This window comes from Megalops cyprinoides, chromosome 15 (assembly GCF_013368585.1).
Source record: "Megalops cyprinoides isolate fMegCyp1 chromosome 15, fMegCyp1.pri, whole genome shotgun sequence".
Classification (NCBI taxonomy): domain Eukaryota; kingdom Metazoa; phylum Chordata; class Actinopteri; order Elopiformes; family Megalopidae; genus Megalops; species Megalops cyprinoides.
Genome location: NC_050597.1, coordinates 21,035,824 through 21,107,061, shown reverse-complemented (window position 1 = coordinate 21,107,061; position 71,238 = coordinate 21,035,824). Strand labels below are relative to the sequence as shown.

Below are 71,238 nucleotides of genomic sequence, written 5' to 3'. Positions count from 1 at the left end.
GGGTCAGCGCTGACCCTAAAGCTGGGGAGCCCAGCCAAGAGCCTGGTCCAGTCCAGACAGTGCCAGGTGGTGCCGACGGGCTGCGGTGCTGTAGGCACCGTGGACAGGTGGAGAGGAGGAGCTGCCCGCCGGCCAATCAGCCTGTCATCCGTCCCTGCCTGCGATATCAAAGCAGGTCGGCTGTGTCTGGGTTCGAGCAGGTCAACGTGAACTACAGCGGCTGAACACTTTCGCCTCGGCCATGGTTTTTCACACCAGAAGAGGCAATGCACTTCTGTTTCCCAGAGGTGCTAATATGAGTGTCCTCTCAGAGAAAGCATAGATTCATTGAGGTCACATCTGACGCAATTAAAATCCACTTTATACAGTGTCTGTGACTCTCTATTTGTGCAAAGAACTCCAAATGCAGTTTTTAAAGTGCAGTAAGCTAACTAGTATGAAGATCACTCTTAGATACAGACATCAATTTTGTTCTGCTCCACACCTAAACACTGAATGCATCTTCACAGACATAATGTGACTTAATATCACAGCTAGACATCAGAATTATACATTTGTTTTAACCATTAGCACAGTATGCTAATATCTGGCTGTTTTCTATGTAATATACTGATATTTGTAATGTACTGAGTCTGCACATGAGCAGTGGCCGTGGCTTTAATGCTTAATGTTTTGTTTTTTGTTTTTTTATACTGTGTGTGTGTTGTGTGTGTTGCAGCAACGAGGGGATGAACCCATGACAATGACTGAAGGGGCCATTCTGCACACAAGAGAAATTAACTTTGATCCTAATGAGCTGTTGCATCTCAGGTGTCATTACATTTCTGTCAGCCCCATGTCACTCTGAAATGCCAGCTCTGCAGAGAGGCTGTAATTAAAGTCATGCTGAGTTCTTAACACAGTGCCCCTTCTGGAGGGGGGTGACTCTAAGGAACCTCAGCAACAAAAACTTTTAAGAGCTAAAGAGCCACTCATTGTGCTCCAAGATCTAAACCACTTCGCAATGTGTTTTTTTTTTTATTATTTTATTTTAGAAGTTGGTTTACCTGCAGCCCTCTCAAAAGTCTAACATAAGACAGACCACTGTATGATATGATCTTCGGCAATCATGTGGGATACAGTGTGTAAAGGGTGTGAATTTGTAACAGGCTAACCTACTGTCTGAAAAGCCTGAGGGAGGCGCTTGTGTCCACTTGGGACTGATGTCACTCTCTCACCTTATGTTCCCCTCTGTCTCTCCCTAAACAGAGTGTCCCAACCTGGCCACCATGCTTTCAACACCACACATAAAAGACACAGGCACCGTTAAATCAATAAACAGACAAATGCCATGCCAGGATCTAGGAGATCAGAGGCACCATCTGGTTTGTCCTCAGCTTCCCTCACTGGAGAGTGGATGCTTTTATAAGAAATTATGAAAATTGCATTCCCTAGTAGGGTGCAGTGGGCAGAAGGCATCGTAGCTTTCAGCCTTGGACTCCTGCTCTGGCTCTGCTGTGCTTGTATGTTCTAATTGTGTCCACTTGGGGCTCCTCCGGGTGCTCCAAGTCATGCTGTCAAGGCTAATTGTTATTTGTGTGCTTGTCTGTGTGTGTGTGTGTGCGCGTGTGTGTGTGTGTGTGTGTGTGTGTGTGTGTGTGTATGTGCACGCGTGTGCGCGTGCATGTCCTGTGATGAACTGTCCGGCATCCTGTGGGTGGCTCATCTCCTTGCTGTCACATGTTTAGCTCACCCGTTGTATCTTACCCATCCCCCTGGATTTGACAGAGAGGAATAACAAATGTCTCTTCTCATCACAAACAAAAGATCTGCAGTGCCTTTGCCTCTCTTAAGCCACCTGTTAATTGTATTGCCAAAATTGTAGCAATGTTTTACTCTTTATTATTCTATTCTTTACTTGTTTTAGAAGTAGTTTTCCATAGTTTCAATTGCAAAAGGAGTATAATTATAAAAACCTAATCCCCATTCTGCTCAGAGAGAGGGCCTTACCCCTCTTTACACAGACATGCAAGTGTCTATTAATTGCCTGAATTAACATTTGATAAAGCCTGGTTGAAACCATATGACTCACAAAATGGCTGTGGCTTGTTTCCTCCGCATGGACCTCACACACTGTGAACATTTGCTTGCTGTCAGCTCCTAATCCCGGGCCCTCTGCTACGTGTCTGACAACGACTTACCTTCCGCTGCGCAATTAACATGGAGACATCTTAATGTGAAAAAATCCCATCAAAACTCCTGAAAGAGAGACTTTAGTGGGGTGGGGGGGCATGAGGCATGTAGCTTTGCGTGCTGAGCAAAGTAGCAGGTTGCAGAGCGGCCTCGCAAGGTTTAGACAACACACGCAGACAAGATGTTATGCCGTGGGATAAAAGGGGGAATTTGAAAAATTCATGGAGCAGATATTATTAATTAAAGATATTATTAATGTGAGATGTTACGTGTGCCTCTCTCCATCATACGCAGCATGGCAAAACAATGCACTGTCACGTCTTCAGCAAACTCTCTTTCCTGTGAAAAGTCAGCATGCAGGAGAGCCCTCTCAGAAAGACTAAACACAAGCGAATGTAAACACGGTAATTTATCTGTTAGAGTCAGAAGCACTGAAACCTCACCACCTGTTTCTTATACCAGTTAGAGAAACTCACAGATGTTCAAAAGTCCCAAAGGGGCATGTGTATGCTAGAGTTACGAAATTAAGTGGAAATGTTTACTCTATTTGTATATTCTGTGCACATTCATCCATGCGTTTTGCTCTTTGAAACAGTAGAGAAACAGATGCCATTGTTAATGCAAATATATGACAAAAAATCCTTATTTTTGTAGCACAAAATAAAAATTCAGATATTGAAACATCTTCTTGATCCTTTCATCTCACATCCCACTGTTTCCCGTTTTCTGAAGAGCCATCATAACCATATTGATTAAAAGGAAACCTGACTGAAAAACTGTTTGCATAGTTACAATAATCGCAGATCACATCAAAGCACTTTATTTACCCTCCTAACATAACAAATCCAGTGCGCCCCAGGTCTTTATCACTTCAGGCATTTTCGTTCAATTACGAGCTTGGGGATAGCGTTTTAGTCTTTTGAAGAATCCTCCTTCAGTGTGAAATTTACGCTCTCTGTTGCTGTATGAGATTTTATTACACTACTGTGTGTCTTCACGGGAGCTCATTTTATTGGCCCTTTTGAATTCCATGTATTTATTTATTTGTGTAGCATCTACCTTTATCCTTATTTTTTTCTGTTTATTTTATTCACTTTATTAACTTTTAAGTTTTACTTTATTCAGGTTATTTACTTTTTAGTGAGTTATACCACCTTCATACAGCTGGAGTAGTTCAGGTCAAGGATCAGTAGCAGTGTTCCACTTGGGGTTCAAACCAACAACCTTCAGGTCCATAATTACAGTGGGTGTTCTGACCACTGCACAGTGTGTTGCCCTCACCTGACATATGCTGTATTTCGGCTACAGGAAGCAGAGGTCCTTGGGATGTCTGAGGTGAGTGCACAAAATGAAAAAGTGGGTGCAGATACTGTTACGTATTTATATACTTATTTTTATCAATAATAAAATGCTGTCCTTAAAAACACCATCCAAAAATACTCTTTAAACAGAGAAGCTGACCTTCAGCAGTTCCGCTGTGGGACCCCTCCAGCCACATGCAGTGTGCAATGTGCAGTCAGGTGTTTTCTGGGTTAAAGAGAAATTGCTCAGCACACGCACACCACCAGCATGAGGGCCTTATGTCAATGAGGGGGGAGGTCAAAGGTTGTGCTGGTGGGAGAGCTGTTTCCCGCCCCAGTAGTACTCAGGTGTGAGGGCAAACAGCCCATCAGCAAAAAAAACCTGCAGATGCATCATTAATTACCTGGTCTTGGCTGCGGCAGGGGTGGCAAACGGACTTGACACTCTTTTTCCCACACACTCCTGCAGCCAGGTGGAGGAGTGGCTCGGAGCGGGAGCACCACGGATCTCGACTCTTGGACCCTGTCACTCAAACTGGGCCCGCGGGGGTGGAGCGGCCGGGCCCGGCAGGACCAGCGGACAGATGGCTTCTCCAGGATAATGACCAGGTGACATCTGCGGGGCGAACAGGCCGCCAGGCTAGCAGGCTCACCTGGCCCTTACCAGGACCCCCCCCCCATTCTCCTCCCCCGCTCCTCACCTCCATTTGAGTTTCAGGAGCAGAAGTGAGATTTTAAAATTAAAGTCACCCACCCCCAGGGAAGAAAACTGCTATTAAAGGGCTCGCGTCGTACTACAACACCTGAAAGAAGCTGCTCCTTTTCTTTTTATCCTCATGTTGTAGTCACCTTGCAAAGCTGTGTGTTGTATTCAGTATCGTTAGAGGAAATTTAAGTTCAAGAATAAAGCTTGTCTATGTGTCTTCCCATGTTGTTTTCAATTCTTGTTTTAAATCATAATACAAGCTCTGTCAAAAAAACTTGCTGTCCCATGATGCACCAGCACGGAACATCATATGCCTCAGCTGTTTAACCTATGAATGGAAAAGTAACCATATGCAGCTTTACCTGTACTCCTCTATGCAGGTTTATCTGACTACTGATTTCACCTTATTCGCTGACCTCAAGATATTTTTTGTTTGATGAGCTTATCAGCTCCACCTGGTCCAGCAGTGGGACCAGATCTAGTGCCACACATGCCATCAACACATGTTGAAGTGTCTAAGCAGCTTCTCAGAACTGAATAGTGTCTATTGCAACACGGCCATTTTTGCTCATGTGCTGTAGAATCTTATGTGGGACTCCCCTGTGAATGAATCCAAAGAGAAATGAGAAATGGAGTGCTACATTTTTGTGTCTGTTTTCTGCCCTCCTCACTCTCCCTCTTTCTCTCTCGCTTTCCCCGTATCTCCTTTTCCATCCAATTTAAGTGAGCTTTCCACTACATGTTTCTTGATTTAACAGGGTCATACCTGTTAAATGTAAACTAAAAAAACGAAAACTTTCATTACAGTTTTTAATTAGCATTTACTCCTCTCACCTTTCCAAAAGAATGAATTTCAGAATCTCTAATAATGTGTTCCGGTTTGTTTATCGCTAAATTAATCAACTTCTTAATAATCTTGTGGAGCTATTAGTGCAGGGATTAGACTTGGTGCCTGAGTTTGAATTCTGTGGTAGTTTTATAGTCATTTGCTGTATTAATTGCTGTCTGCTGGCTGTTGCATTGTTGATAAAATGGTGTCACATTCCTCATGTTTGGAAAGGGTGAGACACAGAGAGAGAGAGAGAGAGAGAGAGAGAGAGAGAGAGAGAGAGAGAGAGAGAGAGAGAGAGAGAGAGAGAGAGAGAGAGAGAGAGAGAGAGAGAGAGAGAGAGAGAGAGAGAGAGAGAGAGACTGAAAAGAAATGAGGGGATGGAGCAGGACAGGGTGGCAGTGTAGCATAGTGGTGCAGGACTCGTAATCGAAAGGTTGCCGGTTCGATCCCCGCTGGGACACTGCTGCTGTACCCTTGGGCAAGGTACTTAACCCACAATTGCCTCAGTAAATATCCAGCTGTATAAATGGATAACATTGTAAAGAACTGTAACCTATGTAAGTCGCTTTGGATAAAAGCGTCTGCTAAATGAATAAATGTAAATGTTAAAACAGCACTCCCCAGTTCTTTCATTCAGCTAGACAGAGGCTTGCAAAGTACCGTGTTGTTCATATGATCTTAAATTGTACACAGCATCTCCCATGACCTCAAACTCAACTCCATTCTTTGGTGGCATTCAGGTGTTCTTGTGCTGTAAGGGCAGGACTGACTATTTAAAATATTCCTCAGAATAAGAGAGTTTTTCCATGATTTTCAAATTTCCTGAGAAATGGTTAACTACAGTTGCATTCATCTCTCAGCGAAAGGGCAACACCTGACACCATTCCAGACTCTAAAAGGGCAAACTCCTGATGCCATTTGAAGGAAAAAAAAGCAAAAACGCTTGCCAAGACATCATTAGAGAAAAGTGATTTCCGTTTTTTACTCAGAATGAGAAATGGATATGAAACCTCTCTGCACGTAATATCTGCTTGGAGGCTGATATGTTGGCCATATGAAGGCTTGAGATTTCACATCTCTCTCCTTCACACTCCAAACATTCTACAAAGCAAATCAGGCATAAGACCAATCCAAAGAAGGCCAAACATCCTTTGAGAAGCCCTTTGCAAACACAGCTTTTTTAAATTTTTGTTTGGAATATCACTGGGTTCAAATGTTACATTTCCCGGGGAACTAAGGAATCGTCCTTTCTTAAAGTTCTTGTGCCTCTCAAAGAATATTCTCTGTGACAGTTGTTCAGTTACTGTATTGGTGTTAGAAGTGAGATTCCTCTTTCATATTCTAAAGCCATTTAAATTCTCCTACAAGATTCATGGTTCCTGTAAGACTGACTTATGTTATACAGTAATAAAAAATATATTTCTTTTCAGTCATTCATATTTTATAGTACACCGAATGATATTTATATATCCTACAAAGAAAAAAGCCTTTAAAATGAAACCAGGGAGTGACTTTGACCTGCACACACTCACTCACTCAGCCTCTCTTTAACTTTGCATACAAAGTTTGCATTAGAGGAAGCTCCCAAAGCAGATAAGGCATTTTGGACGTGTGTCGTTTCCTGCCTCCCTCTACTTTAGATTCTTTCTGCAGCTTCCTCACATGAAAATTTCTGGCTTCAAAATACAAAAAAAAAAAAAACTCCAAAGGCGTGCAAACTATTTAAATAACGGCTGGGGTTATCTAGTGGCACAGCGAGATATGCAGAAAATGGACGAGGAAGGAGGTTTGAAGTTAAAGAACATAAAGAAAAATAAAATGAAAAAGAGGAGCCGGATTATCAATCCCACCAGTGTTCACAGCGAGGCGTAAGTGTTTGGGGGTGCAGTGAGGGGGCAGAGCTTCAGATTCATCTGTTAGCGCTCTTCTGAAGCCTTTAAAAGAAGACCTTGGCTTTTAATGTATACTGACATGGTAAGAGAGAGCAAGGACATATGGGTCGCAGTGGAGACGCCTGCTCCGTCTCCACTGAATAAATTCAGCAGTGGCTGATTTAATAGGATTCCTGTGTGTGTGTGTGTGTGTGTGTGTGTGTGTGTGTGTTTGTATACATGTGTACGTGTGTGTGTGTGTGTGTGTGTGTGTGTGTGTGTGTGTGTGTGTGTACGTGTGTATGTACGTGTGTGTGTGTGTGTGTGTGTGCGCGCGCGCACCTCCAAAGTGAAGGTCGCATTCTTTACCACCAGCCCCCATGTGTGTCGATACCACAGCCTCTTCGTTAACAGCAGCCTCACCCCTGGTCTCAGTTTGACCCTGCTCTCCCTGGGAGGGGGGGTCACCGTGCCATTGATGTCAGAAAGGCGAAGGAGATTGACACCCCAATGAATGGGATTGATTGATGTCCTCAGTGTGTGTGCGGCAGCAGAGGTTCATAGCTGCCCAGTGCATGCAAATTTTACAGTGCAGCTCCGCAACAACAGGGCCTGTCACATTCTGTCCAGTAACCTGGGAAGCGCAGTAACAGCGAGTGACATGTTTGGATCGAAGGAAGGCTGCATTGCATCCACACACACAATCTGAGACATTGTTTCTCGTTATTCACACCCAATGGCTCTCTCATACCCTTTCAGCTTTGTAATACTGGTGGCCATGGAACCTGTCCACCACTCTTTTTTATTTCCTCAGATATATGTTCAATTTATACTGTACATGAGTCGGAAATGGGTGAACAGATTGCATTTGATTTTACAAGAGAATAAATAAGATCAGGTTTTTACACAATAATTTGATGCCATAATATCACTTTATTGCCATTACACTAACATCTGCACTCATTAGTTAAGCTGTTTACACTATATGGTTGTTATCTACACCTTGCATTTTTGAACTCTCAGCAGAGTCCACTTGATTGATTTAAAACAATTGGGTGGGAAATTGGAAAATCAATCAATTTCAAAATTGTAACAACGGTTTTCTCTTCGCCCACCACCACCCACAACACCACCAGCACAATCCTCACCGACCACTGCTACCCCATCATACTCTCACCCCCAGTGTCACCTCACTCCTACCCCCACCACTTTAACTATCACCCACACCACCTTAACCACCATCCACTCCACAACCCACAGTCCCAGCCTATACAACCTGCCCACCCCCACCCCTCCCACCACTAACACCCTTTCCATTTTCAATTACTGTTATTTACCAGGCTGCACAGCACAGGGCTTAATTTATTAAGTTAATTATCACATCAATAGTGTGTTTTGTTTTCATTTGCCTGTTTGCATTTGTTTATCTCACTTTTTTCACCCCCCTGTTAAACACCACACTAGATCTACCTCAAACAGATAAACATTATGCTCTCAAAATGAATAATGAACCACACAGGTTTCTACATGTGCATTATAATTCCAGCAGAATTGATCTGTCTTGATACATCTCTCTCTGCCTCTCCCTCCCACCCTCAGATACACACAGCCTTCCTGTAGCTATAGCAGCTTGTTTGCCTCCCTGTTCAATTGGTGCACCAATGGCTGATGGTTCACTTTGGAGAGGTTTCAGTGTTGTCATGTGACTCCTAACACCTGTTGCAGTGGGTGTTGTTGTTGTCTCCTCTTACAGGCCCGGATGACAGTGAATCGACTCCCCACTGGGTCTGCAAAGTAACCAGACGTCTCTGCTCCCAGACAAATTGTACCTTTGTGACTGAATAACCTACTTTTTTTTACACCAAAGTCCTTCTCTCTTTTCTTTTCTCCCTCCCTCTCTCTCTCTCTCTCTCTCTCTCTCTCTCTCTCTATCTCTATGTTGCAGTGAACTGCACTACCTACAGTACTAACTGATTGACATGCACATCATTGCAATTGAGGGCATGGGACCTAATCAAATACAAAATATAATAAATTGTGGGCCATTTGTTGCATGTGTTAGGTAAATGGAAGTGGACTGTTAAAATCCTACTGTAGTTGGACACAAGATTTTATTTATTTTTAGTTTTATTCATTATTTCCAGCATCCTTCTGAAAAAAATGCTTTGGAAAAAACAGAGGAAGCAAAAGAAGATCTAGACATTTCACTTCCACTTACAGATAACAAGCCCAACCAAGCACTGCCATACAATAGATTGGACATTTTGTTTAAAAATTTCAGAACAACGGCTTCTGGGGTGGGTATGCTGGGGCTGGGGCTGCTGATTTGTGAGGAAGTAGGCCAAAAATGAGTTCTGTCGGCTTCAGCATGGAATAACTGAAATACATAAATGCCTTGGTGTTTGTCCTCTAGGAGTGGATGGGTCTGTGAAGTTACAGTGGATCATTGAGCAATCCCAAGAATGAAAAAAAAAAAACACTTTAATGTTGTTTCCATGTAGAATCCCATGGAACACATTTGATTTTTAGAAGTTCAGGTTTATAGCTTTCCTTACGTGTGGTGTTATGCAGTGCCACTTGAAAATATCAGATCTTTGCGTCGCTCTGATGACAAGATTTGTTCAGTCCTGGTGCTTACATGAACATTGTGATGTCAACCCATGGCAGAGAGGAACCTTTGTCATGTGAACCTATCTTCAAAGCTGTTCATAGCAATGGCAACATCAAGCAAGAATGTTTACATTAGATGCATCTTTGAATTCTTACTAAGCCTCGTAGAAAAGCTGAATTATAAAGGGCAAAGTCTTATCTGTGGACTAATGACTGCATCATGGCACTGGTATTCTGATGAATCAGATCAGAACAGAACAAGCTCTTCAATCTCGCCATCTGACATTCTGTCAGAAGAGATTTTTTTTCCTCTCATTGGGGAAATCCTTGTGTCCCCACAGGGACTCTGTTGTTGCCAAGCGTTCTGTTAAATTAACAATCAAGCTCTAGAATACTCTGAATTGTAAAATTGGAATACATACCAACAGCCCAATCTCCATCCATATCCTACAACAAGAAGAACAGAGATGAAGCCTACTTCTTGACTCTGTAGAGAGTGGTATGGGAAGATAAAAAAAATACACAGAACGGACAGCTTTAAAAGCCCAGAGCTTCAACTTGAAATATTTGTTTACAAGGAAACCAACACCAGGGAGAAGAAAAACAATCAGGACATTCCTGGGATGCATAATTGGAATGCCAGCATTCCAGGCAGCTTTCGGGTACATTGACAGCCTGAGATCCCTCACTCGTCCTTGGCTGGACAAATCTCTGCCGAAGAGGAATGAACGGGTGACACACCGCATTCCTCTCCAAGGACAAAATGTCCTCCCATTGCACATACATCCACACAGAGATGCTACACACGCATGTCCAGCACTGCACGCACACACCTCCACAGTTACATATTTGACATATGTGCACTGCATACATACATACATACATGCTTCACAGGTGTATATACAGATATGTATATACTTTCATACTACGCCTGCGTGCCCAAACTAGATTGGAGTCAGGATACATTATAAATATTTCTAGCAAGAAACAACACACTGACACACTACTGACACATTAGTATGCACTAAATAGTATGACTTCAACTTCAGTAAGAATCACACACACACACACACACACGCACACCTGTTCATCAGCTGCAGGTCCTTCAGTCAAAGTTTTGAACAGTTGTCAATGAGGTGCGTGTCTCAGAAAATTGCAAATAAAGTGAGCCTGTCAGTGTGGTGGGCTCACTGGATCAAACTTTTGAAGAGATGCTGGGTCAGAACCCATCACACACAGGAAACTGGAGCCACAGCTACACATGACAATCGCTCCATTACAGGCTATCATGACAACAGTGCCATGCCCTTTGACAGTCCCAATGTCAGAAAAGACCTCGATCTCAAGCCTTTATACGTTTCTCTATGGCCCCCAATTTGAAATCTGACATTCGGTGTGGAGATGAGGGGACTGCACAGAGGTAAGAAGGGTGTAGCCTGTAGCACTGAGTCAATATAGAAGTCAGTCACTTCAACAGCATTCAAGGATTCAGTTGCACTAAAACTGTGATGCAGGAGGATGGAGTCCACACCTTCTGCACCTGTAGACAAGGAGTCAGCTCACCCCATCTCAGAGAAAGAGCCCAGACTCAGGTCAGTCCAGAGGTGGAAGTATCCGACTACATACCAATTTAAGTGACACCTGACTCAAAAACACAGAGCTGACCTGAGCGCAGGGCTCAGCCTCCTCTCCTGGCACACTGCCAGAGCAATTTGAAACAGCTTTTAAACTGCATCGCCTGCTGGGATACATAAAGCTGCAGAGCTGAATTGCAAAGTTTCTCATTAAGCCAAGCGCTCATCTTTATTTTGTCACACTTTACTTCAAGTTGTTTTTTTTTTTTGGTGGTGTTGTTGTTGCTACTATAAAGGGTAAGGTTCCTGGCAACAGACATGTTCTTTTTGCAAATTGTGTTGCCCTTTGACAAAATACTTTTAAAAAAAACTGTGCATGACAAAGTGAGCATAGGTGTTCAGTTACTTCCATGTCACCACAGGCAACAACATCTCTGAATCAATGGAGAGGAAGAATACAATACTGCTGGATACTGTGACAGTTATTACGGGTGCAATCCCATTCATACACAAGTGCATGCTGGGTCACCTAAGCCCATCTACGGCAAGTACGATACTGGACCAGGAAGTATGAGGTGGAGCAGGGCATGACATCAGAGTTCCTGAGTTACACTTCTTGAGTGTGGCCTTTTGGTTGGTGGCTTTTAGGTCTCAGGGCACCTATGGTGAATAGCAGAAGCCAGGTACCCAGTCATGTTTTCATGTATCATAATCATATTCGATGCATTATGCAGCTGACACACAATCAAAAAAATGATACAGAGATTCAGAAAAAGAGATCTTATACTTTTCCACCCACTTTGCCTGCTCAAAATAAACGAGTGCACAACCAAGAGACAGAAACTAAATCAAGGAAAATAAATCATACAGCAACTCATCACTTAGTGGTACGAGGTAGCACAGTTACCATAGAAACATGGAGTAAAGGTTAATATCATTTCCATACTTCTTTACAGCATGAAGCAGCTAAGTAAAAATAAAGCTGAAAAAGGAAACTGAAAAGAATGAGAGACAGAGGCACCGAGAGTTGCGAACAAAGTATAAGAAGTATGAATGCTGTCAATGCCATAAGAATGCTATCAATAGCATTAGTTTTGGCCCTGCTGTGGACACATAAATTGAAATACTACATATCCCACAATGTTTCTGTTAAGGTGCGTACACATAAATTCCCAGAGGTTAAATATTTCTTTGACCTGAATACTGCCTTCTATCAATTAAAATAATATTGCTTTATTTAAAAAAACACTTCATACCATAAACCAAGGTTTGAGTTTTTGTCGTGATTGCTGTTGAACTAATAACCATCTGACCAACATAACCGCTGCATCCCTTCAGATTGCTAGCCATGTAAAGAGCCTGCTTTTGTTCTAGCTCCTTCTCTGGGCAAGAAAGATGAGGAGAGAGAGAGAGAGAGAGAGAGACAGAGATAGAGAGAGAGAGAGACATTCCCAGATCGGCAAGCTTTCAAAAGCAATGTCTTTCCTCTCCCGAGAATCATCAAACCCAAATATATTATATTTCCGCTCGACGGAGGAATTCATCTAAAGTGCCAATATCTCTGGCTCTCCACTGCTCGCTCAGTGCTGCTGTTTGAGTCTGAGGACTCAATTTTTAAAGCAATGCATACAAATGTAATGTGGTAAAGAAAGAGGGCTCGTATCAAGAGGGACAGAAAACATAATGCTATCAGCTGAGTACAAATGTAGCAATTACTATAACAAGGCCATTAGCGAGGGCGGGGTGGGAGCAAATTAATAACAACATCTGACACACAACACAGCTAAAGCCCTGGAATTATGAAGGCCGTACAGAATAAGAAACAGAGAGAGGGGCCAAGTAAAACACAACCAGAGTGTAAACGTGTACGGAGGGCTCTGGGATATGGTGGCACACAGACAGATAGCACCTTCACAGGCAAGTGAAGCGCTGGGAGAGGGTGAGACTGTGCACACAAACAGGGAGAGCTGTGTATGTATGAAAGGCAGTGTGCGTTTGTGTGTGGGTATGTGCGTGTAAAATAGAGGGAGAGAGATAATGTTTGCGTGTGGACTCTGGTTATGTTTGTGTTTGTGTGTGCGTGCGTGTGCCTTCTCCCTCTGTCTGTCTCCCCGTCCTATCTTCCCATACCCCTCTCTTTTCTTCTGCCTGTCACTCCTGTTCTCCAAATCTCTACCTAAATCACTCCCTTTCTACCTCTCCCACTCTCTTTCTTCATGTCTGTTCTCTCATCCGTTCCTCTCTCTTTTTCCCTTTCTCTCCCTCCCTCTCTCTCTCTCTCTCAGCTTTGTCAACAGCTCCACCAAGAGGCCGCCAGTGTTTTTTCCCCTTTTCTTTTTATTATTCCTTTCCAACCCAGCATCCGCACTTTCCAAACCACCTCCTGCAGATATTTTCCATCTCATTGGCTTATTCAATGGGGGTGACTGAGGGGGGTGCCTGAAAATAAATAAAATAGTAGGGTCTTTGTATTCCGGCACTGCAGGACTCTGTAAGCACTCCCTCCTATCAGCATGTGTCAGCATGCTTCTCTGGTAGCGATGCACTTGCATACAGTCATTAGAGATGCTCTGCGGGGAAGGTTCCTTGCCTTCAAAAAACAAATTCTTGACCAGTCCAGTCATTCTATATTTGCTTCATTCTCGGAAGCAGTTTTCATTTCCAAGGTACTATTCTAGCTGATAGCAGCAGTACTGAGTATTTATGTAAAGGCTAACAAATGATTTGTAATTGTTTGTATACTGTACATGTCAGTAATATGGTAGTACAATTATTGATCATAATTACTTGCTTAATTAAGTTTATGAGAACTAGCCTCCTGTATTTGGATGCTCTACAAATGGTTGAGTGGTAAAGTACTGTATGGCCCCTAACTTATGGCAGAAGAGGGGGACTTTAGTGTGGCTGTGTTTTAATTAAATACAGAATCCTCAGAGTGAATATTGTCTACTGTTGGTGTCTTTTCAGGCCAGCTGGCAGCAAAAGAAATGAGGCTTGGCAATTTACAATTAGCTTATATTTAAGAATGACTTCACTTCAAATTGCTTTACTAGCATTCTTGCATTAAATGAGGACAATAGGAAATATGATGAGCTGTGCAGAGGTATTCAACAAGCACTTTGTCGCATTGGCTTAATTCATGCCCTAAATTGTTTTGTGAATTATATTTAAATGATATGCCAGATATTTATGTTTTCTGTCCTGTGGATCTAGGTCATTGCTCCCTCCAAACAAATATAACATCAGCCCCCCTCCATACATTAATCCCTTGTTTGCTCATGTCGCATACAATAAAGTGCACCTCTTTTTCGTCTTTATTTTTCATGTATGTCCTTAGCGAGAAGCTGAGGTTTTTCTGCCTTTGCTATTTTAAGCGCCACAAGGCATTCTTTAGGGCTTTCATTGGATAATGTGCATCTTAGGGTGAGCACAGTGAGTGTGCTCAGACTGAGAGACCTCAAAGGGTTTGAATCTCCAGGCCACTTTTGATTATTTCCCAGCATCTCTAGAAGCAGGGGATGTAGGTCAGTGGGATTCATGAGTTCCTGTTCTCTGCTGTCTCCTGCCTCCTTTCTCCGCCAGGGAGAGATTTAATTGGGCCAAAAATACATCCCGTCTGCTGTGCTGTTCGTCCGCCGCGTCGCCGGTCCATCATCTCGCTGCCCTCTCTCCTCGGTGTCACGCTGAGAGGCGCTGGCCTGCTCTGCCGTCCCCACCTCCCTTCTCCACATTCACACTTTAAAAGAGGGGGTCTGAGCACCAGCCCCTCATTCTCCCTCCCTTTCCCACTGCCTCCCCATCTCCATGGTCCATCATGGCCACGTGTAGGTTGGTGTCACACCTGTTTTTCCTCTCTTCTCCCCTGTCTCCAGACAGCCTGATTTATTATCGCCTCAGAGCTCTCTGTGTATAATGCAACATATTTGCCACCAACACAGATAAATACACACAAGCACATTCACACACACACACACACACACACACACACACACCCACACACGTGTATGTCCAAGTGTGTGTGTATGTGTATGCATACATAAATTTAGTATTATTTATTTCATTACATATATTTGAATACAATTTAACATACAATGCATATTATACACAGGGTGGTTATTGTGTTCCTCTTTGGTAATGGCAAGCTGCTGTATACACAGCAATTAATGGTGCTGTGGATCCTTCACTCAGCAAAAAAGGTCAAACATATCTTTCTGCATTTCTTAATGCATGAGTATCATACTGTTGTCTTCATATGATTTGTGTGTTGTATCTGCTACTGTCCACCAGGGGGAGTTGAAAAGCCCCTGCTTGACTGCTGCCTCTCTGCTCTGCCTCGTTAATAATACAGGGCTGAGAAAATATGTCCAGGGGCTGATTGTGGGGTGCACACCATGAAAACAAAAAATGAACTCCTTAATTTAGTCATTTCTTTTTTTAACTTGCTGATAATGTGAGACCACTGCAAAAATACAAACATAAACCCCTACTATCAAACTTCAGCACTGAATACAAGCTGTCACTTCTCCAGTGCTGTTGCGCAAATCCTATTTTAGCCATACTGAAAAATACAAAATAAAGAATTCCCTTAACTCCCAAACGTATGCACTCCCTCGAGGGCTATGCCATCTCTCTATCTTTCAAACTCCCTCTCCATTCTCCTTTTCCTTCCATCTCTCTGTGAACACCACAGAAAACAACTTGATGTTTTACACATTTACATCAAAACACATGAGCTTAGAGGGAAACAACTGTGCGTTGAGTAATGCTCGCACGCCTCTGTTGTAGTAATTGAAATAAATCTCCCACTAAGTATTTACATGAAAAGGGAATTTACATAAGCACTACATAATCAGCTCCATTCGTCAAATATTCAAATGCTTTCTTCTCATACATTTCCTCAACACAGTGCTGTTTCTCCTGTTTCAACAGAGATGATCTGAACACATCAAGCATTCCCCCGACCACAAATCCAAAGGATGCCACATCTGCTCCATTTAAGCAGCAGTAGATCTCGGTGATAAATTCAGCATTCCTCTGTGCTGAGCTGTATTTGCATATACAGTGGTTATGTATTTTTCATTTTTATCAAGACATGCTGGCTCTAAAAGTGTCAAAGTTACAAATGAACATGGGTAGAAATTTACAAGTCAGGCCAATTAGACACAAAGTTATCCAAGGATAAACACCATTCTAATAAGCCACTGTGGTCTGAAGATTATGTTTAAAAATGCAAGGGGTATTAAGTGCATTTTATAGCTATGCTGTATTTTGTCTTGTGCAGATGCAACTATTGCTGCTGGTGAAATTAATGATTATTATGGCAATACACATTAATCATGGCATCATAGTGATCAATGTTTGGCTGTTATGTAATTACTGCGGCAGTACTGCTAAACATTAAAGCAGTTTTGACTCAGATTCTGCTGATGGAGACCATGTAAATCTTAGGGTAGGCTTGGAAAGAAAGGGCTTCATTGAAAGGACAGACATACCTCTTCTGAATGTGTCTTTTTGATGAAGGCATTACATACATTGTATGTTACTTTTTCTTGTACATGAAGGTCACTGACCATAAATTACAAGGGAGACATTCAGTTCCCTATTCATTTTGCTGATGGGTTCTGATCGTTCCTTTAAAAATTCATAGGGAGTTACAGTCATCCTTTGTTTATGTGTTACAGTGCTAAGGGCATCTGTTAATATTACTTTAGTAATAGTTCAATTTCCATGCAAAGTATGATAGACTCCAATATATATGTTGTTTTCTTTGCTAGGGATATTTAACACTCAGAAATACTGCTCAAAGGTGTATGACATTTGATACATTTCTTTAGTAGAAATTAGCTTTCCCAATCAGAAAGGCCTGTATACCCTGCATGTACAAACATATCAAAATGACAATCTTTGGTCCTTGTGTAAATCAACACACTACTAGTAAGTGCACAACAGCAACACCCAGTGGCGATTTTTGTCACTGCTGAATACCTGGAGGAAAAAAAAATGTTTGCCAGAAATAGACCATCTTGTCCATGGAAGATGAATCTATTCTATTCTCAGATAATCTTTTGGCATCAGGCAAGAAATCGCATTGTCTTTAAACACTAGCAGCAGCTTCTTTTGTCTCATTCACAAGAGAAACCATTTATCTTGGATACTAGCGAGGCACTAGCACAGGCCATGCTTCATAGAAAATAAAGGACGTGTGTAGTTAAACGGCAAGATCAGAGTTGGCTTCACATCAGTTGCATCTGTTTCTCTATCAAGTTGCAGCAGTATCATATTAAGATTAGAGTATCATGCTGTGCAGAATTCTGTACATTCAATAATATATAAATTGTCAGTCACCAGTCACCATGTGACCTTGGCTGATCCACACTCTGAGATCAATCACTTCATATAGTAGTCTGTGCTGCAAGATACCATAACACTAGTGACTGGAGAATGATGGCAAACTCACATGGGCATTACTAGAACAGTGTTATGCCCCAAGTAAATGTTTTTCAATGGAAACTCCACAGTTCATGGAGTGAAGCATCTGCTGTTGTGAAGCATCTAGTTTTGTGAAGCTTGGAATTGCTTTGGCATGGGCATAATATCAATTTTTCACCCTTCCATTGTGCTACAAGCATTACAAGGAAAAAAAAGTATCTGCTAAAAGGGGCTAGGGGAGGATGGATATTTGTAGAGGAAAGGATTGACTAATTACACCCATCCTGGAGCAGAGAAGCTACATGAGATCAGTCACAAAATAAAATACAGGGGAAATGGGTGAAAGATATTTACATGGTGAAGAGAGTAGGACATCTTGTCAGGTTGTTTTTCTCTGATTTTTTTTCAAATGGTTCTTATTAGGTAGCTGGATTGCAATATACTATCTAGTTTTAGCTGTGGGTGTAGCAAGTAAGCAAGTTAAAAAGATTAATACAAACATATTTTGGAGCGCATTGAGAGTGCTTGTTAACTACCTGCCATCAATTACCTCTTTACTAGCTAGCTGGCTGACTAGCTATCAAAGTCCATAAAATAGCTGATTAGCTAGTTAGCTAACCACTCTTTTGTTCTTTACAAGTTAACACACCTCATTTTTAACTGTGTTTGATTTAATGTAAAACACCCAGTATTGCATCACCTCTCTCCTTGACTTCAGTTTTAAAGGCCAGCTTTCGGTTTCATGGATCTTACAATGAGTGCAACTACAGTACGCAATCAATCACTGACTTGCATGTTATACCTACCTGTATGAATAGTTACTGATTTTAAATATATATATATATATATATATGTTTCCACATGTTGGGGTTCACGGGCCTGATTCTCCAAATAAATAAATAAATAAATAAATGTGGACCTGCAAAGTAATTGCCTCAAAATTCATAAACAAGCACTCAGCACACTACCTGGGTGCAGCTAAAATATCATTTTAAATATCCAAGTCATGAACAATAAACTCTTAACAATAATAATAAAAAAAACTTTCACTACAATAATTTCATTAATAAAAATCAATGCAAATGAAATCACACAGTAGCAATCTTTGAAAAGGCTGTGCTACCCAATTAGAACCTCCTTAATAAATTGCACCTTACATAAAAAATAAACCTCACATTTTAAAAGCACACATTGACGCTCAGGGCTTATGATTTCCATTGTGTGTGAATTCATATGACTGCGTGACAAAATTTACCACCACGCGTAATCGTAATGCACGAAGGAGCAAGTACAGCTGTCAGCCATTATCCGGATAGTCAGCTAATAAGCTAGTCGTTTTAGTACAATTATGGCCACTGCAAGCTATCCTAATTAGTTCGTAGGTAATCTTGCTTGTGATATTTGTACATGTACATGCTCTTTTATTAGCTAAGCTCAGACACCTAAACAAGCCGGACAGGCCACTTAATTTATGTAGCCACTTAATTAGCTGTGTGGCTTTAATTAGCGAGGCTTCCTAACTAATCGTGCTGTTTACAATCCGAGCCATCTAGCTGTTACGTGTACCTTGCAAGCTAGGTCATAGATAACGTTAGGTTTATACGTTCCCTACGTTACATGTACCCAGCAAACTAGGTCATAGCTAATGTTGGCTATATACTTTCTTGTTGGTTAACTTGCTTCTTCATGTATTGATCACAAAAACTAATTCGGATACAGAGTGTTTTATAAGTTAGCTGTACAACACTGTATGACCGAAAAGGTACCACGAAGTCCAACCAGTAAGGCACATGAACCCGGATGTTGTATCGCGTTTGACAGCTCTGTGTACCGGAAGAAGACGTGGCAGTTGCCACAGCTTTTCCTGTTTGACTGTGTTGTCGAATGAGCTGTAGCCAGCTAGTCAGTGTCTTGTAACGTCTCCGAAACCCAGATAGCTGCCTCCTGATCGCTTTTCTATGCGGGGGGAAAGTAGTCCCTCAGCTAAGCAGGAGAAGGTAGCGCGCTCGCTAAACAGGGGCGATGTACGCTGGCAGGATATTGATGTTGTTGTGTGGGGTACTCGAGCTCTGTGGCAGCATAGCAGCGGCTAGGGGGGCCCCCGCTTCCTTTACTGATGAGATCCCCTTCAAGATCAATTGGCCAGGAGCCGAGTTTACACTGGTACGTGTGTGTTTGGATGTGTACATGTGCGTGTTTGCGGTTGCATGCATTGTGTGTCTGTTTTCTCCTCTTAGCTGATATGTGCAGCTAGCTTATCTGTACTTGTGTCATCGGCAGTGATATTGTCCCTAGCTGTGTTTTCATCTTGATATCTCTCATATGAAAGAAAGATTATCTTTGACTGTTCATTCAGGCGTACAGCTGTATTACTGCTTAACACCTTTCCCTAAACTCCGTAGCCCACAGGAGCCCTATACAAAGAAGATGACTTTGTCATTATGACAACTACAGACAAGGAGAAGTACAAGTGTCTGTTGCCATCGCTGTCAAGTGGAGATGAAGTGAGTTTTGTTTGTTTATTTGTTTTTCCGCCATTTATGGGGGGTGAAGAAGATACAGTTTGCACAAGGAATTTAATTCCTCTTGTCCTAGCTGATTTCAGTTTGAGACTATGAAGACCAGAGACAATATTAAAGGAACTGACACATTTGTGGTTGCACCTGCAACTGCAACCATCCAATTAATGGTTCCAGTTCTAAACCTTAGTTGTGTTTCTGCATGCCCCAGTCCAGCACACACACACTCACCATGGCATTGTTCCATCTATACCTCTCTGCTTCTGCCGTCACCCCATTTCTTAGGATGAAGAGAAGGAGTACACAGGACCGAGCCCAGCCACCCTGTTGGAGCCCTTATTCAAACAGAGCAGCTGCTCCTATCGGGTGAGGCCCTGTCTCAAGTCATTCAGTCACCCTGAGCTCAAATAGCATCACAGGTGTTCTCTTAGTCTCTTCCTTTTATGGTAGGACCTCTACCCATGATTCATCACTGTTATGTTGGGCAGCGAGAGAGGCTGTAAAAATGACTTTTAGATTCTGTGACCTGGCTCTGGGGTTTACATCCACAGCCCTCTGGTTTCAGGGTAGGAACACCAACTCCCAGGGCACTGACTTCTTATTTGTTTTCTTGTGTTTCAGATTGAGTCGTACTGGACATACGAGGTGTGCCACGGGAAACATGTGAGGCAGTACCATGAGGAGAAGGAGACTGGTCAGGTGAGGATGGGGCAGGGGTGGCCCACTGAGAACAAACTTCACTGAAGGGGGTGTTTGATGCAGACTATCCCATCATGAATGAAACTAATTAATGGAGTGGGAGACTGCAGGATATGTTGGCATTGCAGAGATGTTTGAAAGAAGAAAAAAGGGTATGTTTGTTAACAGGAGGCTGTGTGTTCCATCTGGCCTTATGTCCACTTTTACGAGATTCTAGTTGGTGAGAAGAGGTTTCAGTGCTACCTGTGGATGTTAGCTAATGGAACTCTGACTGTGTCCCTCTATGAATATCTATAAGGGACCAGCAAATCAGAATAAGTTTAGGGTCATGAGACAGAATTTTCAATGTTCAGTATATGGAGCTGAATATCTGCTCGGTACATTGTCTGTTGTTGCAGAAAATCAATGTGCAGGAGTATTACCTGGGAACCATGGTGAAGAAGAATGAGTCGCCCCTGCCAGGTGAAAACAGCTGACCTGATGCTGCATGTTGTGACTCTGACATCAGTATGGTGCCAGACAGTGCTAGAAAACCTGTGGGTCTTTTTCAGATCTTTTTAGATCCAACTTTTCTGTTTTTTTGAATTATATTGGCGCATGTTATGTTTGTGTTAGGTGTATTGTCCTCTAGAACTATAAACATCTTCTAGTCGTTAGTATTCATTAACATCATGGAAGTTGGTGAGATCTGTCAGTGCTGAAGGATGATCCTGTTCAACAGCCCCAATTTTTGTCATGCAGGAGCTGACCTGGAAAAAACAGAAGAGGCAGACACAGAGAAAACAGAGAGTGAGAAGGAGGTTGGTGAAGTGATGCCTGGATTAGTGTAATGCACAGCAAAAGAGGGATAGTCTCCTGTATTTGTCTTTAAGACATCTCTCTCGCCCTGGCTCCCTTCCCCTCTGCCCACATGTCCAGGTGCCCACGAAAAATGTGGAGGGCCAGCTGACGCCATACTACCCTGTGGAGATGGGGAACGGAACCCCCTGCGTGCTAAAGCAGAATCAGCCGCGATCCACGTCTGTCCTGTACATCTGCCACCCAGAGGCCAAGCATGAGATCCTGTCCATCGCTGAGGTCACCACCTGCGAGTATGAAGTGGTGGTGCTGACCCCACTGCTCTGTGGCCATCCCAAGTACAGGTACCAGCTCTTTACAGGTCTTATACGCCTCTGAAGTACATGTACCTGCTCTTTACAGGTGTGATAACACTCTCAAATACAGGTACCAGTGTTTTACAGGTGTGCTAGACATTGTAAGTACCAGTTTGAAAAATCCTCAAGTATTCTTTTCTCTGCAGGTTCAAGTCATCCCCAGTCAATGACATATTTTGCCAGGCCCTGTCTGGCTCACCCCTTCGACCACAGCGCCTCTCCCAGCTGGACAAGGAGCAGGAGGACCTCCTCAAACCACCCTTCAGTGCTGTTCCAGAAAAAGAGGTGAGAGAAGAAAGACAGAAAAGAGAGGAAGCACAGGGCTGAGAGATTGGAATGACAGGAATAAATTTAGGCAGCCGCCCCATGCGCAGCAGTAAAATAAATGTTGACCATGAAAATTCTGCTGTGACAGTCCTTGTTTTTTGGTTACTCCTGACCTTCAACCTCTGTCTTCTGACCCCTGACCTTAGGAGGAGGCATCCCCAGCAAGAGAGGAGCTCTTCTCTTCTACCCACAAGCCCATGGCGGTGGGTGGACAGGCTCAGATCGCTGTGGGAACCACTCACATCTCCCGCCTGACAGACGAGCAGCTGATCAAGGAGTTCCTCAGTGGCTCATACTGTCTGCACGGAGTAAGGCCAACTAATTGATTCACTTATCATACACTCGTCCATGCCTGATTTTACTGTCTGTGCCTTGCTTTGGACCTTTTTAGGACTACATTTCAGTCTTGATTTATTGAGTGATCAATATGTGCATTAAATGACTCTTGTTTCATTGTCTTACTTGACAACTGAAAGTGTAAATGCTATGCATCCTGATTGGGACACTCATCACATTTTGTCCTGTTCCAGGGAGTTGGGTGGTGGAAGTATGAGTTTTGTTATGGAAAACACGTCCATCAATATCATGAGGTATGGGTTTGCTCCACTACACCAGTTCACTTATTTAATATAAGGGTAGTTGTTTTGTATTCTTGTCTTACCAATAGGATTTGTAAAATATATGCAGTGCTATGACAATATAAGTTGTTATTTTATACATATATTAAATACATGCAGAAGAGCCTTCATTTTGTCTTGATAGCTGTTTCTGATTAGCAAGCTTGGCATTCTCTCTGCACTTGACAACATCAGTTAATCTAGCACTGGCAGTGAGGATTATTTAAAGGTAATGGGTCCATATCAAAATGGTTGTGGGGTCTATTCCCCAAGCAGAGCGTTGCTGTTGTATTCTTCAGATAGGTAGGTCATTATGGATGGGATTCTAGAGTATAAATGGATGATATGTTAAATGCACACAACCATGCACACAAGCCACGCATGCTAAATTAACCCGAGTGTGTCTACATGTGTTGGTTGTCCCAGGACAAGGAGCAGGGAAAGAATATTGTGGTGGTTGGCAGCTGGAATCCAGAGGAACATCTGGAATGGGCCCAGAAGAATGTGGCGCGGTCCTACCAGCTGAGGGATGACGGAGCTCAGAAAGTCAAGTATGCTGCCCGTGCACCGATCTCTTTTGTTCTTCCTCCCTGTCTCTCTTTTCCTCCATCTGTCCATCCCTCCATCTCTCAGTTTGATCCAGTTGGCACCATAAGTGTAATGTGCCTTCCAAGACAAGCTGAAATAGACACTGCATGGCATTACAGTTTAATTAAGTGGTATTTTGCCATGGTATGTGTACAATTAACTCATGAGACACAATAAGATGAATTCTAACCCTGTTGTCATGTTCTGGGAATGATATTTATCAGAACATGCTTATTAAACGTTTTAATAACACCTCTTTTAACACCATTTTAATAACACCTGTTTATGTTTATCCTCAGGGTGGTGTCCCACTTTTATGGTCATGGGGATGTGTGCGACCTGACAGGAAAGCCCAGACAGGTCATCGTGAAGCTGAAGTGAGTCACCAGCTGCAATAGGGCTGCGTAAATCACTAATAATCACTTAGCTAATATGTGTATCAATGTCACTATTGTTATTATTGTTATTATTATTATTATTATTAACATCATCATCATAACTTCTTGTGATGTCATTTCATTGATATGTGTCATCATTACTATTTTTGTTTTAATCACTGGTTACTGCTTATTCAAACCCCTTTTTCTGCTCAATTTCCTCAGGTGCAAGGAGTCCGAGTCCCCTCACGCTGTAACTGTTTACATGCTGGAACCACAGACCTGCCAGTACATTCTTGGGGTGAGGGAGACACAGATATATTCATGCAGACATTCAATCAGTAACAGTCTCACGCAGACACACACTTTTCCCAGACCTCTCCTTAATTACTGCCTCTTTGGATTGATGTGTGCATGTGTCTGGGTGTGTGTTTTCAGGTGGAGTCGCCAGTTATATGCAAGATCCTGGACACCGCAGATGAGCATGGTCTACTGTCTATCCCCAGCTAACTGGAAAGGGGGAAGAGGAGCAGGAAGGAGTCAAGGACAAGGAGATGCCTGGACAAAGAGGAGTTGGAGTAGAGTAAAGGAAAGGAGAGGGGGGGAAGAGAGGGAACCAGGACCCATATCTCAAGTCTAATCCTCGACAGGAAATCTCTTTCCTGCTCCGCCCCTCCTGTGTGTGTAAATACTGTGTAAATATTTCTGTCAGACTGAAATAGCACGGAACCCACTTTTAAATCCCACAGTAAGAGAGCAGGGCAGTGAAACTGATCTTTTGATTTGCCCGAGAAAACTGCAAGAACTGGAAGAAAATATGAGTTCCGGCACTTAAGAAGATCAAAGTTTGTTTTCTTCCATCTGTCACATCTCTGAACTGAAGTCCTTCTGACAGAGGAGACTGTCATCAAGCAAAACTGATCCTGGTCATCGACAACTTGGGTCATTTTTGTACTTTTAATTTTCTGTGTTTGATTTTGCTCCTGTGAGCTGGGTACACTCTTATCCAGCCACTTGCACTTGCCAGCATTTTTTCCTTGCTTTTAGAAGATGCGGATGTGGAATGATCGTTTTATTAGGAAATTAAAGTTGCCATGAATAAATAATGAAAAGACTTAATGTTTGATTATGTGATGTCCCTACGCTGTAGGATATGATATGACTACTGACCATAACAGTGGAACCTCCACAGTTCTTCAGTTCAAAGACAGTCTGGTCTTTGTGTAGAGGCTTGCCTGACCTGCTATGTTGTAGCAGCAGTTGTGGGTATTTTTCAGATCGCTGCCATTGTGCGGTTCCCTATCTGAACATATACAACTGTATAAGTTGTGTAGTGAGTTGCTTTCCTAAGTTTTCCATCAATTGATCAGAGGCGTTGGACTGATGCAGTCCCACACAATTCCAACAGAGGGTGCTGCTCACCACCAAACAGTCTCCACTGATTTTCTGCTGTTTTTCATTTCAATCTAAGGTCATGATTAGCTGCACACATTTTTTAAAAAACTGCTTATTTTCATTTAAGGCAACAAACCATACATAAAATATGAAAAAATGCTAGATGTGTGTGAATGTTACGTGTGCATGGATGACTCTCTTCCCTCCGTAAACTGACATTAATTTAAAGGAAAGTTTTGAATTGTATTTATGGTAAATAACTCAGGTCTTCCACTTTTGCTCTTACATAGACTGAACAGAACAATGGCCTGCTATTGTATGTTCAGAGATAGGTCAGATGTCTGACATTGCAAATCAAACTGAGGATATTTTTGTATATCATTAGACTTGTTTTATGACATTCGTCACTAAATTGCAACATGAAGAGTGTTTATTATTATTATTTTAATGTTGACAATCTCCCTTACTGAAAAATGGCAGACTTGAGGTGAGATCTATGCATACAGCTTTTGTGGCATTCAGCGGCAACCCAACTTCTTAGTATGCAAATGATATTTTCAGCTGGTCAGTTTGGAATGTTTGCCATATTCTTCACAGAACTGTATGGAAAATAAAAACATATATCATGAGACAATTAAAAAATGTTTTTTCCTTACTGATGGCTCACTGGGACTCATGGAGCTATTGGTCCAGACTAGCTCGGGAGAATCAGTGTTGCGGTGACAATTTTTTATGGGTTCTTTGCTGTTTGTCTCACTTGTTTTTGAAGGTAAAACATTTTGTTTGGTGAAAAAGACCAAAAGTATAGCAAAAATGCTCTTAATACATTTAATATGTCAATAGAAAATGTGTGACTTTCACAAATACAATATATTTAGGATGAAAAAGACAATAGAGAATCTCAATATTACAATATGAAAAATGTAATAATGTAAAAATAGAATTCTGCCAATTTTGTAATGTAACAATTCAACTGAATGACATTTTGAGATATTTAAGCATTTCTTTTTGTTTGTTTTCCTTTTTTGGGGAGAATTTGATCAAGGTCTCAGGGAATCCCCCGATCTTTACTCCCTTATACACAACAAGCACAAAACTCTCATTTGAACAAATTCACATCATTTTAAAAAACTTTCTCTTTCTGATCTTTCCTGTCAATGAAGTTGTGCAAAACAAAAAGCAAACACTGGCTTGACTCAGCCCACAGAAAATTCAACCCAACCCAAAACCCCATCTTTTTCCCTCCACTCCCCCCCCCCCCCCAAAAAAGAGAGTTGGAGCTGTCAGACAGATGGCATGGGGATCTGGTGGGTAGCAGCACTCTCAAAGTCCTCTAGCACCTCCTGGTGGGTGTGGTAGTGCATGGCCACGTAGGACTTGGCGAAGCCGAAGGTTGAGTTGGTCGGCAGCAGACTGTTGGGTGAGCTGGGCCCCTCCGAGGGGCTGCTGTTGTAGATGCTGTAGTAGGGCTCGATGCGGGTGTTGATGGGCGTGGAGCTGCTCGGGGGGCGCGGCCGGCGGTTGGCTGTGGGCGGCGGGCTCAGAATGCTGTCGCGGGAGTGGCTGGGGCCACATGCCTGGTCCACCAGCCTCCTCTGGGGCTTGGGCGACAGCACGCAGGCCGAGTTGGTTTCATGGTGCGAGGACTTGTTCCGGTTGACCTCCAGACTGCCCTTGCCCACGACACGCAGGCGGGTCTTGCGCTTGCAGCAGGGGGAGCCCAGAGCCGCGCACTGCAGGCACCAGAGCATGCGCCGCCGCAGGCCCGCGCTGTTCCGCGAGTACACGAAGGGGTTGATGCCGGACTTGAGGAAGATGAGGGTGAAGCCGCACAGCTCGAACTGGTAGAGGAGGAAGCCGCTGTCCCGGGACAGGACGTCCTGGGCCAGGGAGACGGCCATGGGCAGGCAGCAGAGCAGCACCGAGAACACGATCACCACGCACGTCACCACCGCCTTGGAGTCCTTGGCTGTGGCCAGGTTGACCGAGGAGATGAGCTGACAGCAGGGGGCGCCCTGGCCGCCCGCGGCTCCGGCGGCCTGACTGCTCCTCTTCGTGTAGGTGTGCGTCTGTACGTGCTGCAGCTTGTTGTAGGTCTGGTTGCGGTAGAGGGCGGGGACAGGCATGGCACACTGCACCCCTTCGAAGCCTGTGGCGATGAGCGGGGGCGGGCGCGTCGCGTCCACGGTGATGACGGGGCACCTCCTCACCTGGGCGTTCTTCCGGAGTGCCTGGGCAATCATCACGTAGGACACGGACACCACGGCGACGCAGAAGGCGAAGTCGGCCAGGTACAGGTAGAGGACCGCCTTGCTCTCGCCCCCGATCGCGCCTGCGTGGGGCAGGCAGGGCCTGGACCTCCAGGGGTAGGTGCGCAGGGTGAGCAGCGCGGCCAGGGTGAAGCTGGTGGTCCACAGGAGCGCGGTGAGCGCCAGGGTGCAGGGGAAGGAGGCCGTGCGGTCGGGCTGCCGGCCCAGGACCATGCGGAGCCGGTGCAGGGCGATCACCGCCACCGTCTTCAGGGACATGAGGATGAAGCCCGAGCTGGTCAGGTGGAAGGTGAAGCAGAAGGCCTTGGAGACGCCCATGCCCCCGACCCCACCCCCGGCATCCAGGAAGAGCACCATGGTGAACATGGGAGTGGTCACGCAGCAGATGAACAGGTCGCAGAAGGACAGGTTGAGGACCATGAAGTCAAAGTTGGTGCGGAACTTGCGGAAGGCCGGGTCGAAGAAGGAGAGAAAAACAACCAGGTTGCCATAGGAGCCCAGGCAGAAGATGAGGATGAGGAGGAGCGAGCAGGAGGCCAGGGTGGCCGTGTGGACCAGGGCCCAGCTCGTGGGCGGCTGAGAGCCCAGGGTTCCATTGTAGGGTTCCTGCCGCACCACATTCAGCAGCTCCGCAGGTGATGTTGATGTTGTGTTCATCATACACAAGGGGTCCCAGCGCAGGTTACCACGTCAGTGGAGGTCCCATGTTGCCCTTAGCTTTGGATCAGCCCCACTCACACAGATATGTGATATTTCTTTTCTAACAAGCCATTGGTGGGTTGAAAATAAGACTTCTAGAATAAAAGGGAACACAAACAAAAAAAGGATACATTTCACTTCCCTATAGCCAAGAAAATGTAGTTAGCAATTTTGATAAGATATTAATCCTAATAAATCCTAATAAGGCTGCAGGTTTATAATATGTATTACTATATAGACACCTGTTTGCACTGCCCTTTGGCTCCCAGATGAGGTTTTCATTTGTAAACATTGCTAGGGATACCTATTTCGTTCTTTCACTCGATTCCAGATTCCTGTCTGCATAACATTAAATCAAGTAAATCAAGTAAATCAAGAGTTCACCGAAAACTAATGTAGTCACCCCCCCCCCCCCCCCCCCCCCCCAAAAAAAAAAAAAAAATGTTATGGGTAAACAGGCCACCACAGCTGACTCAGAATTGCTCTCACACTTGTATGCATCCAAATTTTACCTAATTAACTGTCTTATTACATAAAATTGGTGATCCCGGAGAACAGTAGGAAATTCTATTTACATCAGGGAATTCTCAATTCGTGCTCTTCGTTCTGGCATACAACGGTGGCCCGGAGGCCCGCAAAGCCACTGGGCAACGCCACTGGGCTAACTCGAGCCTGGACGAATGACTGAACTAAACTGAGCCGACTGAACGAATCGCTCGGTTCGGTCGCCCAGATGCACAGTGTAAACACTTTGTTTGAAGCGCTGATTTAAAGGGGGTTTGTTTTTCATGCAGCTGGCCACAAGAGTGGACACACTAAACGTTTTATGCAAGAGATAAAAGGTAAATCTATCGGAACAAAAACGATGGAGAATTATTCATTTGGTACATTTTGTTATGGCTGAAGGTCTTGCGGTCTCTCCTTCTCTTCTTCGTACATGCTTACAAATAGACTAAGGAAAACGGAGTATAATGCTGTGAATGCAGCCGTATGAAAATGCTCAATTATCATTACGTAAATACTACCAGTATAATCTCAGAATACGATACCTAATATCAATACCGACGAAGTATGAAAATGCGTGGGAAAAATAACAATCGCGAGCATATTTCCAAGTCCTATTGTGTAATAATAATAAGAGAAAATAACTATAAACGTTATTATAATCAGCAGAATCAAAATATACTTGCAGTCAGCATCCCGGAGCGCTTTAGATTGTTCGTATGACAACGATGGGGACCTCTTTCATATTCCAGCGTTTAATCGGTTTTCCATTTTTTTTTTTAATTCCCTCTTCTGTTGCTGCGGTGCGCGGTCGCCGATGCGGAGTAGCGAGTGAAGTCACAGCCGACGTCTGCGCGCCGCGTCCACCTCATTCGAAAAACTGGATCCTCAGGCTCGATCCCGGGATCTGACCACCGCCGGAGCGGAGCGCGTCAGCGCGTGCTTGTGAAAAAGGGATGGAGAGAGGGAGAAGCCTGAGGTGGGGGGTTGGTGGACGCAGGCCTGTGTTATGGGTCATTCCGAGTTGTAGTGAAAATGGACGATAATCAACAGGAATGAACTGTTGATAATGTATTTTAATAAGTATGCGTGTTAGTAGTCTATACACCCATCTTAAAACAAAGTGATCAGACCTCATTTGCAGCAAATGAATACCCTGCTACCTTTTTTTCCACTGTATCAATTCAGAAGGACTCCCTTTCTCTCTCTGTGGTATAAGGGGTGTTTGAGATACTCCATCCCTGTTTTCCCTGCCATTGGTCAAACCATCTCGCTGCCAACACTCTGGGCAGTATAACGCATGGAAAGAACGCACTGTCCGTTGCCGTGGAAACACAGGAACAATGGAGACCGAACAGCGGGGATGGTTTTGCAGAGCGCGCGTGGTGTGTTTAATGTAGTAATACCACGCCGTGTGGCCATCAGTTTGCTTTGTCATAAGTAAAAGCAGCCAATCAACCAAAATGATCTTTGTCCTAGTCAACAGAGAATTGCGTTCAATGCTACGGTATCCACAGGCGAACAAATACCGATTATATTATCTTCAGGGTTGTGATATTACCGGTGTGGTTCACTGGTATACCGTTACCTTACAACTGTCTCCAAACAGCACAAAACACACAGTGTCCTGTTGGAGACATCAAGACTGCAATTTAGGAAAGAAAAAAGAGGTCTCTGGGACAGAGGAACTAAAATTCTAACCAACTGTCCTCAGCATCCAACACAAATACAGACTTAGGGTGCCAACTGTTAGTGTGTATCTGGCATATTTTGGCTCGTGACCTGTACCAACAGATTGGTCAGAAGTAGGGCTATCAAAAGATTAGTATTCTCAGCTGTATAACTGAGAATAGGTAGTAGTCCTTTAATCTGGGATGACTGGAAAAAGGAACGGGTGCAGGTTGACGGAAGAGACTGGGAGATGCTGGGCTCTTGATTGGCCTGGAGAGATTGGGATTCAGGTCAGGAGTTCAGAACCCAGCCGGCAGGGCTGAGAAAATGGCAGGTTACCATGGAAACGGGAGAGGACAGGATTGCGTCTCTCTGGCTCTGCACATGTCACGCCCTGCTCTGCTGCTGTAGTGGGGATAAACCCACCCCGCAGACAGCCAGACGTCACAGCCGCCAAATCAGACCCAGTGACATGGTCACATAAGCCTCATATTCACACAGAGGGCAAAACAAAAAGGAGCTGGAATAACTGCTCTATAAAAGGTCAGTGACACATGGCATAAATACAGCAATTCATGTGATGAATTTCCTGAGCAGACTCCATCAAGAATTGATGTATGTGTACATGTGTATGCAAGACAAGTGCGCACACACGCCTGCCCACACACACACACACACACACACACACACACACACACACACACACACACACACACACACACACACAGAGGAGGCTTTGTTACAAACAATCCATTTATTGGCCTTTTAAATATAAGCAAACAGTACATCTAAAAAATCGCTGCTGTTTTGGCACTACACTATACAGTGGTTCTGTAGAGTATTACACTCAGTGAGGTACTAAACTGAACAGCTTTCATTCAGACTGCTTTCAAGTCTTCAAAAAAAAGGATCGAAAGAGAAAGGAAATCAGGAGTCACTAAAGGAGATACCAGTCCCTCTGTCTCATTAGTTAAAAAACAGATTAATGGTAATAATGAGGTGAAACAGGACTGCAGTTAAACTCAGAGGAGAGGAAGTCCTCAGTCACATGCCATGATAACCACACTGCGTCCCTGAGAAACACTGCAGACACACTCACAATCAGCTGAGTCAAGAACACACACACACACACACACACACATTCACCCATGCAAACACACACACACACACATTCACCCATGCAAACACACACACACACACACACACACACACACACGCGCACACACACACGCGCACACACACACACGCGCACACACACAAATGCATGCGCTCTCACAGCCATGAACATCTTTATAACCTAACTAAGCAACTTCAATATCTTTCAGGGATTAAAAACAGTTCAGAAAATTAAATACATGTTTGGAAGTTTACAAAATGCAAGTGACACACACATTACGTGTGTACACATAAACAAATACTTTTTAATAAACACACAAACCTTGTGCATGTGTGTGCGTGTTTGTTTGTGTGTCCATCTGTGTGTACTCAGAATAAAAAAAAAAAGAAATGAAACTTGTTATGATGGCATTTGATCAGAGGTTTGCACAAAAACCACTAAGGGCTGGCTCCTCTCGATGCTTCGAAAAGCAATAATCCTCACTGTATGAGCACAGTGACGTGTACGTTATGAATGAAATTTAGGGGTCAAAGTTCAAATCCGGAATCTGCGGGCGTTATCTCCAAGCGCTCAGCACACGCACACGAGCAAAAACTGTACAGTAATATTACACTGCAGGCCAGTTCTCCCTGCTTTGATATACCTTAAATATTAAGTATATTAAAAATGTAAATGAGTGCTAAATACATAAATACACAAGGTTTTTTTTTTTTTTTTCATTCCGAGATTCTGTTGTTCTTTACGGTTTCCTCTAGAGGGGGTTGGTGTGGGCGGGGCTCTCCGATGACACACGGGCGCTCCTCTTTCACACACTCACGTGTGTGGTCATCTGGTGTTTGTTCACTCCCCCACAGCGCCCCACAACAAGAGGGGAAAACCGGATAGAGAAGTCATCTTCCTGCTTCCATCAAAAAAATATTTTTTTTTAAAAAAAAAAATCATAAGAACATTCTCCATCAGAGTCATATTGCAACCTGAGAAAAGAGAGACATAATGAGAATTAGTCCTTGGTTTGGTATGAGCAAAATGAGAGGAGATTTGGGATGAGTTTGACTACGAGGGGTACGGTACCTGTTCTAGGCATAGTAGCAGGGCGAGACCAGCAGATCGGTCAGCACCAGGAGCTGGTCGTCAGTGAACTGCTGTTTGTGCTCCTGCCAGTTGTCATGGTGAGTCCTCCGGAAGTTGGACAGAGTCTTCTTCACAGTCATCTGCCAGGACCGAGACACACTGTCAGAAAGAGAAGCTGTGTGTGTGTGTGTGTGTGTGTGTGTGTGTGTGGTGTTCAGCTCTTCTAAAGCCAGCGCGCTGTGTCCCCTCCATAGGCTGCGTGTGTCTGGTGTTCAGTGCTACTAAGGGCAGTGTGTCTGGTGTTCAGTACCTCTATGGGCTGTGTGTCATTGAGGTGAGCGCTCAGGTCCATCAGCAGCTGCGGCATCCAAGTAGGGACGTCGTAGGGGCTGGAGAGGATGCAGGCACTCAGACCCAGCACTCCCGCATGGCGCCGAACCAGGTCTGCACACACACACACACAAGACACATATGCTGCTACTGTGTGTCCACACTATCATACAGTATGACGTGGAGTTGTGCACCCGGGTGCAGCGTGTGCCAGTACCTGCTGATGGGATGGTGTCCACCACAGAGCCCAGCTCCCTCTTCTTCCTCTTGGGTAGTCGGGTCTTGCACAGCGTCTCAAAGTGCGACTGCATGGGAGCGTCCATGGACAGGAAGTTGCACTGCAGAAAGCCGCTCAGAGTGGTGGCCGCCATCTCCCGCACCTGGGAGAGACACAGGGAGAGAATTGTGTTACTGTTATTGTGACGATGCTACAGTAATACATGATAGCACTGATATTGATTTGTTATAATGAAGATAATGTTACATGTTTACAATCCAGCACCATTAACAATATTACTGTCATTACTGCTTTCAATACATGACTCATTTGATTTCACATTCTGTACTGAGAGTGTTATTTGTAGCAAGATGTACATGTTACGCAAGCAAAGTATTATGAAAGGGTGAGAAAAAGAGAGAGGGAGGATGGACAAAAACAGAGAGGGAGGAAAGAGTAAGGGAGGGGGAAAGGTGGAGAAAGAAAGAGAAAGGTTTTTTTTTTTTTTTTTTTTTAGTCGAAGCTTAGCAGTTCTTCCCTCTTGTACAATAATAGATCAAGGGTGTCAGAGTGGGGAGAGGATCTGATCACTAGGATTGAGGGTAGTGGTAGACTGAGGGTGGCGGGCATTCACCGCCTCTCCCAGCTGTCCCTGCCCTACGTCTGTCTGTCTCTCTCTCTCTCTCTGTCTGTGTAGATCTGCAGAGACCAGAATGTGTGTATGCATCATTGATGAACTGTGACCGGCATTGGCCATCTCTAGCGCATCAGAGCGAGGCTGTGAAAGCCAGGCCTCCCTCTCTCCTCCAGACCTGGGTGACTGAACACATGGATTTACGCGCACACACACACACAGACACACACACAGACACCATCCAGCCTGGAGAAGGTGGTCAGGCAGACACAGCCAGCTTCTTCATTTTGGCCACTGCCAAAGAAAACATGAACTGCAGACGGAAAACTGGGCGTTGTTATAGCCCTGCTGCCTGGGATAAATGATGTCAGTGTACAGGATGTTCCACAGCCCAGGAGAGTGACTCCACCAACAAACAGACTACAGAGGAGTTCTTCACTGTCCTACCCATCTCCCTTCATTGCACATGCACACACTAGCACACACTAGCACACGCACACACAGCCAGTTTGTTATGGGAGGCTGTGCTGTGTGGAACAGGTCCTGAATACCCTGTAGGTGCAGATGAGGTCTGCAGCATTTTCTCTTATGGAAAAATCTAAGTCTAAAGAATGCCCCCCCCCCCCCCAAACCTGAACATTGGTCTCCCTGTTACCAGGGCAACAGAATACTCCTGCAGCCAGGGGTTTCCACGGCAACAGAAAGATCAGAAAGGGGAGAGAGAGCCAGAGAGGGGGGGGGGGGTGCTGCTGAATCACCAGGACGACGAGTGTAGAATGGGGGAGCTTGCACGCGCACATACACATGCACAACCACACACTCGATTTCTCCACCTCTCTGTCACATGGACACACACGCACATGATTTTCACGCACTGATTTTCCATCTCTATGTCTTGCATATGCACACAGAGAGACAAACACACACAGACACAGACACGCAGAGTCAAACCTCTTGTCGTCACGGTGCGGATTTATGGACACTTTTCCTCCACCTACTCTCTCACACCTTCAGCTCTTACCACACACACACACTTCTGCATCTCTCCTTCTCCCGCCAACCGCTCTCATACACACACACACATACGCATGCACACGCACACACACACATATACAAACCCATCCTTAAAAACCCACAAACCTTGCAGTCTCATTATTTCTCTGCCACACACTCCTTCTCAGCTCCTCATTGTGCTGTCTGTCCCTTGCTTGTCCCCCTCTCTCCCTGTGTCTCATGTTCCGTTGGTACTCCCTTTGTTATTTGGAGCAACCCCTTCTGTCCCTTATAACCTCCAGCAGAAAGCACAGAGAAGGCGCTTCTGCATTGTGGACTTCCTGCACTGCGCGTGTCTGAGCACATGTGCAAATCTTACACACACACCCACACACAGACACGTGTATACATTACATTGTATTACATGCATTTAGCAGACGCTCTTATCCAGAGCGACTTTCAGCCCAACAGAACAGAAGTGTATCCAATCAAGTTACATGAGCAACAGCGTCAGACCAGGCTAACAACACTCCCAGACCAAGGAGTGAGCGTAACACCATCCAAGCCCTTCTACGAGTTTAGTGTCATTGTGTCTGGGCAGGCGCATGTGTGCTGTAGGTGTGGATGCAATGAATGGGTGAAAGAGCGTGTGTGTGAGTGTGTAAATGCGCGTGCGAGTACGCGCGTACCTCCAGCTGCTCGTCCTCCAGCAGCTTGATGACCAGCGCTCTGACGTCTCGCACGGCCTGCTCGTCGCTCAGGAAGGTGAAGAGGTTGTAGAAGACCATGATCTGCAGGTAGGTGAGCACGGTGTAGCGCGCGTGCCAGGAGCTGCTGCCCGCGATCTGGGGGGAGGCAGATCTGGGGTCAGCCAGGAACAGAGGCATGCGTCTGGCCCACTTTCTACAGACCGCTACATACGCTGTCCAAGCTTTCAAGGTTGTTTAGTGGAAAAATTAAAGGGTGGACCAATTAACACAGCTTTCACTTACGTCCTTTACAGGGAAAAAAAAAAACTATTATTACACAACAAGCTTATTCCCAATACCTGTATTTGATTGGTCCGTTTTTGTTTCACATAAACAGAGACTGACTGGTCAGCTCTTTCCAGATAATACACTCCACATCATAAACCCTTTCGCTCACTGTACATGGCAGACCTCAGCTCATCTGTGTTGTAGCCATGTCTTGGACCGTTTCCAATGAGGACTACTGTGACTGTCACATTGCAGGAGGCACAGGGCGGATGGCAGGCTTACCTCCTGCAGAGCCTTGAGCACCTTTGGAATCTGCTCAGGGTACAGCAGGCCCTGGGACATCAGAGAGAGGCAGGTCTTGGCATCTCTCTTCAGCTCGTCGTAGCTGTCATCGTTCTCCACCGGAGCAATCTGCAAGCGGGCGACAGTCACGTTAGGAGCAGGTCAGGCGAGCTGGCCGCAATCAGGGCAAAACACAGCCAAACGGGCAGAGGCATGGGGAGACAACGGTGAGACAGCAACGAGACTATAACGTGCGCTCGCACCTGTGACCGGGAGAAAGGAGCTACACACGAGAGCGCGACTGACTTGCAAATAAAGATGGCGTGACTGATGGAAAGACGAGACGGATGGCGAGAGCAGAGTAGCGGTGGTGACAGAATGACAGACAGAGGAGTAACAGCGAGACAGATGGCGAGAGCAGGGAGGCTGACCTTGAAGAGAAGAGGCAGGAGCTGCAGCTGCTCTGGGACGGCGGTGGAGAACGAGCGCCCTGCACTGGCCATCAGCCACTTCAGCACTGAAACACAAGGTACGCACGCATTACACATGCTTTACTCACTGATCAACAAACTTTACATACACACACACCTGTTACACACCGGCCATCGGCCATTTCCGAACTGAAGCACAAGTTACAGACACACACACACACACACACACACACACACACACACACACACACACACACACACACACACACACACACATGCACGGTAACAAGCAGGATCTCCCCCTCTCTCACCAGTCTTGAGCAGTTTGATGGCCTGCGTCCGCTCGTCCTGCTCCCCCACCCCGTTCTCCTCCACCACGTGGTTCTGGATCTCCTCGTCCCCCTCCGTCAGGGGCTTGAGCCGGGCCAGAACGCGCTCGGTGAACTCCGAGATCCGGGGGGACGCCGTGGGGCACGTGTACGGCAGGCTCACGTCGATCATGAAGATGTACGTCAGCACACTGCGGGGCGGAGGCGAGAGAAGCTTTTTCAGCTCGCACAGAGAGACGCTGCTGTTCTGAGCACAGAGGGGAATGTGTGACGTGCCTGTGCACGCGTGTGTGTAGGAGGCCTCACCTGCCAATGCGCTCCCGCACGTTCTTGTACACCTGTGTGAGTTTGGGCTCCAGGTACTGCAGCAGTCTGTGCAGGAGTTCCGGCACGCGCCACTCCTGCTGGGCCAGTCCTCCCTGCAGCACGTACAGGCGGCTGGGACAGAGACGAGACACACGTCAGGAGAGTGCCTCCACTATCAAACACGATACACATGTACATCACTGCTACCAGTGCTGCAGGCCGCCAGTATGCAGCAAGGTGTGTACACCCGTTTGTATTTCTGATATTGTAATAGGAGGGGTATCCTCACCAGGCGTCCACGAAGGAGCCCCCTTCCCCGTTGACTGGAGACTCCATCAGCATTTCAAAGAGCCAGTGCAGCTTACGGGGATCTCGGCTCTCCTGCAAGATCAGAGGGCACACAGAGAAAAGGAGTTAGGGGTGAGGGGCAGATTGACAGTCTGACAGAGACTCACACCACAAAATGCTGAAACACAGACAGACAGAGGGATGGTTAGGTTCCTCAGACAAACAGACTGAAGGTAGCCCGGCGGTGAGACAGAGCGTGTGAATACGTACGCATGCAGTGGCGATGCAGGTGCCCCAGTCGGCATAGGTTTCCACGGTGATGTTGGAGAGTGCTGTGCGGATCAGAGGACAAAGCAGCTGCCACAGCTTCTCCACCTGTGGCAGGTCAGAGGTCAGGGAACACACACGGAGATTAGAGGGCCAATCATATGACATTCCAATCAACAAATGAGAAATAGCAGGAAATAATTAGACCCTTCCCAACCATACGTACAAGTGACATATACAAACTCCTCTTTGTATTTTAACGGGCTGACATAGGTAGTGTTAGTATGGGTATTGTCACCTTGCTGTAGCTCCAGTGCTTGCAGCCGCGGATCAGCCCAGCAATGATCTCCGCCACACACCGCTGGGTGCTCTCGTGGGAGTCAGCTACCAGGCGCTCCATGTGTGGTTTCAGCAGGGGCAGGAAGGCATCGTCGAAGTTCCGGAATAGCCCCTGGGGTGGGGGGTGGCGGTCAGAGACAGAGGCAGGAGAGCATGGGGTCAGTGGTTTCTTTCTGTGTCTCTTTCTGACTCACTCACTTTCTGACTCACTTATTCACTCACTTTCTGGCTCACTCATTCACTCACTTTCTGGCTCACTCATTCACTCACTTTCTGGCTCACTCATTCACTCACTTTCTGGCTCACTCATTCACTCACTTTCTGACTCACTCATTCACTCACTTTCTGACTCACTCACTCACCTTGAAAAGGCAGAACCTGCGAGGGCTGAACTTGTCCTTGCCCTTGCGGTCCTCCAGAGACAGGAACTCGATCAGCTGGTTGATGAACACAGGGTTGGAGAAATGGTCGTAGATGATGCGCTCTCTCTGAGAGAGGGAACACAGACACAGAGTGATCACACTGCTAGGGTTACACCTGTCACCACCTGCAGCAAAAGCCCCCTCACAGCCTGGCCTGAGAGCTGTCAGCAAACCCTGACACAGCGCTGGTAAAGCTCACACGCTTTGACTAAGCCAACTGCTAGACACATAGAGAAAAAACACTTCTGTGCTGATAGACCTGTGAATCTACAGCAAATGAGAGGTCAGAAACTGTACTCAGCTGGACAGTTTCTTACTCTTTAAGAATAAGGATGGTGTGACTGGCCAAGTGTGTGTCTGATGGTTCTGTAGGTCAGCGTGGCGTGTGTGCGTGTGTATGTGTGTGTGTACCTCATTCATCTCTTCTCGTGTCAGGCCTTGCTTGGGCTGCTCTTCGGGAGGGGCATAGAGCATCAGCTTCCTGCATAAAGAGGAACAGAAACTGAATCAGAAATACTGCACTATACTGCACTGAGGAAAGGTATCCTAGGAAAGGGGGGGGGGGGTATGTGAATGAAGGACAGAGCAGGGAGAGGTCAGTACCGTGGCCAGCTGTAGTAGCCCCAGTGGGTCTTCTCCACAAAACGACAGCACTCCCACTCCTGCTGCGAGCGGGGCAGGCTGCTGCTGTCATACTGCAGCCAGCGGTTATCAGGCCTGTCCCCTGCCACCACCCCTTCCGGCTCACTCATACCACCTGCAACAGAGGGGGAACGAGAGGGGGTAAGAAAAGGGGAGGGAGAGAGAGGAAAGGAGGGACTTTTCATTCAAAATAAAATTCATTATCTTTAATATAATTTTTGATTGGAAATATTGTAATGTGTGGCACACTAATACATTCATTGTTTAATTCCAAACTTAATTCTAAATCATTAACATTTTTTACACTCACTGATGTCAGAAGGACTGACTGGCACTTTCTTGTGAGGCCTCTTCAGTTGCTTCAAGATCCCAGCCACAGAAGAGATCGCCACCTGGTGGATAAATGAGGAAGGAGCTGGATTGTGTCCTGAAAGAACATGTCAGTGTTGGCATATGTCTGTGCGCACTCTGTGTGTGTGTGTGTGTGTGTGTGTGTGTGTGTGTGTGTGTGTGTGTGTGTGTCTGTGTGTGTGTCATGGCAAACCTTGCGCACGATGAGAGCATCATGGTTGAGACTCTTCACAAAAAAGTGGACCGCGGGAGGGGGGAGCGGGTGGTCGTCCCGAAGAAGCAAGGACAGGAAGCCGATGGCAATGTGCTCAAACTTCCAGGGCCTGCAAGAGAAAAGAGGTCAGCTTGATGAAACACAACATACATGTGCATACATGCACAATGTGTATATATGTACAATACACACACACCCCTATATACAATATATAGACAAATACATTTACAAAGTTTAACGTACAAGTTTCTGTCATTGAGGCAATCCAGAAGTTCAGAGAGCAGCTTCTCGTACTTCCTGGAAAGAAGAGAAAAGTGTCAGAGATTAATGCAGCAGTAGGTACTGGGGAAACAGGGGCTGTGTCAGACTGAGGCAAGTACACCCAGTCTCTGTGGTGCATACTGTCTGTGTCTTTCCAGTAGAAGTACAGCCAGGCTGTGTGGTACATTTAGGCAAGGAGTCAGACAGGCTGCATCGTACAACTAGGCAAGGAGTAGTAAAGAGAGGCCAAGTTGAACATTTATGCTAGGAGTATCAGAGCCAGACTTTGTGGTAGAATGGACTGGCTGTATGCAAATTCAGGCTAGGTGAGGTACGAGCAGACCATGCCCAGTGGTGTGTGGTAATGTGTACTTCTATAAATAACAGTAACAGCAGTGTACTGGTGCACTCACTGCACTGACTCCAGGTTCTTGGCCTGCTGTCGCCGGAGACCCTCCTCTACTTCTTCGGCTGTGGGCATGGGCAGGTTTTGGGCAGGGTTCTGGGACTGTATGAGCATCACCGCCACGGCCATACTGCTCTCCGGTATCTTCAGGGAGACGGTGATCCGAGAGGGTCAAAGTAAGACACAGCTGGTCCTCACCACCCTACCTCAACCCCAGAGTCTGTTCACAACGGTTAAACTATCCACCCTAATGCCACAAATCTGGTGGTTTAATCCTCAGCTGAGGTGCTCTGAAGACTAAACAAAAACAGTACTCTCTGTGTCTTTGCCTGGCACTGAGCACATACAGAGATGGATTCAAGTGGTGGCTCTACAAGCTACTGGCACTGGGTGCAAAGTGTATCCTTACACATAAAATATGGAGTTTTGCTCTCTGACCCTATGGCGTCATTTGATTATTAATTATTTTGTGACTTTCAGATGATCTCACAGTTACCAAACCAAGCCTGTCAATAGCTCTCAACCCAGAATCTCTTCACAGCACATTTTCTTTCCACCTTTCTAAAGGAAGGGAAGGGCTCTTACGGTGAAGTCCAGTCCGATGGTCTCGTACTGGCGGTGGACCTTGTCGGCGAGGTCGTCGAAGAGGCGCACGATGGACGGCTTCTCGAGCGACATGGCGGTGCTGAGGCCGGAGCGCACGATGGCGGGCCACGTCTGCACGATGCAGTCCCAGTCGTGGAGGTTCGCCAGGCACACCCCGCTGTGGTTTCCCAGGAGACAGTACAAGGCACCCTGGGGGAGGGGAGGGTGAGAAAGTTAAACACAAAACTGTTTTAGAGGGAAAGCTCACCAAATTTAGAGAAAGAAAGTCATACAGCAAGAGAGACAAAGAAAGAGAGAGAGAGAGAGAGAGAGAGAGTAGAGTGAGCGGGACATCATACTTTGAACTGCTGCTGTGTGACACTGGTGCGGTCTGGCTCCAAGACCGCCAGCACGTGGGGGATGAGGTCCCTGCAGCAGAAGTTGTAGGTTCCCAGCGCAGTGAACAGCACGCTCTGGGCTTTGCTCCGCACCTGGGACAGACCAGCAGGGAACATTAAGCAATGAAGCCCAGCACACAGCCTACAAGCTTAGCTTCAGTTAGCTCCTGTTAAATCATCTTCTATAAGTGAACTATTCCTATAAGTCTGCTGTGATTATTAGTGAAACAGTCTGCATGCTGAAATCATCTTGTTGAGTGCTTAGTGCAATGTGCTACTCTGGTTACTCTTGTGAGCGTCTACAAGCTGCGATTTCTAGAGAGTCAGAATATCTTCACCTGAGTCACACTGGAGTGCCATGTTTTACAACGAGACATTTTTGGGTGGCTGAGGGGGGGGGGGGTTCAATGCTGTGCAGACTCTCTGCAGTCGCTGATATTTATTATATGCTCATCAAGCAATGTAATTTTGGCCTCTGTGAATTAAGCAGGCCATCCTAATGACTGGAAGACCTGTGCAGATCCTGAACTACATTGATTGAAAAGGAAAGTACCCTCCATAATCTTTCAGCAGCCCCAGTTAAATAAAATACCATGGACAGAAGCAGAATGCCAACAGCCTGATGTCATGTGGGCAGAACACGTGTTTATTTTGTCAACTGTTTATTTCGCAGCACCATATGGCTCAGAAGTCATAGCTGAGTTCTGAGGTGGTGCCACACACCATATGATCCCTGATTTCAAAACTCCAAGTCAACACGCAGTGCGCTTGCTTAATATTATTGCAGACTGTACTCTGTGTTCTGGGCTTCACTGAAACGAGACACCCCTGTATCTGCAACCACTGGGAGAGGCACTCTTCTTCAGGGTCAGCTTACATTTACATCTTTCCTTTTAATTAACAAGAAACCTTACAGGGGTCCCGTCTGTTCACTATGTTAATCAGTACCTCCCTAAAAAGAGGGCTTAAGAGAGCACATCAACCACATACACTCAGGGACCGAAGGCAGGCGCTGTCTGTCAACTGCTGTGATGTCAGGAATGGTCATGCACTTCAGACATAAATCCTGCTAAGATGTTCTGGCAACAAAATAAAAACGAGTGTTACCAAAGCACCTCCTTTGACTCAGACCTATTGGATTATGTATACAGTACATTCCAATTTGATCTTCAGATGCAAATCTCTCTACATGTCATCTCAAGGGAAACCCGACTCCCCAGTTCTCATGGACGCTTCAAGCAGGGGAGGGGCGGACCCTAGGTGAGAGAGGGTGGGGCTCACCTGGCTGTAGGTGCTGGTGGACATTCGGAGCAGGTCTCTGAGAAGGTCCCTGTGAACGCTCCTGTACTCGCAGCCCTCCACAGTCAGCTTCCGCAGCTGCACACACACACAGACACAGACACAGGCCGATTATACACATTTTTCATAGGCAACAAGAAAGACACACTCTGTAATGAACATGATTGAATGGAGATATATTCACAGGAGAAATGACACAGAAACAATCTACACACAGAGACAAGCAGGACAGGACACAGGCGGAAGTAGGACAGGACACAGGCTGGTGTGGACATGTAGCTAGGCCAGGCCTGACTACTGTGAGTGGCAGTGTAGCATTTTGGTAAGGAGCTGGGCTCGTAACTGAAAGGCCGATGGTTTGATTCCCCACTGGGGTACTGCTGCTGTACCCTTGGGCAAGGTACTTAACCCATGATTGCCTCAGTAAATATCCAGCTGTATAAATGGATTACATGTAAAAAGTGTAACCTTTGTAAGTCGCTCTGGATAACAGCGTCTGTTGACAGTAATGTAATGGACTAAGAGACAGGACAGACTGGACAGGTGGCACGGGACACAGACACAGGCTGGAAAGGATACACAGACACAGGCAGATAGGATCTGAACAACAAAGAGAAGGAGGGGGGCAGGCCTACCTCATGCTGCAACATCACCCTATCGATGAGCAGGGCTCTGATGTGCTGCTTTCTGCCGTGGAGCTGTAGGGAAGAGAGAGATACACTCATATTCAGAGCACTCTCGACTATGGCCGATACACCACACCCTCCAGCAAGCCCTCTGAACACCAGCACTCACCCGGTTCTCCATGGACTTCTTCACCAAGTTGAAGCTCTTCCAGCGGGAGTCGAACTCATGCTTGTGAGAGCCTTTGAAGTGCAACAGGTCACCGATGATCTGGGGACACCGAGAACACAGCCAGTAATGTGCCATGTTACTGACATGCCACTGAATGTTATTATATTTATTTTATCAATGTTTATGAATGGATATGTAACAAGAACACCAGCGCAGAATAAATGAAGTGTTTAGGGTCAGCGAATCCACAGTCAGGGTCTTGACCAACCTTGATGATGGAGAAGAGGGACTTGGTGTCATCTTCGGAGTGTTCCAGGATGTAGTCTGAGGAGACACAACGAACAAGCTGGTCAGACTGGGACACTGAGAGACGCTGGGCAGGGACAGCGGCTATGTAATTTCTGGGTTGTTTTTGGGCAAAGTTGGATAAGGGGAGGAGGTTTAGGGAGCTATAGTAGGGAATGAGTTTTAGGATGTTTTAGGTGGGGGGGGTGCAGCAATAGTGAGTGAGATTTAGGGTGCTGCGGTAGGGGGATGACTTTTAGAGTGCTGTCATGGGTCAGGGCACAGACTTACGCAGTAGCTGTCTCATCACTTTGCAGACGGCCTCTCTGTAGTTCTCCCTGGAGGTGTCTGTAAGGGTGAGCAGGGAGGAGAGTAAAGCAGGTGTGATACATATGGGTCTAATTTACCTGAAAAGCTAAGGTAGTTAGGCTAAGTCTGGTGAAAAAAACTGCATAGTGAGGCTCACAGAAAAAGTGCTGAAAAGTATGAATTGGCCCTATAATGTGCAGAAATACAGAAATATAGGTATTCACCTCTCTTCAAATCAAGTTGCTTTCACATTCACTCTTTCTTCCTTAGACTGTTTCTCACAAACAATTTGAAGAAAACTCACTCTCCTTCCCCATCACAATCCCACAACCTTAAATCAGTCCTCTCCCCCATTCCTTCAATTTCTTATCTTACAAAGTCTCTTACTCTCTGTAAGGAACTGCTCAGTTAACATCTCCTATACAAACACATTATGGAAAGAAAGCATGGGAGAAGATTCACTCCCATTTGCACCTCTTGATGACACTCGCAAATAGCAGAGTGAGGGTGACAAACATCTTGGCAAACGCCCTTGTGGAAGCCAGTTTGTTTTACGAAGTGAGTCAGCTATCTGAGTATGTGCTGGAGTCACAGTGATGACACACAGGGCAGTGCAGGGTGAACTCACCATATTCCACTCCAGTGTAGAGCGTGGTCTCGTTCAGACTCACCATGCTGGCCACCCTGGTGGAGACGAAACATGTTTAGACAGCACAAACACCCACACCCACACCCACACCTGCATATACGCGCATGTGCGCCGTACACGCACAAGCACAAACACAGACACACAGACACACAGACATACACAAATTTGCGCACACACAGAGGAGAGCAGTGGGAAAGCCCAGAGGCAGGAGCACGGCTTGAGTTATACACAGGGATGCCCCATAACAGAGTTTGCTGATGGGTGAGGCGTGAAGACATTATTGGTGAGGTGAGGTGTGTTGTGTGTGTGTGTGTTGTGTGTGTGTGTGTGTGTGTGTGTGTGTGTGTGTGTGTGTGTGTGTGTGTGTGTGTGTGTGTGTGTGTGTGTGTGTGTGTGTGCGCCTGCGCGTGTGTGTGTGTAGGCTTTGCAGTTAAGTGTGATGTATAGATGTGCGTGTATACGTATGTGGCATGGCATGGGAGACTCACAGGTCTGGGATGGGGTCTCCTTGCAGGGGGGGCAGCATGCTCCCAGCTCCCAGCAGGCAGTGCTGCACAATGGACAGACTCTGCAGCACATCGTCCCTGTAGGAAGAGAGCCAGTCAGCACAGAGCACGCCCCAATGCACACAGCACACTCCCCACTGCACACAGCACCCAGTCAGCACAGAGATCTCCCCAATTCACACAGCACACTCCCCAATGCACACAGCACTCCCCACTGCACAGCACCCAGTCAGCACAGAGATCTCTCATCCCTTCAGTATGTGTGTTTTACTGTGGCCTGTAAAACACAGTCATTCCCTTGCCGAGTGTGCGGGTGAGAGTGTTATTTCTGGCCTGTGCTAAACAAAGCCATTCTCCTCTTTGGGATTCCTGTTTCGGACTGCACTAATCCTGCTGCTGATGGCAAGTAGTATCATTTAGGCTAAACTGCAGCAGGAGAGGCTTGCAGTGGATTCAGACGTATCTGTGGTGGTAACCCAGCTGCGGGAATAGCCCTCCCAATGCAGAAAAGAAACAGGTCAGTGTACCAAGTCTGTTGGCAGCGTCGACTCAGTACACTAACCTGCTTCTCATAAACCAGTAATGGCTCAAACTGCTACGCACTGGAGGTGCGATTCCCATCCCCAGAGGTCACAGAGCCACACTTGTCTTTGCTAGTCCTTTGTCTGTTCTCCCCCTACTAATACCCAGTTCAAGTCCAACTTCCTATGTCCAGCTCTTGCAAAAAAAAAATAAATTAAAAAAATTAAAAAAGGTCACCCAAGGTCACGTCTCATAGTATCCGTTTCCAGATATCAATCACCATCTCCCAGCCCCAAGCACAGCACCCTCACCCCACCCCACCCCTCCAGCCCTGACCAACAGCTCCGAGCTGCATGTGCCACACACTCACCACACCCCCCCAGCCCCGACCCTGCTCTCCCCCCCCCGGCCCCCTGACCTGCTCATGCCCTGCTCTCCCTGCGCGTATCTCTGCAGGCGCACGAGCTCCGGCTGCAGCAGCAGGTCCAGCACGTAGAACACAAAGGCCACCTCCTCCGCGCCGGGGACGTGCCACTGGATCTGCAGGTTCCACAGGTCTCCGGGTCGACCCCAGTCCTGCACAGGAGGAACCAGGACATCAGCGCGGGTCAGAGCACACAGAGCTCAGAGAGCGGAAGTCCAAACACAGGGAGTGCAGCAGACCAGCTAACAGTGAACAGGTCAAGTTGGGAACAGACAAGCTGCCAGGTCACTAGGATTAGTAAAATTTCATTCACAGCCTATAAATGGAAAATTTAACTATGACTTTGTCCCGAGCAATTACTTAGTGCACAATAATCGGCAAATGGGTTTTAATACTGTACGTTTTTTTAAATAACGTCCTCTAATTGTGTCATCCAGAAAGAGCTCCCATTGACAAGCACTTCTTAGTTTCTAGGGGGAGGGCCAAATCTGACAGGCGACAGCGGATGAAGGTGAACCAGGGTCAACAAGTGCAGGGTGGTTTACTCAGGCCACACAAGCACTGGTTAATGGCTCATGATGTGGGTGTCTGCCCTGACATCAGATGACTGAGGTTTCACAATTTAAACCCAGTCAAGCCAAACAGCTGTGAGAGGACGTCCGCTTCCTCTCTTTCTGGCAATCCACATTACAGATACAAGCTGGGGTAACGACCTTGCGAGAGATAAACATCTGATGTGTGCACTTCGCAAACACAACAGTGGCTGGTTTCTAAAGAAGGCTTCACACAGAGTTTCCTGGCACAACGCGACCAGCTCTGAGAGGCCTGGCATATCGATGAGATCATCATACTATATATGAGCAAGCCAGCATAGCAATAGCATGGCTATGCTGAAGGATGCGAACGCTTTCTGCTTTGGGTCGGTAATGAGGCCTGCACTGGCGTCTGGCCTGGCCCACGCCGTGTATTTCAGACCATGTTGTTTACCTGTCATCAACCGCAACCTAAACACAAACCCCCACACAGCGCAGACCACTCAAACATTGTAGGCAGCCACCACCAGCTTGGGGCGTGGTTATGCGAGTTATCTTCCCCAGTAATCCTGCCCCTCCACCCCTCCCCACACAAACACACCCTTCCTCCTGGAGCAGACATAATAGGATCAGGGCATGGTGGGGCTCAGGGCAGGGCAGGGCAGGAAAGGGCAAGGCTGGGAAAGGGGCAGGTGTTGTGTAACCTGAGCTGAACCACGGCTTACCAGCTGAGCCGTATCTTCTTGACATACTTTTTGTGTTTCGTCCAGACAGATATTCACGTGAATGTATTTTAACAGAGAAGAGGGGAATGCTAAATGATATACACCTGAAAATGCACACCACCATTCAGCTAAAAGGCGCAGACATTTCTCATATACTACTTACTTTTAAGTAGCCAAGAGAGTCACAAACTACAGTTGTTCAGCAGAAGCTCTTACTAAGAGCAACTTACATATTTTCAGTAACATCCTCTGTTGTCCAAATCAGAGGTCTCAACTAGAATCCCGCCGAATAACTCTGGGTGAAACCCAAGTTCTGGAGGCGGAGTTCAGGCATTTGGTTGGGCAGGTTCTGTGCTTGGGGCAGTACCTTAATGGGCAGATAGTCCTGCAGGGGGCGCTGGAAGCCCCCGGGCACGCTGCAGTACTCGGTGGGGTAGGTGAGGGCAGTGGAGCGCAGGACGTGGTGCAGCAGGTTGCAGGCCAGGCTGTAGCCCTGTTTGCACTTCAGATGCAGAGTCAGCTGGAGGATCTGCACCAGCTGCGTGCGGTACGGCAACAGCTTGTCTCCGTCCACACGGGTCACCTGGGGGGGGGGCACACAAACATAGCAGAGACAGAGAGACACAGAGGAAGGTGGGGGGTACAAAAACACAGGTGAGACAGATCGTTCTTCCTCAAAGTATTCAAAGAGCAACCTGCAGTCAATGATTACTACCCTCCAAGACTTGGCCTCTACAGGGCTGATCAACATAACTTTCCACGTACAGTAAAGCTTCTGCTGCTAATTTATCATTGCATGACAATTGTGATTATTTTAACAATTGTTTAATCTTTAGGGGAAAGCAGGCTATTGTATTCCCTCATATCAGGCTCACAATTCACTGCAAGACTCTTCATACAGCACAACAGTGCTAGTGAATTGGTGCGAAACATGCTGGCACTGCAGTGCTCCAGAGAATACCATCCCTGAACTTTGACCTCACCTCTGACAATAGCTGTAGGTTCCACAGTAGCTCCTTGTCCAGCTCTTCCTCGTTCATCACCTCCTCATCTGTGGGAACACGGACAGACACACTCAGCACCCACGGGAATGCAGCCAGTTGGGACAGCAACGGAATCACATAGAAAAACAGACACACACAAACAAGACACACCCTGGCAGGCCAGTGCATGCACACAGACACACATGGAAACGCACACACTTCTCTGAGGAGCTGAAAAGGCCACTTACTGACGGTGATCTGGGTTATGGCGTGGCAACAGTGTGGCACAAAAAGCTTGAGAGACTCTGCCGGGTGACACTATAAGAGAAACAGAGTGAGACAAAGATGCAGAGGGAGCAGTTTGTATGGATAATACGAACTGTGAGTGAGCCCGTGGACCGTTCAGAGTGTGAGTGAGTCAGTGGATCTGCAGAGTGAGTGAGTCAGTGGATCTGCAGAGCATGACTGAGTCCATTGACCTACAGAGCAGGAACAGTCATGTGGATCTACTGAATGTGAGTCAGTCCATTGATCTACAGAGTGTGAGTGAATCCATGGATCTACAGAGCAGAAGCAGGACTATGGACCTACAGAGTGTAAGTGGGTCTAGAGGAACACTCACCTTGGCAGCAGCTCTGCACATGTCAGCCACCATCCTCCCGGCCACGCGAGTCTCGAAGATGTTGGTTGTGGCAAAGTTGAAGACTTTCTCCAGAGCCACCTGAGAAAAACACACATGCACACACAGAGAGAACAGTTAAGACTACAGAATCACAGTGGAATATAATATCACACAAGGAATATGAACGCAAATGTGTCCAGGAAATGCTGTGTAAAGCTACTAGTCCAATTGTATGATTGTGCGTCTTGTGTGTTTGACCCTGGAGGTGGCCCATGGAGTGTGTGTAGGACCTTGAAGATGTCCATGGAGCACTGTGTGAGGATGGTGCTGAAGGTGGAGGACAGTCCCAGCTCCACCAGGCTCTCCAGGTGGGTCATCTTCTCCGTCTCCATCTCCTCACGGGTCTGCTCTAGCGTGCTGCTGTCGATTAGCGCAAAGCACCTGCACAGACACAGCAAAAGTTATTCACACGCGCGTGCACACGCACGCACGCACGCACGCACGCACGCACGCACGCACGCACGCACGCACGCACACAGAGCTCCTAACTAGAACATTCTCTCGCCAAGCCCCCTTCCAGCCCCCACCTGTCCATGAACTGCAGAACAAAGTCTTCAAACTCCGCGGAGGCAGAACACAGCTCCCGCTCCACCTGAGAGACAGAGACAGAGAGCCAATAAGACATAACTGGGTCTGTGCAGACAGATGGTCTGGTGACATGGTGACAAGCTCTCTGCAGGCGAGTTGCCAAGACAGGTGAGGGGAGCTCACTTCCGTCAGGTCGTCTCTTTCGTGAACGGCGGACGAACAGTCGACCAAAGGCACCAGAGTCGAAAATGTAGCGATGAACTGGAATGTGATCTGCGGGACAGAGGGAAAAATGAAACGGGGAAAAAAGTAAATAAATGAACACAAACCTTTCAATCAGTCAAATCACTGTGAGAGCTGAGTGCCTTCTGTGAGATCATTTGTACTCTTAGTTTCTACCTGCATGTATAAAACTTATACACAAAGATGTTATTCTTCACAAAGCCCCCTGTGTACTCTTCTGAAATGTTAAGGATGTTGTATCTTTCCTGAGCGGAGCAGATTATCTGCTCCACGGCCTTGACTGGTTTCTGTCCTGTGTGGGTCTAAGGAAGCACACAGGCCAGGCCATAGATATGGTTTCACCTGGCTCAAGTTTAAAAGAATGTTTTTTGTCATTGTGTGCCATTTTTAATTAACTGCTAACCACAGAATATTTCAAAACACAATTATAATTTTTCTTTACTTCCTAGAAATGACGTATGCGCCTATTTGAGAGTTGCACACCTTATCACTGCGTAAAACCTGTGATGTACACTACTGAAAGATGGAATTGCTCTGACTTCTCTATGCGAGTTGTTGGATGACTTTTCCCCTGAGAGCTTTCAAAATAAACACGGAACTGTCTCACTGCACTCTGACTCTGTTTCATCACTGAAGTTTCTTTCTAGAAGGTGAGATTCCACGACATCACCAATGCACAGTGTGGTCAAATCAGGTAACTGAAGAAATAAAACCAGACCAGGGTGTTATATTTGAAAACAGCTGGGGGATCTAAACCCAGATCATACTGAGTAAATGCGCAATTAACACAGACGTTCTAAGAGCCCCATCCTGCAGTAGCTGAGTTTTCTAGCAACAGAAACTATAATACAGCAGTAATACTGAAGGGGAGGAACAGAAGGACTAAAGAAGAGCCTGGAAGCTACCCACCATGCACTTGCTGAAGTCGTTGGGGTCGACGCCCGGCAGGGCCCTCATGAGGAGGGGCAGCATATGCGTGGGGCCCTCTGGGAAGCGGTGTCCCCCGGAGACCAGGCTGCGCGCCACGCCAATCATGCAGCTGAGTGTGGCCGTCAGCTGGTGCGGCTCCGTCAGCGTCTCCATGGCAGGGTACGTCCTGCAGGGGGCAGCAGAGAGAACGCGGAGGATTAGCTCCAAATGGTCTGTCTTTTAATGTGTAATAATTTGCTTTGCGCCAGGACTCTGACTGACCACATCTAGTGTCAAAGAGAGTCCTGTAAGTCAATTAAGATCCCTGTGGAATAAAACCACATGTTGCTTCAGCTGGGTGTGGTGTAATAACACAAGTACACACACACACCCACGCACATACACATTTTCCCACCTAGACATACCAAACATTTGCCAATCTGATTATTCCATTACAGACCCATATCAACTTATATTTTGCTTCTAAATGTAAGACAGCAAAATTACTTTGAAGATAGACTTGTGGGGAGAGAGTATTTTTGCAGCTTCGTTCTAGATGGAGGAATTGATCTTTGAGTTGGACTGCTAGGTTTCAAATCCAGGCTGTTATACCATTATTGTAAAATACGCTCATATAAAAAAAAGGATAAAAAAAAGGACTAGCATTATACTATCCATTCTGAAAGCTCAGAGTTGGCACAGGAAGTACACATGTGCTTGGATGGGTGAGCGCACACTTTCAACCCAAGCCAACCTACTTCCACACAAACACGACCACCAACAGATTTAAGGTCAAAAATGACTTCCTCTGTATTTTTCCACATTTAGTGTGAGAGCTCATCAAACCATTTCATAAACTTGTCAACCTCTGAGCTGTACAAAGCCAGGCCTGAACTGACACACAGCAGACCAAAAATAGCGCTGCCGTCTGAGAATTTTGTGATATAATTATCGGGGTCGCTGCTTGTGCAATCGTTCGTACACAGCGTAAACAGGGCGGTTGCACTTACACAACCCCGGGGCGCAGCGGTGCTCATGGTTCTGGGGGTCAGAGAGGTCTCAGCAGCTGAGGTACCGAACACGAAAAGCGTGACGCCACTCGACGGTGTGGTGGTTCACAGTCATCCGTTACCCCTTACTCAGAACCACTTGTGACTGTCGTAAGCAGACCTAAAATTAATGACCATTAACCTTGCGAATGTTTTAGGGCTGTCTAAAGGTTTTGCAATGAAGTGCATTACTGTATGGAGCTGGAAGGGGTCGAGAGAATTCTGAACATTGGAGTGCAAATAACCCACTGTGCGATTTTCTTGCCATTTTATAACTATCATTGTCAGTGCTACTCGTCTGTGAGCGTTTTCTTTTGGACACGGTTTCTTGGGGACTGGGGTAATAAATGCTTTATCCCCCCCCCCCCCCCCCTCCCCCCACAATCGGCACAGCATCTATAGACATTTGAAAAAGTGGGAAGCAAGCAGGTGAGAACACTTCAGCAAACGATTTCAGAGTGTGGAGATTCCATGAGGGTTAGAAGCCTTGTCCTTCTTGGCCCCTTTGTTTATAAAAATCAGTGACTGCTTTTGATTCAATTTCTGGCTTACAAATATGCCCTGGTACTTTTTTCCCCCAGACATTTAACCACTTTCCATGACTTTTCCATGACTTTCCAAAACAAAAAATATTTCAGTTTTTTTCACCCAGTACCACATGAACCCTGTTTTATGGGTGAGTCATGGTTGCGTTACGGTCGGCGCGGCCTCCGCGGGACGCCTGACTCACTTCTCCAGCACCGGGGGGATGACGAGCTCGGGCCTCATCAGCGCCAGGTTCTGCAGGGCCTGGGCGGCGTCCAGGCTGCCCGTCTTGCTGAACATGGCCAGGAGCACCGGCTGCTTCATGCTCTCCACGAAGTCGGTGATGTCCTGCTCCGTCAGCTTGTGGCTGTCCGGCACGGGGGTCAGCCACGTGGGCTTGCGGAAGCGCTCGCGGTGCAGCCGCCGCACCACGCTGGCCGGGAGGCGTTGCAGCAGCTTCATCAGCTTCATCTGGACACACAGACACACAGGAGACATGAATTCCTACGGTTAGATGCATCGACACATTCATTTGGACAGGGCAGGATCAACACACACAAATACTGATACTGCAAAATGCGTCGCGCTTCATATGGACATGCAGACAGAGGGACAGACAATGGTAATAAACATGTACAATAAACATCATAAGCTTCATCTGAACACATGCAGACAGACAGAGACACAACGGGGGAGGACAGCAGTCCAGTGCACTCTGTCTTCGCCAACACACTGGCAGACATCGGAGGAGTTGTTGGCACAAAAACCAGGACAAGAGTACCTATTCAAGTCACCTGACCCAACCAGGACACAACACAGCTAATCTGGGGACTAAATACAGCAGCTAAAGACCCAGGCATCTACCGCAGGGCAGTGTAAAAATGATTGAGGGAAAAGGAAGGCATTTGGCAAACACTCATGTTAGCCTGAGTTTAATGGAATTCAGCATTGTGCTGCCTAACTGTCATGAATACTACTGTAAACTCGACACAACGAGACAATTATTTACACACTGTTTACAATATAAGCTGGGCACTAACAGAGTCCACACAGTAACACCAGAACAAGTACCATGCACGCTTCCGCATAAAGCCATGTTTTGTAGACAACTCCTAGGGTCCGGTTAGAATCATGGGAAGGTAAGACAGATACATTGATGAGACAGTGAACAGCACACTGCGCTAAAAGGGAAGCCAGAGGTATTCTGTGAGGCGTTGTTCTGAGGGAGAAGGCTAATGACGCAGCGGTTCCTGGAAAAGCATGGCGTGTGCCGTAAATTGCTGCGGGACCTTTTATAGCGTGGCAGCTCTCTTCTGAACCCTGAACCATATACAAACCCTGGCCGAGGGGAAAAACGCACCCCCCCCTCCCCCAACCGCCAAGAAAAGCTCCCCGGCATGCGACAGGCAAGGGTACTAAATTATCTCTCCCCACTTTCAACATAGCAATAGCTGAGGGAGCAGCGATGTATCTTTAACATAAGGTAAGCCACGCTATAAATAATGGATAAACTAAAATCTTCTGGAGATGATAAATGTCTGTCGGCAGCGCCGCCTCTATTACAGTGCTACTGAAAAGCCTCCCTTTTTCAGCTACTGCCAAGCCTCTGTGTCTTGTTCTTCTCTCTTCCTTTTGCAGCAACATCTGTTCTGCCTTCTGGCTTGCTTTTAGTTTTGAGATGGGTTTGGTAGTTTAATTAAAAGAACTATCCAAAAAAAAAATCTGACCAAAGCGAAGTTTCATTTTGTTCTAAATGCAGTTGTTGTATTGCATTGAATGCACTCTTTGTCCTCCCTTTTTAATGTCAGCTGTTGAACTTCCCAAAAATAGTGGCAGACAGCAGATATTAAAACTCATATCACTATCTAAGACATTCCGTGTAACTGGATCATCCGGATGGACACTCCCACACAGGTTCCGCAGCCTCCCTATCGGAGCAAACCCGCAGGAAAAGGCAAGCAGGAAGTGACTCACCAGCCAGCGGCCGTGATTGGAGGGGTGGAAGAATGAAGTGATGCTGTTGAAGAGTCCGCTCAGCTGTTTCTGCGCTTGCTTGCTCGGCCCCCCCTGTCAGAAACACACAAGTCAGCATAGACTCTTTTGTGCTGAAACACGCCAGAACTTGGTAATACCAAATATTTGTCAGTTATTCTTGCATGTATAGTTTCCTGTGTCCATGACAGATCACTTTTTCATGGTTTCATTTTCACATACGTATGAACCTTTTTCACAGAAAATACATTGTTAAACTTAATTTCTAATTAGATAGACACATCATATTAAAATAAATTAGTTTCTCAGAGAGAAGCAAAGACGACACTTAATTTGTTTCACTGTGTATCTGTACCAAGTGTGTGTGTACAACTACATACCCTCCACACTACTGAGCAAGGCTATCCCATGGAGGCAAAACATTGTGACGGTGAAACAGTGCTTCAGCTGGGTTTGACAGACCAGAACAGCCCTGTGGCAATTCCTATACATGAAGGCGCTGGGTCATACCGACCTCCACGTGCTAGAGTGCCGCGTCGTGTTGACCTCTGTACACAACAGCGCCAAGTTGCATCGACCGCTGCCACTCACCAGCAAGGACGACACCCAGATGACGATGTGGCCGATGTCGTAGGCGTTCGTCAGGTACCTGGGGACCAGCATCTGACTGGTTCCTACGGGGAGATTCAAGCTCCGCAGGATCCTAGTGAATATCTGAAATTCCCAACAAAGTTAAAAAAAAGCTATTTGACATGTTACATTCCTCCTTCTATCTATCAACACTGCGCAGCTCTGTCATTGCCATCCTCTAGGTTTTATCCTTTTATTATGAATGGATTTCCATTAAAAATGCCTTTGTGTCTTCTTGTCACTTGTTTGGGTGTGCTGACACCTCAGTCAGCCAGCAGTGATGAAACAGTTATTCACTTGTTATGTTATATATTAAACAACGTAAAAACATGGGCATTCTCCCGGTTTTTGCTGGAATTCTACTGAGAACCACTAACTGATATTAGAACTTATCTGTGTTAATCTGTATGCTCATTCCTTTAATCATTCATCGTTTCATTCACGCTCCCAAACAGGACAGGGAAATAGAACAGCGTGTGACACGAGCGTGCAGACAGACAGTAGATCACAACTGACAGCAGGCCAGTCCGGCATGGCGTCAGCCGCCCCGCCATAGGATATGAGAGGTCAGAGGTCGGGATTCCAGAGCGCAGCTAAACAGACAAGCCTCACACACGAATGCACGCGAGGGATCCAATCATAGCTACAGCTCTGGTAGAGGGAGAGCCTGGAAAAGGCCAAAGGTCACAAACAGCACCCCCACCCACCTTGGGAATATAAGGGTCCCAGTCGATGTAGCCGATGTTGTCATTGGCTAGGCGGGCAAACAGGTTCACTAGATGCTGAGGCCACAAAAGAAATATTTGCATGTTAAGCATTTTTTAACCATACCACCATTACATTAATCATCTTCTATCTATAGCTGCTCATTGGAGCACAGTATTTATTACGCACATCTCTAACAGCTTTTCACAGACACTTTGAATGCTAGGTCCTAATGTGAGAGGTCAAACCTATGAATCAAGCATTTCAATGCATAAACAAATACAAATTCTAGTAGCTGGGAGCATTAATTAATTGAAGTGATTCTTCCTTCTAACACAGTGTAGCGTGAATGCAGACTCACCACTTCCCAACCTGGGAGGTTCTGGACTGAAACCCACAGGTCTATGAGCTCATTGAACCAGAGCCTGGAAAGCACAGAACACTCACTATTACACACTGACAGTAAACAATCACAGACAAGCCACACGTAGCCTCTCTTCCTAAGGCTGGTGAATGCATGACAGTCCAGCATGGACATGACCATTAACTTGAAGCGAGGTGGCAGGGTGGTAAAAGTTAGGAAGAAGGATTCAAATAAAGAAGCTAGCGTGAACCACTGTGTACAGGACAGTTTACTTGAAGCTACTCCATTGTTGTCTACAGTAGAGGGTGCTTACTTGAAAGTGTGGTGATGTAGCTTTGGGCACAGTGTGGGGTGTTACCTCTGGAGGTAATGTAGGGTGTTGCTCTGAGCACAGTGACATGGTGTGGCAGGCATAAGTACTCACTTGAAGCCCTGGTGTGGTGTGGTTCTGGGGGCAGTATGGGGTGTTAACTCTGGGGTAATGTAGTAAGTAGTTCTGGGTGCAGCAGTGTGCTGTGGCCAGCATGAGTACTCACTTGAAACCCATGTGGTGAAGCTCAGGTGGCAAAGTGGTGGGCAGAAAGAGCTCAAAGTAGCTGATGGCCCTCTGCATGGTGACGTCAAAGGGACAGAGAAGCGGCCGCCATTCCTCTAGCATCTCCTGAGTGGCGGATGGTGGGAAATACCTGGGATGGCACAGGGAACACATGCAGGGCTTACCCACCAGGAAGAACGCACCCAGCTTCAGCAGCAGCTGGCTACAATCACATAAGAGCTCCTATTACAGTGTTACACAATGCTGATGGTTCTTTCTTCCTTCTGCTACGAAAACACATGACTTCAGCTGTTTGTTTTTGGCAGAGAACTCAATGATAAACGGTTCACAGTTCTCACTGAGTCAGAATGCCACAATGTGTATGCTTTTAAGCAAGTGGTAAGCAGCTGACTGGGAGCCCACAAAAACAAGGCCAGCACAGGCGAGTGGGGTTATATCTGAGCAGCGCGCCTTAGCATGCCAGGGCCCTGCGAATCCCTGCCAAAAGTCACCAGACGGACGGGTCGCCTGGCCAATCGGGGCTGCCCGTCTCCGACAAGGACCGGTGGAGCAGTGATGAACACCTTGTGGATTAGGACAGGGATCTGATTGACCGGATACCGGGCAGCGTTCTCTCCGCTGTAATCCCAGATCAGCGCAGGAGATCTTTTTTACACAGCGCACACATGCAGCGCGGCGCGGCGCAGCACACCACACCTCAGTCTTTTTTCGGCCGGGCCTGAGGCGGTCACCCCATTCTGCTCATTCTGCTCATTCGCGCTTTCCCTGATTGCACTTGAACATGGCAGGACGGGACGGGACCTTGACAGCAGAGCTGCCTGGCCCAGCAACGCACCCCCCCCCACCCCCACCAACCCCGCCTCCCCCCCCTCGCAGATCTTTTTTCGGCTGCCTCTCCACGGCGCTGCTAGTTAAGACTTCCTGACAGCCGTTCAGCTGAGTGCTGACCCCCCAAATCGCTTTCTCCCAGTAACAGGAACCTCTCACACGGGCCAGATTTAGCAGAGAGTTTAATAGGATTACAGGCAGCGGGCAGGGACTGTGGAGCAGTAAGAGGCCACTGTGCCCTGTGGCTGAGACAACACGCTTGGTCACTGCAGCTCTGCGTGCTGATTGTGATGACTTTGCCCAGAGGAGGCTGCAAGTCATTGCCTTGCGGTGCAAATGAGCCACCTTCTTGGGGCACCCTCGGTTTGAACTGGTAGCTCAGGAGGCGAGTCCTGAAGTGGCACCCACTTTACACCATCCAGGTAATCACGATTCTGAGACAATGCCCAGATTAAACGCTGATCAACAGAAAAGTAGTGTCCTCACAGACACATTTAGGCCACGCATCACTACTGTCTGGGATGTGGGGGAAAAAAACACTTCCATACACCATGTCTACATTAGGGATCATTCACAGTAATCTCTCACCTCATTAGACTGCTTTCAGTTGGGTCATCTGATCTTCATTAAATGAATAATCTACCTATTAACTGGTTTATATTTAATTTATATCATACAGATTTCTTTGTACAGTATAGCACTACATGATGCAACTTTTGCATGCTGGGTTACTGGGTTGTTGAATATGAGCATGTTCTTAAAGGAGTACTAAATGCTTCACTCATGCCATCCTCATGAAAAACCACATTAATCATATCTCCACGGTTTATTTTAGCTTTAGACTTTATTTAAAAGTAAATGAAAAGGCCAGCCTGTATATACTTACGGCCTGCAGCTCTTCACCAGAGTCTTCAGCACGTTCTCAACCGAGCTGGAGGGAGACAGAGCGACAGAAGGAGAAAGAGAAAGAGAGAGAGACAATTTAGACACCATCACTTCCAAACTAAGGAAGGACAAAACAAGTGATTGTTAATCAATGAGTGCAATGACCACGCTGATGCAATTAGACAGTCTGACCACGTGCACTGCCAAACCCCACTCTTCTTGCCTCATTATGGCACGGACTAATCCATTAAATCCACCGACAGAACAGGCACACCGGCAAAATGAGCCAAGAGGCAGCCTGATGGTTCAGTTGATTCACTGGCTCTCTCAGTCGGACTGTTTTACGAGCTGAGAATTAAACGGGCATAGCTTTTTGTAATGGAGTTAAAAATGACAGTGTGCCTGTTCCATTCACGTGTAACTGAGGGACGACAAACTGCCTTGAGAACCACTTCTTCCCGTCAGTGCCCTCCTGGTAGGGGTATATCATGTTCAAATATATAGGCTCATTCAGATCCAAATTTTACATACTACACACCTCATCCACTAGTGAGCATTCAGAGGAACTTTACTGTAAACTGACTGTGAGGTCAATCAACTCCTTAACCAGCCTGATTCAATAAACTGAATGGATCCTGTTATTCATGGGTAAAATGTGTCAGACACATCACTTTATCTACGGCCCACATTGCTGCACTGTGCGCCTTTGTAGACATATAGGGTGTGTTAAACGGCAGGCTTCGCCAAACACCACACACTGTTACGGCCCTGATTGACCCGGAACACTCTGCACCAGGCTGGGCTCCTCCAATTTCTTCTCAATGGAATAACCCGCCACAGATTTAAGAGGGTGCTGCCCAGTGCTATCTTCGGCTCTCTCACAATTTTGAATTTTTTTTTACATTTTTTTTTGTCGCCATCAACAGAGGAACTACCCTATAAACATTAGCGAGCTAACGTTTAGGAAAGGAAATGAATAGCGAGAGAGAGAGAGAGACTCCAAAATAAACAGCTTATTTGAGTTCCCTACTTACAAATACATGATGATGCATTACACTCCAGGGATGGAAAACCCAATTTGGCCTGGTCACAATGTTGATGAAACAGAAGTCTGACATTATGTCTGCACTCTGTGTTCAGGGGAACATGTTGCACAGAAGCGGGGAGTACTTCGCAGATGGCTGAACGTGACACACTGTAACCTTTCGGGGACGTGACCTTCGTGGGACGTCGAGGGAAGCACCTTTCGTCAGCGTGCCGTTTCTCCTCTCTTCCTCATTCCGCTCCTGCTCTGAGGGCCCCGCCCCACCATGCCAAACCAAGCCACACCCCTCCCCCCCCCCCCCCCCCCCGCGTCCCACAGACACGTGCGTGCCCGCCCACACGCTCGCATGCCCGCCAGTGAGCTAAGTGGGCTTCAGCAGTATGCTGGGTCAAACTAAAATAGAGGCGTTGACACCCGAAACTATGCAGCCTCCAGACTGAGAGACCTTTAAAACTGAAACTGTGGAGACTCCGCATTAACACTACCAGCCGCTGCTCGGGGAACCCGGCGCAAGGGAGTTCTCATTAAAGACCGTGTGACTTCAGCAGTTTCTATACCTGAGGGACGCCAGTTGCCTAATAAGTGGGTTGGGGGAAGGGGGAGGGGCAGGGGTAAGTCAGATTAAAATGTGTTTTGAAGCAGGTATGGGCAAGGGGGCAGAGATTTCAGCCAGGCACAGTAGGGTAGACTGGGGTGCCCACAAATACTGTAAGCTGCAGTGCGACATTCTCCAATATGAGTGGGATGTTAACATACGGTTTCGTCAAAGGGATTGAGTCACACAAGCTGCGTTGGGGCAGGGAGGGGGGTAGGGAGAGCCTCCAGCGGGCTGTTGGTCCAGAGATGCATGCATTAAAAAAAAGCTACAAGTGCCTCGAAAATGAAAACAACAACCCCAAGAAAACCACAGAAGTATTGTCCTTACCACCTCTTTATAAGTTTTATCATTACTTGTTTAGAGGAACTGCGTGCCCGCTGAGAGCTGAATGTGAGAGGGGGGGAAAAAAAAGGAATAGGGAAACATTCAGCACACTACTGATCTGGGTTCAGCCAATCAAGATGAAAAGTCCACTTTGTCAATACCAAAGCTGATTCAGTGAGTGTAACTGCAGAATCATCAAGACAAACTTTTGCCATTTAAAATGATTCATAGCCTTCTCAGCAAAAGGATGTGCAGTACAGGATACTTCACAGTCTGGAAAGGGTCTTCTAAGTCAGTATAGCCTTCTATGTAATAAATTAGATAATCATAGGTGTTCATCAATGATATAACAGTTCAGTGATGGTCCAATCAGACTACAGGTGGCATATTTATTTTGCATTAAAGTTGTAAGTGATTTTACATTCATGGTCCCAATGGCTTCCTGTTACTGCTGTCTACCTGAAAGTACCTCAGATGCGAAGACAACAAAAATTAATATTAATCTTGCCATAAATGTGTCATCTAATGATAAGCATTCTGCTAAACCTTCTGACTCATGGATGTGTTCACAAATGTATGCCTGTGCAGTTCACATTAATTGGAAATAAACAAAATCTGAAACTCTAACCCACAAAAACAAAATGAACAGGCACAGCACAAAAGGCTCAAATTACTGCAAAGGGCAGAGGTGTAATCTGACTATCCCATCTCATCGTCCACTACACAAACAGAGCGCAGCTAGCAAACTGGTGAACATCTAATGACATACTGTTTCGCTTCATCAATATAGTTAGCTAAGGCACAATCTTGCAACTGATAGCTAGCTATCCCGCCCAATCGCAAAACCTTGGTAACAGTTGGCCAAACACATTTTAAGGTTGATTCACTCAACCATGAGTATAAATAGGATCCATCCCTCTCCTTTCTGCCTCTCCCTTGTCCAGAGACATGTATGATAGTACTGACCAACTGCTAACAAGCAGTAATCAGCCAGACTCCCAGTGTAAGGTTCAGTCAGGGAGGGCAGTAGGCCAGCAGGACCCTTTTCAGGTGGAGGTGTCTTCATATGAATGTCAGCAGGGCTTCTCAGTGATGCCTACACTTAAACCATGCACACGCTATAGGGTGGGCTTGAAGGTTTGCGCTTGCTTCTTCCCTTTACATTTACCTCAGTAAAGGACACGGGAGGCTCTATACTGCAGCAGTCTGCAAAAACTGTGGATATGTACTGAAACAAAACATACTCCCAAAGCACCGTATGACAGAACCTCACACTACATGACAGAGCTGAGGGACTGAGGGGGTCGTCTATGTGTGCTCTAGGGTTAGGTTAGGGGGGTGTGAAAAGACTGAAGGTATAATCAGAGAACAGATACAGTCATCTTATCACCTTATCATTCTTACCACTTAAACAGTTTGTTGAAATGTATGCCTGTGCAGTTTACATTAAAATATGGCAAGAAAGTTTTTTTTTCATATTAACAGTGAAAATAAAGTCAATGCTCAACATGCATAGAAACACATTATAAGAGAGGACAGTAGACAAGAATGCTACCATTGAAAAAGCAAGTTAAAAAACCACCAAACAACATACAAGATTGCTTCACAAATGCACATCAAAGCTAGCTACCTAGGTAACTACCCATAAATAAATAATACATGGCAGTACTGGTAATAATCTCACCTTTCATCATGTATCTTGTAAAACATATCTTTCTGGGAAGCAAATGAAGGTCTGTTTGTAGTGTACAAGTACAGATTTAGTCTGCAGCTACCAGCTGCTCATTTCATGCTATTTGTTGAATGTTTGTCACTTTAAAGGTTAAAGGAATTAACATTATATTCTGGACATTTATCTATATTTTTAGTAATCATGCCACACCTCCCTTCCACTACCCCCAAGATAATCTGGAGTGGACCTCCAGTCAACCAGAATTATTCTTTAAATTAAATTATAAAATGATTCAAAGGGTATCTACAGAAGTATATTAAAATGATTAAATAATAACTGAACTATAATATGACAGACCTGGGGAACAAAGAAGATTAACCTCATTGAGTTTGGTGTGTGTTGTAGCTTTCACATTTAAGTATCTACACTGCACACAGACACATTCAAATAATGCCAAACATGCAAAGTCATCTGTAGCAGAGAGAGAGAGACCTAGAGTCCCGAAGAACATAACATCAGCAGACTCCTGAATGGGACTGGGACATGGTTCATCACACCAACAAGTCTACCCTGGATCACATTTTTTTTTGTTTTGTTTTATCTTGCACTTACTGTGAAAAAAACGTTTAACACGCTCAAAGTTTAAGGCTTCATAGTGGCTTGTAAATGCTAACACAGAACCTGTTGTTTCCTTGTTGGTTTGAAAGTGATAATGTGCAACATTTGACACTCTCCCTCAGATGACTGATCTGTGTAGACCTTCAATCCCTTGCAGTTGACTCCAATGCTGCCCCTGTGACCATCGAGCCTCACCTCCAGACCGCCTCCTGCCCACACATTTGACCCCTAATTCCAATCCTCATTATCTTGTCAACCCCAGTGCGTTATGCGTCACCTGACCTTCCAGTACAGGACCTCACACATAGAGAAAGGGAATTGGGGACATAGGAGACAGACTTACTTGGGAAACCAGTTGAGGCCCAGGTGCTCTGTCTTAGAATAGAGGATCCTCTCCTGTAGCTCATACAGCGGCCTCCAGGGCAGCTCCAAATCTTCCCTCGAGAGCAGCTCCTTCTTTCTGTAGCGGTAGACAGGAAACAGGATTGAAGTCTTAGTGGCTAAAGCAAAAGACCAGAGGATTGCACCCAGCATCTGACCACAGCTGATGTTCCAACTAGTCAGCGTCCACTCAGGGTCATGGATGAAACGCTGGCCCTTGGGACTTTAACTAGACTTTGTGCCAATTCTGAATTAAAATGATTTATTTAATTCAGAATTGGCACAAACTCATCAGTGTACCCCCCCCCCAAAAGTTCTCCAACTCCAAAAAGACAAACAAGCTTGGTAAAAGCCCTAAGCCTGTCTGCACATGCAGGCAAAATCTGACAAACCCTGCCAATTCATTAATGTTATCCACATCATTAACACTTTGGACCAGATTGTGTACTGTACATATGAAACAGTGGCCTTTGCAGGACTGCACTGTGGTGTCCTGTATTGCACTGGGATGCCCACTGGAGCTGACTGGAGAGGACTGAGGATACGAGCTCTCAGAGGGACCCGTACTTGAGAAGGTTGATGAGGAGCCGAGCGAATCCCTGCATCATGCTGATCTCCACTTTGGGGATGGTCACTAGCTCATACAGCAGCTTGATGAAGAGCACATGGTCTTCCTTGCTGAACTTTCTTCCGTACAGTCGCATGTACCTGCAAGAAGAGAGCAGAGAGGGGGAGAGTGTGAGGTGAGAGCAGAGAGAGACCAGAGGCCAGACAGCGAGGCAAAACAAACTGCAGGAGAGTGCGGAGACAGGCTCAACCCATCCATCTAATTTAACCGCACTTTATTCGCAAATGGACTGCCACAGAGCACTTCTAAGCTTTTAAGTTAAAAGCTGGTGAGAGACATCAGATTGAACTGAAGTACGTTCAGTATATGCAGATAATCAAGGGATGATATTCAGGTCATTGTACTACAATAGTAGAGGGAGATAGGGAGGCAGGGAATTTAGAAGGAAACTGAGGGAACCAATGTCATCTGACCCCTGCAGGTTCCCTTTTGTGACCACTGAAGAAAGTGGCTTAGCCGCTTCAAAAAAAAAGCCGCCACAGAGGGTTCGGTCAGAGAGATCTGCCGTGCTTTCATGCTGTACCGGGGGGGTGGAGAGGCAAGAGCCTCAACAAACATAAGGAAACATTGGAGAATACTGAGGCATCCTCTGGGTGGGTACGTTTTACACATACAAAATCCCAGCTCTACGCGCCCTGTTACAGTGGCGTCTTTCAGCGGTGAATTCACATCCTGATGAGCTGGCGGCACAAAGCTACCATGTTGTATCGAGGAGCCGCTAACACACAGGGCTACATATTTCAGGTAGGACATGAGTGAACAACAACAGCCCAAGGCTTTCAACAATGATGGTGGTCTCCACACTGAGCGAATCTTCACCGCTTGCCACCTTGGTGTTCCTTTAAGCCCAGATAGAAAAATATTGGCTTTGAACAAACACATATCTTCTGACATGATTCAGGTTTGTCTCCTGCCCAAGGGTACAACAGCCCACCTGAAAATTGAGCCTGGAACCAGTTCCTTCACCTCTACTCCCCCCCAAAATGCAAACAGTAGTTCTACTGACGCGTGGCCGCTTGGGCAACACTAGCCGAACAGATTAGAAGGAAAGAGAATTGTGCAACCCTTTCTAAATAACTAAATTCAAAATGCTCCACAACTTTGTAGATGGAAAAAACCCAGTCAGAAGCAAAAATCAGCTCTCAGCTCCAATAAGCACACTATATACTCAAACTATATATTCAAACTAGAGAATATCATTTGTCAGAGAAATCTTTCCCTGATGACAGCAGGCTACAACTGATGTCAGAATGCAAAAATGCAAATATTTCACTGGATGCCGGTCAATTTCTCCTGTCATTTAAAACCTTAGAGAACTGAAGAACGGGCTTTTGAATGAATGCATTTATGGAAAAGGCCTTCTTTCAAACCACAGCTTCAGCTTCAGTATGTTTGTCGATGGTCAGCCCTAGGATTCACAGCCTGCACCACAGGGTTCACTGCAGGATGGACGAACGATCCAACTGCCTGCGCTTTTAACACACACAATGAAGCTCAAACACAAACAGTAAACAAGTGTGTGTGTAACTCCAACGAGGGGCAGCCGCAACGACAAACAGATCGCTGGTGATAATGACAAGAGTCAATCTTTTCAGTCTCAAAATAAGATATTTAATAAGTAAACTATAACAACAATAAAGCAATATCCAGCACAGACCACAGCAACAGCTTTTGTTTGTTATTGTGTGTTATATCTGGTATGACTTCAGCTCCTCGAAAGTTTCTCGTCCTCTCTGAGACAAGGAGCCACACAACTGAGAGGAGAATCTAGGTCAGCTCCTGAGTTCATAGTTTCCATCTCGCTGAGCCGGCAGGGATTCAGGTCCAGGGACCACAGCCAAATGGGCATTAGAGTCCCCCCCCCCCCCCCCCCCCAACCCTGCCTCAAAGTATCCTGCTCCTAACAGGGAGAACCCACAGCAGAAGGGAGGGCCAGCACTGTATGTACTCAGGTGATGCAGCCCTGACCTGCCTTATATAACAACACTCATGGCATGAATGCAGAGTTGTGGCATTGTGATAACTGCTTTCAGCAATTGCCTAGGGAATGGAATAATCACAATTCATTTCCTCTGTGGAGTGAATAGGGATACAGCGTGTACATGCTTGGGTTGATCAGGGTTTCCTGGAGCAGACACCACAGTTTCAGTTGTACAATATTTAAACTCACAGGTGTGGGGTCGTTATTTACAATAAATACCCCCGCCTAAGCTCTTGCCCCTGTAGTTCAGAATTTCCAGCCGATCAAATTGTTCATTTAGGTGGTATAATTCAAACATTAGTGTGAAAAACATGTGCACCCACACACAACAAAAAAGCCTATTCCAATGAAGAGGCCAATTTAATTTATTGTTCACAGTAAAAACAATGCAAGTACCCATCGAATAAGCACAGATCAAAGTTCACCAGTGTATCTTCTGTGGCATTTAGGACAGCTTTACAAAGTTACTTTTAATTTGATGCTTTCAGAGGCACACATCTTAAACGCACCTTACCTCTACACAGGTAAGCCATATCATTTGCTATGTAGACATGTTATAATGAACTGCTGCACAAAATTTGTCAAAGACTGACAGATGAGCCAAAGAACTACAATGTTTATCAGTGAAAACTGTCAATTACAGGACACCATGACATAAACAGGTTTCACCCCTGATTTACCCTACAATGCTTTTGAACTTGGAAATGGATACATTAGAGGACACATAATTCTCTTAAAAACCTCTCTGATCCCCCCAGTCCATAGTTAGAATGCGGTCCCCTCACTTTCATCTGACACCATTCTCGTGTAATGCCTTTTATTTCCCCCGCTTTTTTATTCAGGGCTAAAGCTAAACACCTTCAATGAATAGCTTTGACTGTTTCAGGTCTCAGAGTGCCTCCTACTCATGCGGTGAGCTGGGCTAATTGTCATGGGAACGAAAGTGTGAACTAAACAGAACTGCACTAGTGACAGTGGTATGTGGCACCACACCATATATAGAACAAAGACAACAAAAAGAACAAGTCTATCTTGCAGAATACCAGAAGTTTTGCCCCTTTCATAAAAGTTCACAAAAAAATAACATTTTAGGGTACTGCTTAGTACTATATTGTACTTGGTACAGAAAGTGTGTGTGGGTGTATTATGCACACACATATTATGTTGTGAAGACCAATGGCACATTTTTATTCTAAAACCTGAACAGGGCTACAACAGGACCAGTCCGTAAGGGAATTTACCTCAGCACTCGTCAGCCTCAGCTGGGACACCAAAAACACTATACTCCTTTTGTTACATAGCACAGTGTGGCCCTACAGTGAAAGACCACCTTCTTGAAAGTCTACCAAAATTGCTCTCTAACCATCCACAACCAGCTTGACCATGGCAGGAAAACAGACTGGGACTAAGTTTCACTTTCAAGGACATATCTTTCAAGGTCAGGGAAAAAAAAAAAAACGGTTCAGACATATCGCCTCCGGATTTCCATGTGGAATTGATATGGTTTATGGTTATCTTAAAGAGCTCCTTATGACATGTCTAGCTGGTTCTAATGTTTGGACAGATATTGAGTGTAACAATCACACAGCATAAACCACACTAACACTGACTCAAACTGAAAGTGAATCTTACTTGGTCCACAATGGTCAGCAACACACTGCTGATGCCAGACTGCCACTGGAAGAGATTTTGTCATTGTTTAACAAAAGACCCAATTCAGTGAGTTATTAAGTCCACACGCTTATTTTAAATGTGAAAAATACAATTGTGCAACATTACAGTATGAAAACTATTTAGTGGGGGGCCTCACTCAGCTGACTGACTTGACTACTGTAAACACACACATTCAAATAAGCAATCACAGGCGCAGTTGTGCAATGTTTCAGAATGTTGTTTTCACACACACCCCTTGGTTTTGCCAAGAAGAGTGTCAAACACCTTCAGTGGCTGGTAGCAACCATGTAATCTAAGCTTTATTTATGTACTTGATCTACCCATCTGTTTACCAGACCACACAGACTGTCCAGGAGCAAAAAAGCATGTGCAGTATAAGTGGTGACATTCCAGCCATGTGTTGTGCTTGGTGTTGAGCAAGCTTTGGGAAATAATATGGCTTAATTTCAAACATTTATTTGGTTAAAAATTAAAAACTACTATTTAATGGTAGCATTCTGTCCTGTAACCACTTTGGTTACAAAACCACCAGTTTTGTATCCGGTTTTGTAACCATTACTAACAAAAACTGTGAAAAGGCTGTTAAAATCATGCGGGTCAATACACAATGACCCAATTATGATCTCTTGGGCCTAGCTGGGGTGTCATGTAACCAACAAACAGGAAGCAGGGCCTCTGGAACTTGGTAGGGAACTATAGACCAACAGGAGCTTCCTCATGCAAGTCATTGGTGACTCAGCAACTTAATACTGACTCTGCACAAACATACGTCCAAATTTAATCTGCTAAGCAGACCCATACTTCCTTTTACAGCACTTTTTTCCCCAATCAATGGAACACTTTATGAAAACTAGGCTACAGGATCCATTTAGACTACTTACTTTAAATATGCAACAACATAGTGTTGCTGGGTTTAATTTATTGATATTTTAACACAGCAACACTGTGTTGTTGTGGTAATACATCTAAAAAGTAAATGGATCTCAATAACTGAAATTTGCCAATTCAAATAGAAAGCATCGCCTGTGTCTGACGCTGATACAGTGAAAAAGCGTCGTCAGTCTGCATCCGAAAATACAGGGCAATTTAATAACATGGCATAATCGCCAGGTGCAGTTTAATTAGCTAGCTGGCTGGTGTCGAGACCATGACAAGTGGAAAATTCACAGGGTGACGTTTGTATCGCGTAGCTGGGTAACTTGCACATCAAAACATGTAATTCGATCTCGACTACTTACTTACAAGTAGCAGGTTAAACTTTGCGATGATTTAGGACACAGCAGATTGCACTAATAACTATTTAGTGTTAGCTAGCTAAACGAACAGACAATTCCACTGCACCCACGCTAAGGCCGTTCTAAACATTTGTTAATGGCTAGTTGGCTAAAGTGGTTTTGGACTGTAAGTTGAAAAAAACGTGTGAATCTAAGACGAGTAAAAAAAAACTTAAATCGCTACTTGGCAAGAGAACATTTTGTCTTTTGTGTTAGCAAGCCACAGTTTTGTCACCAGTTAGGTCTTGGAACTATGCTAGCCAGTAAGCTAATGTTAGTTACCGAAACTCTAGCATTAGCTTTTTCAGGTAACAGCTAACAGTTAGCAATCGTTGCCGGAACAAAAATGCCGGAACAAAGAAGTTAAGAAAGGCATTAACTATTTCCGTTCGCCAACTCCCTTTTTTCAGCCCTGTGGTAACAAATTAAACGTTAGTTCACGATTCTTATTTAACTTACATGTCACGCCACTCAATTAGAGGTAACCTAAAACTATCTACCTAGATGCTTTTTGGTGAGTGAAGCGACTTGCTACCTAGCTTTGGACTAGTGCTTAATCGAGCCAACGTTAGCCTATACCAGACAGTCCTGGAAAGTTAACTGTGGACTCCAGCAACTATTCCAGTGAACGAGGTTATGTGATGCGTTAACTAAATGCTATCATCCTATAGAGCATTTACAGCATTCATACTAATTTTTAGCCAGCCAACTACTACTGTACTAGGCTACTGTACATGATTTTGTTACTGGCTACCTAAAGTATCATTACTGTTGTATGACAGACTGAGTCCTTCGTTCTGCCAGAGCAGACTTTCAGATACACAAAACAGTAGGCTAACGTCAGATAGTTACCGGAGCTTTTTGATTAAGTAGCCACCTAGGAAGCGTTACACGGGGAATTTCAATGTTCAAAACATAGCTATCGTTACTCTCATATCAAAGGTTCTATAACCGCCCCGGAATATCGATACTGTATAACGGCATCAAATATGGACATAATGTAGATAGATAACTAATGTTAAGGCTTCCAAATCCCAGAGGCTAGGTAAATCCCTTGGTAAAGATCTGATTTAGCTAGCTAGCTAGCTAAATAGATGGCCAGCTGTGTGCATTTATCTATGTAGGCTACCTAACTTAGCTAAGGTTAGTCATTTGTAGCCGAGTAGGAAATTCTTGTTTTCGAATATTGGGTAACGTTAGCATGCTAAGTGTTGGCAACGCAGCAGTTAGTAGCTAACAATAAAAGCTAGCTAGTAAGCTAACGTTACATCAGATACGGAATATAAGAAAGTATAGCCAGCCAACCGGCAAGCAAACTGGTGGAAAGCCTTTGTCATATTACTGACCAGTATGGTCAGCTGAATAAATCCAAGACGGATCTAAAACAAATAATACATTTCACTTAACGTTTTTTGGTCAGTTCACTGACAAGCAAGGCAGATAACGTTATAGTTATAGCCCAGGGCATAGGCGTTATTCTTGACAGCTATCAGAGGTGTTTATTTCAAGGCCTGGTCTATCCTAAACTCACCAGGCCCACTCTGATCAGCTGTGTTGCAACTCGGCGCACAGTTTTCGTAAACTGATCACAAAATACACAGCATGGCAAACAAACTGACGTATACTTACATAGAAAGTTTCCTGGTCCAAAACAGGACTCCGGGCCATAGCTCCCTAAAACGGACTGCCCGGCCCAAATTACCTTTGATTTGGCCCAAAATATCATTGGATTCTTCGTCTAATTTGCCCGCGTATGGAAGGAGTTTGTTGTAGACAATGTCTTTTTGAGGGACAAAACCTAATGCCTCAACCTCGTCTTTTTTCATATTACAGTTTCCAAACCGTTATTTCTTTTTTCTTTGTTGTCTCTAGTTTAACGTTTAGCTATTTCTCAGTCTTTGTATTCCACTCGCACAGAAGTTCGTTAAATGTTATTTAGCATAACCGACGCCGCACTGGGACATTTCGTTAATCCGTTGATGCTAGAGAGTGTGTCGGCACTTCAGATTCCAGTTTCTACTGACCTGCACTGTCACACACGTAGCTAGTTACATTCACTCATACTCAATCTCCCTGTTACTCACACATTCCCTATCTCCATACAGAGGCACGCTCAAACTCCGCCCAATCCGAAAGCCGTTCCGTCATTTCCGCCATGACTCACACTATCCCAGGTCAATTAGCGCGTATTTCTTCCTGGGGTCATTGCTTGCGGTTGATTTACAGCCAACTTGCACAGTCATACAGATATCGGAGATAGCGGCAACTTTACGGTTTCTTAAGGGTTGTGACAAAACTATTTTTTTTCTGTGCTGAGAAATTAGACGCCATTCCAATGTTATCACATTGAGTCCTTGTTATTACCTCAAACATTAAACCCACAAGAACAGATAGTGGTGTATGACATAACATTCGAATAAATGCACTTGTTGTGGAAATAAAGTCTTCTAAATTCTACACGCTATTAACTAAACAGTGTGAGGAGTGTGTCATTTTATCACATTTTTTCAAACATGGTATAAGCTTAACGAATTATACGATAAAGTCTCAATATAGGAAGTCTGAAGAAACACAAGAACTACACTTCCCACATTCTGCAACCCTGATCCACTTCAGCTTTTCTAAAAGGTTTATCCACAGCACTGACACAAACGGGATCACAACAAATCTACTTAGGACTTCTATGGGCTCTGCCCCTGTATGTCATTCCAGCAAGAAAACAGACAGGACCCTCTCCTCTCAAAACAGTGACTGTGTGCTTTCTTTATTGTAATACCGACTTTTATGAAACTGAAGCAAACTGGACACATAAAAGTGTCGGAGGGGTCATGGTTTATTGCTCCACTCATACGATGGTCCAATGCAGGCAGGGCTACACTGACAAAGAGTAAGAGCCACAATTTACTTTTGTCATTAATTATTATAAGAACTTTAAATGGTTT

The 71,238-nt window shown here is 45.6% G+C and overlaps 3 protein-coding genes across 3 annotated transcripts; 1 reads left to right on the top strand and 2 right to left on the bottom strand.

The window, feature by feature from the left end:
- Positions 1-19,357: 19,357 nt before the first annotated feature.
- On the top strand, positions 19,358-25,278 carry erlec1 (endoplasmic reticulum lectin 1). The gene is made up of 14 exons (XM_036546807.1): positions 19,358-19,658; positions 19,898-19,999; positions 20,300-20,380; positions 20,636-20,713; positions 21,112-21,175; positions 21,455-21,513; positions 21,632-21,855; positions 22,014-22,152; positions 22,341-22,502; positions 22,725-22,784; positions 23,238-23,362; positions 23,699-23,776; positions 24,002-24,077; positions 24,215-25,278. Exons 1-14 carry the CDS (start codon positions 19,518-19,520, stop codon positions 24,284-24,286), a joined length of 1,461 nt encoding a protein of 486 aa, XP_036402700.1. The 5' UTR covers positions 19,358-19,517; the 3' UTR covers positions 24,287-25,278.
- A 1,176-nt stretch (positions 25,279-26,454) lies between these two features.
- Positions 26,455-29,522, bottom strand: gpr75 (G protein-coupled receptor 75). Its single transcript, XM_036547033.1, has 2 exons — positions 29,327-29,522; positions 26,455-28,235 (listed from the first exon to the last, which is right to left on the bottom strand). The coding sequence occupies exon 2, from the start codon at positions 28,099-28,101 to the stop codon at positions 26,455-26,457; it is 1,647 nt and encodes a 548-aa protein (XP_036402926.1). The 5' UTR covers positions 28,102-28,235; positions 29,327-29,522.
- A 2,624-nt stretch (positions 29,523-32,146) lies between these two features.
- psme4a (proteasome activator subunit 4a) lies at positions 32,147-70,408 on the bottom strand. Its single transcript, XM_036546318.1, has 47 exons — positions 69,926-70,408; positions 63,307-63,447; positions 62,702-62,818; positions 58,103-58,147; positions 56,369-56,518; positions 55,830-55,893; positions 55,471-55,545; positions 54,725-54,847; positions 54,116-54,208; positions 52,347-52,612; positions 50,568-50,754; positions 49,599-49,688; positions 49,415-49,479; positions 49,118-49,268; positions 48,828-48,926; positions 48,454-48,523; positions 48,206-48,273; positions 47,590-47,805; positions 45,959-46,116; positions 45,001-45,096; positions 44,492-44,547; positions 43,846-43,902; positions 43,538-43,593; positions 43,270-43,368; positions 43,110-43,172; positions 42,457-42,552; positions 41,137-41,268; positions 40,778-40,987; positions 40,200-40,336; positions 39,769-39,822; positions 39,505-39,634; positions 39,271-39,352; positions 38,922-39,075; positions 38,730-38,799; positions 38,259-38,384; positions 37,856-38,008; positions 37,561-37,665; positions 37,292-37,383; positions 37,003-37,134; positions 36,679-36,887; positions 36,368-36,453; positions 35,937-36,065; positions 35,367-35,522; positions 33,051-33,213; positions 32,814-32,947; positions 32,504-32,643; positions 32,147-32,406 (listed from the first exon to the last, which is right to left on the bottom strand). The coding sequence occupies exons 1-46, from the start codon at positions 70,120-70,122 to the stop codon at positions 32,509-32,511; spliced, it is 5,487 nt and encodes a 1,828-aa protein (XP_036402211.1). The 5' UTR covers positions 70,123-70,408; the 3' UTR covers positions 32,147-32,406; positions 32,504-32,508.
- Between the last annotated feature and the right edge of the window lie 830 nt (positions 70,409-71,238).

What these genes read in the sequence shown, in the direction of transcription:
- erlec1 (XM_036546807.1), top strand. Translation starts at nt 19,518, where the DNA reads ATGTACGCTGGCAGGATATTGATGTTGTTGTGTGGGGTACTCGAGCTC. An exon ending in CGCTGTCAAGTGGAGATGAA is followed by an intron (nt 20,000 to 20,299) that starts GTGAGTTTTGTT and finishes CCCATTTCTTAG; the next exon opens with GATGAAGAGAAGGAGTACAC. An exon ending in GAATGAGTCGCCCCTGCCAG is followed by an intron (nt 21,176 to 21,454) that starts GTGAAAACAGCT and finishes TTTGTCATGCAG; the next exon opens with GAGCTGACCTGGAAAAAACA.
- gpr75 (XM_036547033.1), bottom strand. Translation starts at nt 28,101, where the DNA reads ATGATGAACACAACATCAACATCACCTGCGGAGCTGCTGAATGTGGTG.
- psme4a (XM_036546318.1), bottom strand. Translation starts at nt 70,122, where the DNA reads ATGAAAAAAGACGAGGTTGAGGCATTAGGTTTTGTCCCTCAAAAAGAC. An exon ending in AAGAACCTGGAGTCAGTGCA is followed by an intron (nt 39,823 to 40,199) that starts GTGAGTGCACCA and finishes TCTTCTTTCCAG; the next exon opens with GAAGTACGAGAAGCTGCTCT. An exon ending in ATGACACACAGCCCATAGAG is followed by an intron (nt 32,644 to 32,813) that starts GTACTGAACACC and finishes CGGTCCTGGCAG; the next exon opens with ATGACTGTGAAGAAGACTCT.